The sequence below is a fragment of the Periplaneta americana genome, chromosome 3, assembly GCF_040183065.1.
Source record: "Periplaneta americana isolate PAMFEO1 chromosome 3, P.americana_PAMFEO1_priV1, whole genome shotgun sequence".
Taxonomy (NCBI): domain Eukaryota; kingdom Metazoa; phylum Arthropoda; class Insecta; order Blattodea; family Blattidae; genus Periplaneta; species Periplaneta americana.
This window is the reverse complement of record NC_091119.1, coordinates 10985729-11057817: the sequence shown is the minus strand read 5'-3', so window position 1 is coordinate 11057817 and position 72089 is coordinate 10985729. Positions and strand designations below refer to the sequence as shown.

General features: G+C 34.0%; 2 protein-coding genes across 3 annotated transcripts in view; both read left to right on the top strand.

Moving 5' to 3' along the window:
• The window catches only part of LOC138695801 (nucleolar protein 4-like), a 927536-nt gene extending 926343 nt beyond the window's left edge, over positions 1-1193 (top strand). For both annotated transcript variants that reach the window (XM_069820005.1, XM_069820004.1), the window contains exon 11: positions 1-1193. This exon is cut by the window's left edge and continues 1298 nt beyond it. The gene's annotated coding sequence lies outside the window, so the exon portion shown is untranslated.
• A 15740-nt stretch (positions 1194-16933) lies between these two features.
• On the top strand, positions 16934-51342 carry Sac1 (Sac1 phosphatase). The gene is made up of 14 exons (XM_069819999.1): positions 16934-17021; positions 17113-17207; positions 20000-20205; positions 28502-28633; positions 29339-29450; positions 30852-31039; positions 31235-31387; positions 33385-33464; positions 35865-36102; positions 37856-38092; positions 41437-41538; positions 43280-43340; positions 46116-46264; positions 49530-51342. The coding sequence occupies exons 1-13, from the start codon at positions 16984-16986 to the stop codon at positions 46259-46261; spliced, it is 1788 nt and encodes a 595-aa protein (XP_069676100.1). The 5' UTR covers positions 16934-16983; the 3' UTR covers positions 46262-46264; positions 49530-51342.
• The last annotated feature ends 20747 nt before the right edge of the window (positions 51343-72089 follow it).

Sequence of the window (72089 nt, the reverse complement as noted above, 5' to 3'; positions counted from 1 at the left end):
GTGAACAAAGATCTGAAAACCGTTGGATATACCTCGTGTATTCGGACTTGAAACTGGATTTCAAGTTTATCGTGATCATAATGAAATTAGAACAAAGGATAGCGGGGAATTGCATGTTTCTTTTTAATGATAATTTAAATTTTATTGGTGAAGCCAAGGTGGGGAAAAAAAAAAGGAAGACGTAAATTTAACTGACGAATTATATATCAGTAGAAGAATTTAACATTTATAAATATATGAATTTAAAGAAAATTTAAAAAATATAAATATATATATTTCAAATTGTATTTTTCCTCCTCATCTCACTCTCGTGTTGAAATGTGTAATTTTTGTAGTGGAAGTTGATCGTACCAAAGAGGATGTACATAATTATTAATTATTAGCAATGTTTTATAATTAATTGGACCACATCTGTCATTCTATCTGTATATCTCTGTCCATGTACCACAGTTCATGTTCTTTTTATAAGAAGATGATTACTCACAAATGTATGTATATTCTAGTTTTTAAGATCAAAATTTCAATACAGGACAAAAAAATTCTGGTTTACAAGGTATGAACACAAAGAGATAAATCTTAACTATGTGTCCAGTGCAGTTGTAAAGAAAGACATGTAGTGTACTTTCTGTACTTAGGTTATTTTAAAAACAACTGAGTTGAAACGGAGCTTAGAAAAGTGCAATTTTTTTACAGCCAAAGACAAACACTTAACAGTAATTTGGTTAAAGTACAGGATGTTGATTTAACAATATTGTTTGGACACAGGTGCAGGTGATTGCATGTAGTGTTCATACTATTTGTTTACTGAACAAAATTAGATTTAATAAACGAGTAAGATCTGCACTGGATTATTTTAAATGTTATTGCTATCATAATATTTATCCATTGTCCTTATCCTCACAATCCTATAGACAATTTTTACATGTTATTTTTAATGTAATTGTTAAACAGATTTTCCTACTATTGTAATGCTATCATCCTGTACTTTTCTAAGTGTGCTTAAAGTTACTTGGGTTTTTGCAATGCAAGTGGAATTTAAAATACAACTTCATGTGAAGAGATGGGTGAATAAAGATGCCACTATATTAACAAATATGCTGACATACACTGGTGCCTGAGTGGACATAAAACAGTTATTTTAAAAAACTATTTCATGTTAGTGTTAAAGTAACAGCAGGAAAAAAAAAAATATTTACTGCGTGTAATATTAGATAGTTTGGTGGCTGGTAATGTTGAATTATCGTCACGATGAAGTGCTCTTCTTATGCAAAACTTTTAGGCAGATCTTTCACAAATTTGTCCCCTAAAATATTACAGGTATACCCTAACTGTACTTCATTCTCTTAAACATAAATTGTATGTGTTCGTAAAAGAATAAGAGCTTCTTTTTTTTCACTATATGTCTACTGTCATCTGTTATTCATCTCAACACTATTTATGTATTTTTTAACGAACCAGTCAATTTCTGCAAATGTTTTCTCAGAAATCTTGGTATTATTATAATATACTAACAAGTCTGTAGGAAGTTTAATCACTGTCTTATCCATTTTGACACTGTATTATTTTAAAATACTAAAAGGAATCTTGTATGCACTTGTTTTGAATATAAATTAAGTATAAAACTTCTACATGTTTTTCTTAACTTAATATTCGTTTCTTATTTTGACCACATGCATGTTTTTCCCGCCTATACTCTCATTGCTACAGGAATAAGTAATTTACTGTACAATTAATTATACGTGAAAGAAAATATTTCTGAATATTGCGGGTATACCTGTATATTAATTTATAAATTTGGAGTACACAGTAGAAATGTATTGTGACTAGTATTTGACGACAAAACGGTAAATTTTACTATTTTTATTAACTAAATTTGGCTGTTGAGTAACGTTTTTATGGCTGTAGTGGAAAGAGATATGTGTTTCATAATGGTTCCTATTATTGATAATTTTGTGTACCTGTATATACTATATTCGTTAACAACAGATTATATGTTGCCAGGGCATATAGTCATGTAGCCACTTAAATAAACAAAACAACCAAAAAGAAAGAAATAAAGTTTTTTTAATGATCCATGTTTTTCAAAACTGGTATAAGTCCAATGGCCAGTTTGTCCAAGTAATGTTTAATTTTGCTTAACGAATGTTAAATTAACAGTCTATTTTTAACACTTTGTTAATGTATTTTCCATTTGTTCAACATAATTTTGTTTAAGATAACCAACACATAACTATAACGTCTGTTAGCACTATTTTAACTACTCAACAGCAGTTGGTAATGGTTCTACACATGTAAGACAGTTTTTTATGGCTAAAATTAATCTTTAAATTCTATATTATAGAGTGAGTCATGAAACTTGCATAAAATGACAACCTGTTATAGTAGGCCATGCTCCATAAAGAAACAGTTGACAAATGAAAGTTGTAGGTGACGTGCTGAATAATAATTACAAAGTAAGGTTATATTTCCTCATTGCTATTATGGATACGAAAGAAATAAAATAGCACTGATGTATTTAAACAGTCCATAGTATTTTTTAAATGTTATATTATCAGTCATATGCTAAACATTCCCTACAGAGAGAGACACAAAATATTAATTTCGCAACTTCTGTTCGAACAGCTGTGGAGACATCGGCCATATTTAACTTACTGTTAAACGAGTTAACTGCCCGAAATCCTACATTTAAAATTAACAAACTGTTAACAATCTGTTAAACCAAACTGATGTTGAAAACATACAATTTTATTAATTAACAAACTGTTTAGAGTTTAACAGTCGTTAAATTTTCTACCAATACTTGGAAAAACCGGCCACAAATGTTATAATTTTCATTATAGTGTCAAGAATTTTATAGTATGAAATTATGAGCTCCAAAAATATTTTTGTCTCCAGAACAGATCACGCAGTTTTTTTTTCTTCCCCCCCCCCTCTTAGATAAAAATCATTCCGTATGGCATAGATTCTGTTTGAGCCCTGGCATTGATAGAGATACTGTAAATTTAATGTCACATAGCGAAATATTTCCACATATTGTTTTCAAATGTATATAGAGCTATAAGTTTCTATGGCTACAAGCACCTTTCTAATGTACATACACGAGCAAAAATGGGCATTTTTAATAGCTATAATAGCATAATATTTCATATTTTTAATGCAGAATTCTTTATGTTGATAGTTTTTTATTTTAGTGCAATGTTTTAGATATGTTTTATTTTATTCGTACTGCCTCTATTTCACACTTTTTTGTTGGTGTGATATGCTTTCGTTGACCTTTGTCAGTGTAGAACAGTATAGAAGTTTGTTAATTAATAGTATGTTTAATAAATCATATTCTAATGTTTATCAATACGCAGCTGAAAGACAAATAGACGAGGTGTTAGGTAATTTATTCTGCTTTTCATTTCAGTGATAGCATACTAAAAATCCATGTTTTTAAAACTTTAAATTCATAGATGAAGTCATAGTATTCTTATAATATTTAATTTGGAATACACAAATAAAATTTGCATGGTCAAACGTATCAGTTCATATATCTTGATTACACAACTTTTAACACTATATCACTTCGGAATATGTATGATAAGTACTTTCTTGTGTTAAATTTTAACGTATCTATCATCACGTATCATCACAAAACAAAACTACTTCATATACAATAACAAATATTACACACAAACCGAAGGCCTACCCATGGGATGACCCATTTCCAGCATACTAGCAGAAATATTCTTACACCACATAGAACAGACATACATACTAAACAAAGACAACAACAAACACGCAGACAACATCATATATTGGCACAGATATGTAGATGACATACTAATACTATACAAAGGAAACAAAAGACAGATCCAAAACCTACATCAGCACATAATCAAAATATACCCAAAGCTACACTACATATTAGAAATTGAAAACAACAAATCCATAAATTTTCTAGACATCACAATAACAAAAGTAGACAACAAACACACATTCAAAGTATACAGAAAACCCACAAAAACAACAACACACATACACAACACATCCAACCACCCCACACAACACAAACAAGCTGCATTCCGAACAATGGTACACAGACTACTCAACATACCAATGAACCAACAGGATTACAACGAAGAGCTAAACACAATCAAATACATAGCACAAGAAAACGGATACAACCCCAACATAATACGTAAGACAAAACAAAACCACAAAAAACAGAAGAATACAACACAAACACAAGAACACAAAAAATACATCACACTAACATACGAAAACAAAAACACACATAAAATTGCAACCTCATTCAAGAAATTAAACTACAACATCGCATACAGAACAAATAACACTCTACAAAAACATCTCAACACACAAACAACACAAACAAACAAATACAACCACACAGGCGTATACAAACTCAAATGTAACACCTGTAACAACTTCTACATAGGAAAGACAGGCAGATCATTTCAAACACGTTACAAAGAACACATCACAGCCATAACAAAATTACAAAACATCTCCACATATGCAGAACACATCACAAATGCCAACCACACCTACAGAGACATCAACACAGACATGGAAATACTGCACATCCAACCAAAAAGCCAGAAACTCAACACACTAGAACAATATGAAATATACAGACACACGAAAACACACCCCGACGATATTCTCAACACACAACTCAATTTCAGAACACATACACTCTTTGACTCTACACTACGAACGCACCCACACAGGAAACAAGAGGCGCCAAGAGCAACAATGACCAGTTCCGAAGATGACCGAAAATAGGTCGAAACATGTTAACAAGGTACGTTAAAATTTAACACACGAAAGTAATTAATTGATGAACTAGTGGACTTACTCGTGTTAAATATGAAATATTTGTCCGGCTTACAGCTGTTTCAGTGCTTCACGCACCATCATCAGAGCCTACTAGATCGCGGCGTCATCTCGGACTTCTCTGCCTGTTAGGAGGGTGTGTTTTAGTGTGTTTGTATATTTCATATTGTTCTAGTGTGTTGAGTTTTTGGTTCTTGGGTTGTGTGTGTAGGATTTCCATAGGTCAGACAGGCAGATCATTCCAAACATGCTACAAAGAACACATTAAAGCTATAACCAGAGGACACAATACATCTACATACGCCGATCACATAACCAATGCTAACCATACATACAATAACATAAATGCAGACATGGAAATCCTACACGTACAACCCAAGAACCAAAAACTCAACACACTAGAACAATATGAAATATACAAACACACTAAAACACACCCTCCTAACAGGCAGAGAAGTCCGAGATGACGCCGCGATCTAGTAGGCTCTGATGATGGTGCGTGAAGCACTGAAACAGCTGTAAGAGGACAAATATTTCATATTTAACACGAGTAAGTCCACTAGTTCATCAATTAATTATATTCAAGTGTTAAAAGTGGTGTACGCAAGATTCAAAATGGATTAACAAGAAAGTACTTATCATACATATTCCGAAGTATCAGTTCAGTTTCGTGCCAGTTTAAAGTCACATTATTGGAAGAATTATGTGATTATTTAGTCGATTTTTGTAGGTTTTTTTTTATCATTTGAATCGAATCTTTTTATGGACGCTATTGAGCAGGTAAACTGATGATAACTGTAAGCCTCACATACACTGGATGTTTACAAGAAGTCACTTGTGTGTACTAGTCATTGTGGAGAGAACACTGTGTGTACCTCTGTATTAAAACACTGCGTGTATCTCGTAGTTTTAAGTGCACTTCAACTTGCATGCATTGCAAGTTTACATGTACTGTTCCTGGAGGCTCACAGTTTGAAACCTGATTAAAGAATTGTATAACATGTTGTATATTTCTCAAAACTTCAATTCCACGTCATTATGTCCATAAAGCAAAAACACCTTTTTTTTTACATCACTTCTTGTGCTTGTGAAGATTTAAGAACGAAGTATAACTTCTGACAATTGGAAATATATATCTCTTTCCATGCGAAGCGCAAAGAAAAATCTAATTAACATTTTTATCGAAATTATGAAGTTACTTAAGCAATTGCTAGACAACACTTCAACTTGAGCCAATATTTACTTTATTTTCTCTTTCTTATTCATTATTTGAATTTAAAAACAAACCAATCATTAATGACGTTTGAATATGTTGATATTAATAAAGATAAATTAAAATTGTAATTAAACTTTTTTAAAAGCACAAAGGTACAATTAAACACTAGTGGTCTACAAGTAACTTTTTTTGATTTGGTAATTTAGAAATTAAAGTCACATGTAAAATGATATGATATGCATTCATGTATGTGTAATATACAAAAAACTCTGCTCAATTTGAAGTTGCCTAACAAGTTGTTTTACAAACTGAATAACTTTGTTCAAAGTGCAAAGCTGCAAGTTTCATTGCTTCAGGAAATGTTGAACATTCTATTTGTTATTTTTATGAGTGTTTTCATATAGCTCAACTAACGTGTTGTTTGACAGAATTTACTGTGCAGTATCTGGCATCTATATAGAGGATAAGTCGCGCAACAGATTTTCTGAGGTAATGAAATTGTAAATACTAGCAAATTCCTTTTGTAGGTGACCTGAATGTGAGTTTTAGAATACTTCTCACTTCCTTTTCATGTGATCATTAGCATTACGAATATTTCTATCACATGTCTACGTGAATTTGATCCTCTGTAGTCTCGCCTCGTCTCTCTTTCTCTCTCTCTTTCTCTTTCAATCTCATCCTATAGATACATAGGTCGTGTTAACCGTTTTCAACATAGCTTTCTTCAAAGGTGTTATACATTATTACAAAATCTTAATCCGAGACTATATTATCTTACTTTCGAAGCATTTCAACATGATCCATACAATGCTATTTATAATAACTGATTTTTTCTGTATTTGAGCATTTTAAAAAGACCGGAGAACGCAAGAAAGGGTCAGTGAAATTGCAGGTTATTACACAGTCCAGTATAAAATATTAATTGTTATTTATTCTTTTAAAATTTCGTTTCATCAAAATAGTAAACCTTGGTCTACTATCATTATTTGTGAAAATTATTTATTTTGAAAAAATATTCACAACATTGCAATCCATATTTTAGTAATTGTTTGTCAAGCATTTTTAAGGTAAGCATTCACTACATCGTATTGCACGCATCAGACGAATCGGAAAAAGACTATCTTTGCTGTAATTGTTATGTAACCGCGTTCACTACATCGTATCGGACGCATCGCCTTTCGGCAAATCCATCCACATTTCTCGGATGGGCAACTTTTCCGATGTGTGCGATCATGACCTTCTTTAATAAATCAATTTTAATTGCTCAACTGTTACTATTATGTTGTGCCATGTTCAGTGTCGCGCCAAAATGGCAGACAGAAAACTTATTTCGCGTGTAGAAAATTGCAAAGAATTATATAATTTGAGGCATTCCCATTACAGTAATCAAGTCGTTTCTTGCAAATATATTATGTAACCAATATTTCTTTCGTTTCTTCCTCTTCAATTAAGACGCACGAAGCAATTACAAATTCTTATTCGCTAACAGACGTAATTAATAGACCTAACCTCAACTCCTTTGCTTTCAGTAATGTCAATATCGTACGACGTCATGTTTTAAACAGCTGATAGGGGAATCCGATGAGGTGAAGCCATTACAGTGAACGCACTGCACTTAAAATATCCGTTGTGTGCAATTCGTACGAGGAGTGCGATACGATGTAGTGAACGCTTACCTTTATTGTTACTGCTGATATTATTTAGTGGAACACATTCTATCTTTTATAATTGATCTTTCTAGTTTAAATTAAACTTTGATTTGATTCGAAAGTTGTAAACTTCCTTTTTTTGATAGAAATGTGGGCATATTTAGAGGCAGAACTAAGCTATACAAGTTTACTTTGTACAAAGATTTTGTTATGTAACATCAATTGCAATTATTGATTCCACTTTAAACCGATTTTGGTACAGTTTTCAGATATTTTCTCTTTCCTTATTGATAACCATAAATTCTATTATTATATATTTCTTTACATTTGCATATTGTTCCAATTATCGTCAGAAAATTTGAGTTTAAATTTGGTCATGTGCCTTTACTTTAATAATTATATCTGCTACGAATCAAAATGTTATAAACTGGAATTTGTTAAAAGTCATCCTGTTGAGGATCAAAATTTTAATTGAAAATTTTTGTCTTTATTTCATAGCATTTCTTCACAGAGACTTATCTCCGACATCCAATATTGATTCTGTATAATGCAATTAATAGGTTTATTTTAAGATGTATTGAAAAATCGATAGCTTTTGGATGCAATCCAAATATTACACTTAAAAAGCAACTCAGCATTGCAGTTTTAATGCAGTGCATTGAAATATGAATCAGTTTTGTGACATTTAATTCTAATGTAAGGATTATAAAATTCATTGTAATTTTTCTTGCTAATCAAACCATCCTATAGATTTTGCCAGGAAAGAGAGTATGAAGATAGGCTTCAAATATATGAAAAATGATTACGAATCATGTCTAAACTCATATTTACAAAATACCTACTCGACAGAACTATTACGTCACTAAATTAGTGTATAAACTCTGAAATATTAATTTTGTTAATTCCTTTACGGCTATTAAAGAACGCTTTGTAATTAATTTAAACTTTTTATCTATTATTTTGTTCTGTGTTAAATGACCACAGTACTTTTTCAAGACAGAATATCGCAAAATCTGTAACAGCTATTGTGACAAAATATCACAGCCAATAACAACCCTGCATTAAGCTCAGATATAGACAAAATGGGAAAAGCATGTTTTGGATTTTCATATACATATATGTTATTGAAATGTTCAGTGCTAATTTTAAAATACCAGTGTTCTTATCTTCATATTTGCTCAAAGTGATGCTAAATGGAAAGAATGGGATGGTAGACAGTTGTGTGACAGATTATTTGTTTATATCACTCCCTCACACCTCCTTGTAGTCAGTGCTGTGTACAAGGTATAAGTTGTTACTCAACCAATTTGTTCTAACTTTTACATATATTGTATTTTCTTTAATTTGCACAACAACTGTAACACTGCCAGTAGAAACAATGCAGAAATAAATGTTATAATGAAATCCTGTGTAGTTTTGGGTCATCATTATTATCTTACCTTCGGGATTGGGCCCTTTGATACCTCATTCCATCCTCTTTTTGTAAAAATTTGAGTGGTGATTCTTCTCAAGAATATCAGATTAATGTTAATCCTTGTACTGTTGAACTAATATAAGTGTTTTTGTCAATATTTTTTTAATACATGTACAGGGTGGAAGTGAAATGAATGTATGAATGTATATATTTGTCTTCAAGCAATATACCTTTCGGTAAGGCGGCATTTCACATTATTAGTATAAAGTGTCATCTCACCATTTTACACGCCTCTCGTACAAGTCAATTGGGGTATTACTTATTTTCAATTTATTATTGCAATTCTTCCACTAGTCTTTTCTTGTCTTCCATCAATCCTTCCTCTACTTTACTCTTAACCCATCATTATACCAAAAATACTGTACACCCCTCACTCTACATCTCTAATTATTTACACTTTTCACTACTCCCTTTTCCACATTGCTACTTTTTAGGTCCTGGTTTTCTTCTCTCACGATTTATTTCCCCTCCACACCATTTCCTTAAGTCATACTGTTTTTTCACCTTGTTTTCCCCTCTTCCTTCATCACTGTTCCCTGAACTATCTCCTGCTTGCGTTACTCTACTTCTAGTCAGCCTCGATTTAGATCTTAGTTCCTTCACCCACTTCGGAATTGCTCCCATCTGATGTCCAAGGTTGGAAGTGAAAAAAAAAAAATGGTTTATTTAATGACACTTGCAACTGCAGAGGTTATATCAGCGTCGCCAGTGTGCCAGAATTTTGTTGCGCAGGCGTTCTTTTACATGCCACTAGCCTGTCGCATTCAAACACACTTAAATACCATCGACCTGGGCTGGGATCGAACCCACAATCTCGAGCACAGAAGGCCAGGAGAAGTAAAATAGCCTTGCAGATTTTCAGAGCGAATAGCTCATGTTGTATGTAACAAAAAACTATATCATCATATTGGTGAAAAGTTAATAATTTTTTCAGAAAGAATGTTCTTTTCCCAAATGTTTAACAACTATTGCGAGTAGAAGCGTGATTTTTATTCATATCGATAGGAAATCTGGGCGGCAGGGTAGCTCAGTTGGTAGAGCAGCTGGCTACAGACTGGAAGGTCCGGGGTTCGATCCCAAGTGGTGACGGGATTTGTCTCGTTGCCAAACTTCCAGAATGGCCTCGAGGTTCACTCAGCCTCCTATAAAATTGAGTACTGAGTCTTTCCCGGGGGTAAAAGACGGTCGGAACGTGGTACCGACCACACCACCTCATTCTAGTGCCGAGGTTATGAAAAGCATGGGGCTCTACCTCCATGACCCCCAAGTGCCTTCATGGCATGTTACGGGGATACCTTTACCTTTTTTTTATCGATAGGAAATCTAATAAAGAATCATTTATCCCTCTGGCGTATTTCAATAGTGTGGATGGTTTTCGTGTAAATTTAATTTTAAAACCTCTAATTTCAAACATGATGTAAACGTAATATAGGTTTTATATTCATTTAAGTGTACCCTATTGTCCCTTTCAATCAGAAATGTTATTTCACTACCACCCTGTATACTGTGTTTTAAATATAATTTAATATGTAATATTATTATATGTGGTCGCCATGGTAACAAGATATTTGTTTTAGTGCGGGTTCTCTCTCTCTCTCTCTCTCTTTTTAAGTATAAAGGCTGGTATTGGTAGCATTTGATCTTAACACCTAATGTTGTATATGATTTAGCGGTATGCATGGAACAGATTTGAAACTTTGATTGCTCTAGTTCTATAAAGCACATGCCGTCCTTTTCCTGAAATAATCGCATATTCTGCATTGAAATTTTTTCTTCAGAGCTAAGACAACTTGGAAATGATTCATTGATAGATATATTTGCTATTTTAATGTATTGATTTAATGACAAATGGACAGACGAACTTGTTTTTAAAGTTATTTTATGTCATTGGTAAAGTGAAAAAAAAGTAAAATAATTAGACCTTTTTATTTTTATTAAGTAAGATCTTTTTAAGATGTTTTATTTTTATATTTTTAAACATTATTCAGATAAAGATGTATTGCAGTACATAATTAAGTAATAAATTACCACCATAATAGATGTATACATGATGGAAGTGAAATAACCTTCCTGATTGAAAGGAATGATAGAGTACACTTAAATTAATAGAAAACCTTAAATTATGTTTTGTGATTAAATGCACTGTTAATTAGAAAATTAAATTTGAAGTTTCAACAGTCCAGCAACATTGTCGTTAATGCACTCTTCTTGTGATACAGATGTAAGAGGTCAGTGAACTCAATATGTCTGTGTAGGTGAGCTGTTTTCGGGTGCGACATTGTAACTTGCTTGCAGAGGGATAAATTATGCTTTATTAGATTTTTTATCGATGTGGCCAAAAATCACGATCCTACTCACAATAGCTATTGAATAAGAGGTTGTTAAACATTTGAGAAACAAATTTTTTTCTGAAAAAATTAACTTCTCACCAATATGATCATATAGTTTTTTGTTACATAAAACATGAGCTATTCACTGTGCAAATCTGCAAAGCTATTTGATTTCCATTCTGTATATGTTCTAGTTGATTTATATTGACTTAGAATATGTTGTGACCAAAACATCTAGATTATCACTTTTTGACGTTTTGGCTTTCGACTATCAATTTGATGTACAGGGACATCACTTTATTTTTACCAACATTTTTAACATTAACCTGGCTATACTCGGAAACACTGTTACCCCCCTTCCATTACAGGAGTTTGGTGTTACTAGTGCAATATGTAAACAAATCATTTTACTAGCTATAGGAGGAGAGAAAAGTAGTGTATCCATTTGTGTTATAGGGAAATACAGTATTACGATTTTCAGTTTGGTCATTGCTTTACAGTATTTTATCAAAAAACAGTAGAATAGTAACAATTTTTTTTCACAAACTCAAGTCTTCAGGCGGTTATATTCATTATGTAATGTCTACTTTATTCAGCATATTACTAACCTAATTTATTCCTGAGAATTTTGTGAGCACTTCCGTAAGAAACCCCAATTTCTACAGCTAACTTCTTGACCGACTTATTAGGACCTCGCTGCATCCTTTCTCTGGCATCTTCTACAGCATCTTCTGTCACTTTTGTTGGCCATCTCACACTTTTCTTCCTTTCTGTACACTCTGTTGTTCTAAATTTATCTACCAGATTAATGACATTTCTACGAAAATATTCCGTAATGATATAATCAGGAAATTGTGAAAAAAAAAAAAAAACTGTTGTTCACATTCGGTTATATTGTAATTCCAGTTTCCATCATCGTCCTTCATACCTACAAACCAAACAGTAAAACAAAACTCTTGTTTAAATAATGCTGTTAAGTACAGTACCATATTATAGGGTACCGTACTTTCGGTAACTCTAACCTTCACTTGTGCTCAGTCCACACAGATAAATTCAGTTATGCTACACACCATACCTGTGTGAAAATAAACTTCAATAATATAAGCTCTTTCTTCTATAGAAAATGCAACATATTTCTGAAACACACTGTACTCTCTACTGTTTACTTCACTGCTAGCAACAGCGGACGTAAGTTTGTGTGACTGACATTAGCAAGGACATTAGTGAAAGGGGTGGGAGTCAAGTACATTTAGAAACGCAGGTACAAAAAAAATTGAAGTAAAAATAAAATGATGTCCCTGTATTAAATAATCATATTCCAGTGTTTTCAACAATTCTGACTTAATGTTAATAGCTAGTGTCTGTCCTAATTCACTTTTGAACGTAAATAGTTCCCAGCTTTCCATAAAAAAGCTATGTTCACCAGACAAATTATTCCTAAATTCAAGTGAAGGAGTGCCAAGAAATAACGAGGGCTATATTTTGGATCCTCCAGACTCTTCCATCAGTGCCCTTTGTGCGAACCTATTACAATATAAGTAAAGATGTTCTTTAAAAATTTGCTGCCCCTAAAATGTTCTGCTCTAGGCTGTAGTTTACGTACCCTGTAATGGGTAATTCCACCTCTAAATGTGCAGAATAGAAAGAGATAGAGTCTATCTTTGTTTCTTTTTCGCTGTATCACACACCATGATCATCCAGTAAACTTATTTAATTAATATCTTGACGCTGTTCATTTTTGTTCTAAAACTTCGTCCTTTCTGTTACTTGTTTCATTTTACATCTTGATTACACAACTTTTAACACTGTATCACTTCGGAATATGTATGATAAGACTTTCTTCTGTTAAATTCTAACGTACCTTGTTTACATGTTTCGACCTTTTATGGGTCATCCTCAGAACTCACAAACAAACAAACTCAAATGTAACATCTTCAACAACTTCTACATTGGACAGTCAGGCAGATCATTTCAAACACGTTACAAAGAACACATCACAGCCATAACAAAATTACAAAACACCTCCACATATGCAGAACACATCACAAATGCTAACCACACCCACAGAGACATCAACACAGACATGGAAATACTACACATCCAACCAAAAAGCCAGAAACTAAACACACTGGAACAATATGGAATATACAGACACACGAAAACATACCCCAACGAAATTCTCAACACACAATTCAATTTCAGAACACACACACCCTTTGACTCTACATTACACCACACGAACACACCCTCACAGGAAACAAAACAAGAGGCACCAAGACCAACAACGACCAGTTCTGAGGATGACCCATGAAAGGTCGAAACATGTAAACGAGGTATGTTAGAATTTATCACAAGAAAGTCTTATCATACATATTCCGTTGTTTCATTTATTTATTGATAAGTATTATTTAGGCATACTGGATTATGAATCGACATAAAAAGCAGATTTGGAAAACTGTGAGCTAGGCATATCAGTTTCAGAATTCAGAACATTTGTTACAGAAGATAGCTGAAGACCATTTTCAGATGACACTGTCATTACCATTGGTGGTGGTGGTGGTGGTGATAGCAATGTTACGGTAAGGTTACCAGACATCCCTGTCTCTCAGGGACAGTCCTCGAATAAAATTCGTCTCCAGAATGTCCCCAAATTTAACAATTTGTCCCCAGATTTTCAGTGTTAATGATAATTTTATGAAAATGCTGTTGAATATCTCAGTGCCTGTGTATACATTCACAACATAAGATATCTTGGAACATATATTGCTAAGATCCTCCAGAAAGAGAAAAATTTGAAGAGAAAGTTCATTATTTTTCGTAAAATGTAGATGTACTTGACCTGGATGAAATAATTTATTTCATGAAATTTCTTGCTTGAAGAAATAGTATGTGACTTCAGAGAAAAAAGCAATGAAGAAAATGCTGATCCTTGCCCAAATTGAAGTGAAATGTTTCAATTTTCCTCTGAGAAAATGATTCGCTGTGCAAAATTCCATAAGTTGATTGAACAACCTCTGTGTCTCCTGGAAATAATGCTTTAGTGGAAAGTTTTTTTTCTTCAATGACCATGATGAGAAGATCCCAAAAATCCAGAATGAATTTAGAAACTGTTCGAACCATGCTTGCTATCTTAGCCAACTTCAAGATGATCTGTAAGGAATTTGCTACAAAATTGGAAATCTAGAGAAGACTTGCTTAAAATAGTGAATTGTTCTGAAAATACAGGTAATTTAAGTAGAATGAATATTTTAGTGTGTAAATAGAATGAGTATTTTAATTCTATACGGTGAGTGAATGACAAACCAACAGAAATGTTAAACGTAGTTTTTTTTATATATCGATATCTATCCCCAGAAATTGTGAAAAAAATCTGGTAACCTTATATTATGGTGATGATTGTGAACCTGTTCTCACAAGTATAGAGGTAGTTGTAGCTTTGGGAACATTATAGAAATACTATCTTTCTGCTGCATATGGTGTTGACACTATGATCAAGAAACTATGTGAACAAGAAAAGCAAATAAACGAAATGAAACTGAAGTATCAGCCCTCTTTACAAAAATGAACTAGTAAAAAATGTAATTTTATTCTGTAGGTGAGTTTTTTAGACTATAAGTTGCTGCAATTCATTTTGTACTACTATTAAACCATTTCCATCAATTTTCATTTCCCCAACTTACACCATTTTTCTTCTGGTTCCTTGAAAAGTGTTAGAGAGAAGGTCTAATTGTACTTACAGCATCTTCTAGAGACAAAGGTACATTTTACATTTTAATTGATTGAAACATAAGGATGAAAAATAGTGTTTTTAGAAAACTTAATCATTCCAAGGCTGCAATACAATCTCTACTGTAATGAACTATGGATCTGACAGGACCAAAATAATGAGTGCAGTCATATAATTAAAAAATACTATTTCAGTAGATTCCAGCACATTGTGTTGTTGGTAACAAAATCGCTGATTGGCTAACTAAAAAGGGAAATATTGTACGTAATACAAAAATCTAACGTACCTGTTCTATTAATTTTGTATCTGTTAAATTTATTATAAAAGAATACTGTAAAGCAAATAAACATTCATGGACAAAGAACATCTACCGGTACTGACAAGCTCTGCAATATATTCTTGAATAATCAGACTGATTTGGAATAAACTTATTGAATTCCTGAAGAAAATTGGTGTGTGGCTGTTCAGGAAGCTTTATATGAAACGAGTCAAAGTCAGGATAGGAGACGAAATGTCAGTAGGAAGTGAAATAGGGAGAGGAGTACGGCAAGGATGCACTTATCAACTACCATGTTCAACGTCTACTTGAAGAATTGAGTGAAGAACTGTTTTCAGAACATGGGGGGGAGGGGAGACACAGGTGTAGCTCAGTTGGCTAAAAGGCGTTTGCCTACTGATCTGGAGTTGCATTAAACAGATCTTCATGCTTGCAAAGTAAGGTAATAATAATAATAATAATAATAATAATAATAATAATAATAATAATAAATATTTAGGCCTGATTGTATCAAGGATGTTGCTCCTTTGTTGAAGTCTAAGTGATGGTACGTCAGTATTTAACAATAGGCTAATTAGAAGTATTCGTATCTTTTTACAAACCAGTAAATATATTATAGTAAATATTCCTGAAATAAATATATTACTTCTGTTTTTCAGAAATCATTTTTATGTATTAAATAATTTTAACACGGCAATTTTACTATTATTAAAATACTACGTAAAGTAAAAAAAAAAATATATATATAATATAATATAAATTTGCCTCTAATGTCTGTCAAAATGATTCAAAAGTGGCGCTAATAAGATTGAGATTTTTTGCTCTAGATTTAGCAACTTTCCCCCCTCACATTTAATTGGCATCAATGAAACAATACAAACAATTACCGGCATAATAAAATATGCATCAAAATATGGCTACGGATTCAAAACTAGAGTACTGGTACGCATGAAACAATTTAGCTGCATGTACACAGTTCAATTTTCCATGCGCATACGCATGCAATCTGAGAAGAATATTGAAAGAATTAAGTTTAATTGAATTAGGATGCATGAAGATTTTGTGTCTACATGGTGCGCCGTTTTGAACGTCATCTTCAGTATGTAATAGCCTATGTAATATATATCTTGCAAGCATTGCTTGAATGCGTAAAGTTGAAAGAAACGTTGTACGGTAATTTATGTAATTACAGAAAGAGCGAGCGATACATCAGTTATCTTAATAATTATTTTGTGATTGATATTAATTGGAAAACTCATGTCAGAGCAATAATGAAAGATAGAAATTTGAAAGAGGAAGATTGGAATCTGGAATGATAAAAATGCGATAGGCCTACATATATGAAGACTGAAGACGGCAAGGGGTGAAAAGCTGATGAAGAGAGAAGAGAGTTATTAATATCCCTTCATACTAAGTAATTTTCCTTTCACTATGTGGTACGCCTGGTAGGTGGTCGTGGTTTATAATCATGGCTGCTATAGCGGAGTTGCATAGTGATTTTATATTGTGAGTAATGATTATTTTCTTGCTATAATGTTATTATCTATGCAAGACATCAAGCACAATTTATGTCTTATCGTTTTTCCTTGCATTTCAGATATATTACACCTGAGAAATTTTATATTGAAGCTATTGGAGATGGAAACGAGTTGCTCGTCATAGATCGAGTGAGTCAGGAAATATCGTTACAAGGTCCGTATGTCCAGCAATAATCTGAATGATAATTATTGATAAAATTGGCGGAAGTCGCTCAACGCTCGTTTAACCTTGATTTTTGTTGATAAACGTAAATTCAGTACAATAAGTTATAACTGTAAGTAAAGGAATGCGGCAATTTTATTCCAGCTGACAGAAAAACTGTACTTTTATGTAGAGTAATTTCTCGAATATGTTCTTAAACGCGGATAAGTTACCTTCCTTTCTCGCGTCTTGCTCCAAAATTCCAACCTTGTGCACACAAAATAAATTATTGACACTGGAAAGTGCCTTTTCGTAAGCATGATGATGCGAATTCGACAAACACAGACAAAGCTGCTCTTTTTTAACATTTTAAGACAATTGTCAGTGAGGTTTCCATATACTGAAATTTCCAAAAAACACTTCTGTTCGTATTTGTTAACTTCAGAGGCACCAACTTACGTTATCCCCTCATCTAACCCACTCCAATCTTGTCACAGTTTTCGGCCCCATGTCAATTATCCCCTCATCTAACCCACTCTAATCTTGTCACAGTTCTCGGGCTCATGTCACTTAGTTATCCTCTTATCTAACCTACTCTAACTTTATCACATTTCTTGACCTTATGTCACTTATCTATCCCTCATCTAATCCACTTAACTTTATCACAGTGCTCGATCTCCTGTCATATAGCTATTCCCTCATCTACCCCATTCTAACCTTGTCACATGACAACCTTCCTCGTCCTTATGTCACTTAGCTACTAGTACTTATCCCCTCATCCGATCTAAACTTCAGCTCGCAATATTTACGGAAATAAACACTTGTGGAAGGTGAACATAGTGTAATACAATCCCCATGATCAGACACTACACGCTACCACTAATATGGGCCAAATACACTAAGTCCACGCTGCCATTAAAGTTAATAATTATGAAAAGTTTGATTTAAGTAAATGTTGGGATAATTTGAAGTGTCGGCTGGAACAATGTTATACGTTACATTTGGTAAAATTTACAGGAGCTGAAAAAATGTGTACACGTACAACGTTGTTCCAGGGTAGTAAACTTTTGGGTGGACAATTTCACGTATTGCATTGATGGACAGTTGCAAGCCAAGGAGTATAGCAATGTAACATGACACACACACGGAAACATGCCAAATGAAAATTTTGTTGTTGTTTTCTAATGCCAGGCATTTGACAATAAAGTCATTTGACCTCTTGCACTCCAATATTTTTCAAAGATATTATCATGGTCAGTCACTGAAGCACAGATTATTCCGAATCCATTTCTTGGTTTGAATTGCACAATGGGCAGTTAGGGGACTGATATATTCCAATTCTATGCAGGTGTTTGGCCAAACAATCATGGCCTGTTGCCAATCTAAATGCAGCTACAGACGATTTTCATGGTAAATCAGGAATTAACTGTGGATTGTGATGCAGAGAGTTCCATTTTTTCCCTTGGGATTGTGTTATCAAATTTTGTTTGTTGAAGTCTAAGTATGTAGATTTAATAAATCTTTTCACAGAGTAATACGCAGATTTAGTAACAGGTCTGTAAGTAACAGTGCTGCCCTTCTTTGCTAGTGCATCCGCATTCTCGTTTCCCAGGATTCCACATATGAAAATTTTGTAACTTACAACGTTGTTCTAGCCGACGCTTCAATTATTGAACAGTCATTTTAAGGAAATTTTTTGTAGGTTCGCGTACTTTAACATAGGTAACCTCTAGGCCTAATTATTACTGTATTATAAAAATTTGACGTGCATATAATTTAAAACAACTTTGCTCTCTAACACAGTCCCTAATTAATATAATATAAAAGCAGACCTCATCTACTGCAAGAGAAAAGGAATTATATAAAATAATAGGAATTACATTATCATTTAATACAACTCTGCTCGTGAAACAATAGCAACACTCTGGCTTGAAGTGTGCTTAAAATATTTTCGTGTATTTTGTTGGATTGCATTTTTCTCTTTTGAAGGCTGTCACTCATTGTGCTCTTCTTTATTTGGTGCTAATCTAAAAAAATAAATAAACGTTTATAATTAAATGTTGTTGTTGTTTTCTAATGCCAGGCGTTTGACAATAAAGTCATTTGACCTCTTGCACTCCAATATTTTTCAAAGATATTATCATGACCAGCCAATGAAGCACAGATTTTGAGGTGTTCCGAATCCATTTCTTGGTTTGAGTTGCACAATGGACAGTTAGGGGACTGATATATTCCAATTCTATGCAGGTGTTTGGCCAAACAATCATGGCCTGTTGCCAATCTAAATGCAGCTACAGAAGATTTTCGTGGTAAATCGGGAATTAACTATGGATTTTGATGCAGAGAGTTCCATTTTTTCCCTTGGGATTGTGTTATCAAATTTTGTTTGTTGAAGTCTAAGTATGTAGATTTAATAAATCTTTTCACAGAGTAATACGTAGATTTAGTAACAGGTCTGTAAGTAGCAGTGCTGCCCTTCTTTGCTAAAGCATCCGCATTCTCGTTTCCCAGGATTCCACAATGGGATGGTATCCATTGGAATACAATTCTTTTATTGAGTGATATAAATTGAAAGAGCATTTTAGTTATTTCTGCTGTTTGAGATGAAGGTGTGTGTTTAGAGACTATTGATAGAATAGCTGCTTTGGAGTCTGACAATATAACTGCAGTTTTAAATTTACTGATGTGGCATAGAAGATTCCTGAGATTTTCACTTATTGCAATGAATTCTCCATCAAAACTTGTTGTTCCATACCCAAGAGATCTATGTACAATATGCAAAAATTGGTTGTATTCTTTTGTAGTGAATCACGGTCAGATTCCTCAAGCATCAAGCAGTAAACCAATATGTGGAATAGTGGGTACTGTTCAGTTGTTGGCTGGTCCATATCTTGTGATAATAACAAAGAAGCAGAAAGTTGGTACCATAAATGGACAAACAATATGGCAGGTTGCAGAAACGGAAGTGATATCATATACAAGAACCTTATTGCATCTAACAGAAAAACAGGTAAGAAGTGTGAAAGAAGAATTAATTGCAATGATTTCAGATCTCTCTCTAACAAAAAAACTAAGTAAATTTGGAAGTAGCGATATTCTTATGTTATGACATCACATGGAATGAATATAATGGTGCCAGAATCACTCATCTACATAGAGAAACAAACGTAACCTTCTTGCCAAGAGTTAACAAATTGAGCAGCAAGAATCGATTTAACAGATGCATGGGTACAAGTACATGTCACGTAGTCCATGTGACGCCATGTGGAGAGTACATAAAAAGGTTGTATTGTATTGTATTTATTAACATTCCATGGTATTCATACATGCTTAGGCCTACAGCTAGAATATGGAACAAGTCAAAAAACTTAATACTATTATAAAATCTTAATTTATAGTCGCAGTCTAGATCAAATATATAAAGACGAGATTTACAATATAGTCTACTAGTACAACACTAAGTTTTAGTATAAATTTCATGAAGCGTTATTGAGTGTCATGAATTCACCTACAGAATAGAAGGCATGAGGAATTAAGTACTTCTTTAATTTGGCCCTAAATAATCTTATGTTTTGAGTTTCATTTTTTATATCGATAGGGAGGCTATTAAAAATTTTTACTGCCTTTTTGATAGCACGATAGACTTGCCGATGGAGTATGAAAGTCATTTTTTTGACGTGTATTTATGCTATGAACTGTTGAATTAGTTACAAAGTTTTCACGATTACATACGAGGAAGGTTATTAATGAAAAGATATAATGACAAGCCATGGGCATTATTTGTAGTTTTTTTTTTAAAATAGTCCTACACGATTCCCTAGATTTGGCACCTACTATTATTCTAATTACTCTTTTTTGTAATAGAAATATATTGTTACTATCTGTGGAATTTCCCCAGAATATTATTCCAAAACTCATTACTGAGTGGAAGTACGCAAAGTATATTGTTTTTAAGGTATTGATATTTACTATCTTTTGCATAGATCTAATAGCAAAACAAGCTGAATTTAGTTTGGGGGTAATTTCTTTAATATGATTTTTTTCAATTTAACACATTATCGATTTTTAAACCAAGAATGCATACAGTTAGAATGCATACAGTGTATTTTTTAATAGATTGCAATGTTTGAAAAATGAATTATATGGAATTTAGACAGTGTCATTTTTAAGCCATACAACAACGTTTAGGCAGGCAGTATGCTGGGAAGAACTATTTTTTTTTTTGAAACATGTTGCAAGGTTTCTAGTTGAAACAAGCAATATTGGATTTGTATTAATACCATGACAGCAGTATTTGCATATTCCTTAATAGTTGTTGGAAATGTTCTCTACAGATCTCTTGGCATAACTTGCACCACATGAAGTACTTTGAGCATATAAGAATAAGTTTTTGTAGAGAGAAATATTTCTCATCTAATATTGTTTAGTTCTTGTAAAGTGTGAGAATTTTACTGAAGGCACTTCGCTCAATTTAGATTTCCCCACATGTACATAGAAAATGGTGTGAAATCAAGTGATGCATTTCCAATTTCATTTTACTTATCTTTTGTTAATATCTGACGTCACTCTTACCGTTTTCTTGTTTGAGCTGGAGATAAGGTTCATATAGGGTAGACGAGGGTAATTGTAAACAGGGGATAATTGTAAAGAAATGCTGTGAGAAATACAAAACTGTCAATATAAACATTTTAATTCAGGGGAATATTTACATTAACATGTTGGCTAACCTATAAAGCAGTTTGGCGCCAAATAGGAGTAACTGCTTAGTTGTGAACGAATGTTTTGTAAGAGTCTACAAAAAAAGGTTGAGAAAAAATTTGCTTCACCTTCATTTTTGGCATTGTAAGTAAACGTACAGTGCTATTTTTTAAGAATATGTTGTCTTTATGAGTAATGTGTAGTAGTTAACATTTATTACAATGGTTTTGAGATCTCCCATAGCCTCAGTTCATTAAATTATGATGTGTTTACATTTGCCCCATAGTTTTAATTGCTTGGGGGTAATTGTGAACATGCTTTACTATGGTTACATTCGTACTTTTCAGTAATCAAAGAGACCCCCACCCAACTACACTGTAGAGGATTTAGAGAGGGTTGTCACAGATGTGAAAAATAGTAACTGTAGTTATCGTGAAGCTCAGGAGAGGTACTGAGTTCCTATATCCGTCATATATCATAGGTTAAAGGGACGAAATGTACCAGTGACCAAAATTGGAGTGGGGAGGAACTACAAATCTTCCTTCTGAAACAGAACAAAAAATGTTGTGTCTGATAGCCCGTGCGAAAATTGGTGTTTACAATTACCCCCTCTCAAAGGGGTAAATGTAAACGGGTGGAGTAAATGTAAAACTAGCAATTAAAAGATGAAAAAAAGTCAACCTTATTATTTTAAACCCATTTTCAGGGAAAAGAAAGATCTAAAAATAACACAATGTTTCTTGTCATGCGTACCATTACTGAGGGTTGTGCAATGTTGAAATACTTTTGAAATCAGTGAAAAGTGTTTACAGTTACCTGGTCTACCCTAAGGAGGAGAGGGAGGGAGGAGGGATATCTGAAATCTAAAATTACTTTTAACTGAAACAGAGGCAGCTAGAGGTTTAAATTTATTTGCTCCATTGTTATATTTCTGAAGATATTGATATGTTAGTACAGTAATGGTTTCTTATAATTCTACAACACACTATCCATACAAACAGTAAGTCCAAAGGCTACACTACCTACGAAGAAGTTCATGGAATATCTAATACTGGAAGTCTTTGGGATATCCACATTGTAGCATTTAAACTAGTGCTGCTTATGATTAGGTTTTTCTCCGGAGCAGTTGTTTGCGCACTTTCAATTGGAGTTCTCCGGTTACCTCCAATTGATGCAGGGCAGTTGTATATATTCTGTGTTGCAGACATACACTTTCCGCTGGGCATTCCTTTAATCGGATCAGGTAGTGATTTGAGTCCGCGTATCTTTTAAAATAAGTTGTAATTTGTTTTGTTTATTCTCACTTTTATGTTGATCTCTCTCTCTTTCTTCGGCTCTTTTTTTTCTTGTTTTGCTTGAAGTGCTACGTTAGCTGACAGATTTTTTTTTCTAGTTTTGAAATTCATAGTATATGTGGAAAGGCGTATTAGTTTTATGTCATCGATCAAATTAATAACATTAAATCTAACTGCAAAACAAACGCAGATGTAAAGCTTTTCAGTAGCTAATGTAAACATTTATACTGTAGTTCTCCTGGAAACACTAGTTTATTTGCAAACAGTTTTTATTCTAATCGGTTTAGTTTAACGTAAAATATATTAAGGGAGTTTCAGAATGGAAGAAAAGAAACGTGTGCTATCAATGGGTTAAAATTTACTGTCAGATTCTTCACTGGGCAGGATTGTGATCACCAGGGAAAGGATTTATATGTAAATACATATTTACTTATAAAGCTAATATAATTTATATTTTGCATTATCTTTATGTTTCACAATGTGTAGGGTTGAAAAATCCTACTTTTATTTTCCATATTTTTCCATATTTTAGAGTTTAGTACATATTTTCGTTAATTTCCATATATTTTCCATATTTCATATAAAACAGTCCATATTATATTAGGTTTAACAATAAAACAAAACAAAATTCCATTAACTTTTAAAAATACATTTCAACAATAGAGATTTAAACACATGTTCAGTAATCCCTTTAACATCAGAGTTATTTGAAAATTAGCAGTCCTATCAACAATGGGAAAGTAAGTTACAAAACTGTATTAATTTAATTTAAAATTTTTAACAGACTTCAGTTGTGCAGCTCAACAGTTAAATGCCAGTCAGAGTACACATAGGTTCAGTTTTGTAAATCATACTATAAAGACGGTAAATATGCCAAAAGTACGTCATTCAGTCAATTTAAAATCAAAACTAACAAGTTACATTTCAGAATTTAAAGAAGATGGTTTATCAACTGACAATAAAATATTATTTTGTAATTTGTGTCAGTGTGCAGTATCATCTACACAAAAGTTCCTGGTGCAACAACACATTACAACTAGTAAACATCAGGCCAACAAACAACTAAATTCCAAGCAGAGACAATTGTTTTTAACACAACCAACAACATCGAATGTAAGATCTGAGTTTAACATCGACCTGTGCCGTTCTCTCATCTCTGCTGATATTCCTCTCTACAAACTAAAGAATAAGGTCTTCAGGGAATTCCTTGAAAAATATACTCAACATACAATCCCGGATGAGTCAACACTTAGGAAGACGTATGCTCCATCCATCTACGATGAGACAATACAGAAGATAAGAGATGAAATTAAAGATAGTTCAATTTGGGTTTCCATTGATGAGACTCCCGACAAAGAAGGTAGACTTGTTGGTAATGTAGTTATCGGTTTGTTAAGTGAACAATATTCTGAACGAATTCTTTTACATTGTGATGTTCTAGAAAAGTGCAATAACAAAACTATAGTTAAACTGTTCAACGAAGCTATGGGTATCCTGTGGCCAAAGGGTATTATGTACGATAATGTGTTATTCTTTATTAGCGATGCTGCCCCTTATATGGTCAAAGCTGGACAAGCATTATCTGTTGTATATCCTAAATTGACTCATTTTACTTGTGTGGCGCATGCATTTCATCGTGTGGCAGAAGTGGTCAGAGACAATTTCCCTAAAGTAGATTTGTTGATTTCATCAGTGAAAAAAGTATTTCTCAAAGCTCCCAGTAGAGTTAACGTGTTGAAAGAAATGTACCCTGAAATTCCATTGCCACCAAAGCCAATTTTAACTAGATGGGGTACATGGCTAGAAGCAGTTGAATATTATGCCGAACATATAGACTCTATTAACAATGTTCTCCTTGCATTGGACTCTGAAGATGCAGTCTCAATTGATACTGCGAAAACAGTTACCTGTGACATAAGTGTGAAGAATGACTTAGCTCACATTCAGCATACATTTTCATGCATCATAAAAACGCTCAAAAGTCTCCAAAATAGGCACCTTTCACTATCTGAAAGTTTTGAAATTATAAATAGTACTGTGGAACAACTGAATCGTGGTAGAGGTAAAGTTGCAGATGCAGTAAGAGCTAAGGTGGACACTGTACTTTCAAAAAACCCTGGATATGAAGAACTACAAAAGGTTGTTGCTGTGATGAGTGGTGAATCAACAGTGAAGATTAACTTGGACTTATCCCCAGCAGACATTGTGAAATTGAATTATGTACCAGTTACTTCTTGTGACGTCGAACGCTCTTTTAGTCAGTATAAATCTATCCTCAGAGACAATAGAAGAAGATTCACTTTTCAGCACTTGAAAGAAATGTTTGTAACCTATTGTTATGGTAACAGACAATAAAAATTGTGTTTTGTTGAAACTACATTGGAAGATAAGGTACGTCCATTATATTTTTTGTTTAGTTTGATTAAAATGTACCAATATTTAACGTACATAGTCATTTTTTTATAATTTTAAGTCCATATTTAATTCCATATTTTGGTAAAAATCCATATTTAATTCCATATTTTGGTAAAAATAACTACATATATATTTACATATTTCATATATTTTTAGTCCATATAAATCCGTTCCCTGGTGATCACTGTCTTAAAGGGTGTCAGTATTTGAACTGCCTCTTCTAAAACGCACCACTCTTTCCCTGTAATAAAAATATAAGCGGATATAAACTTAAGGATAATTGTAAGTATATTATTACCACATGTTTCTTTACTTTCATTCAGAAACTCAATATTTTAATCTAAACAATAAAATAAAACTCAAGTTGTCTGAACAGTAAAATATAACTCAAGTTATTATTTTAATGTACCGAAGTACATATGATATTTCCATGCAGATATTCTGCGTCATCATACGATGAAAAAGTAATGGAACGGAAAAAAAATTCTCTCCGGCACCGGGATTTGAACCCGGGTTTTCAGCTCTACGTGCTGATGCTTTATCCACTAAGCCACACCAGATACCACCCCGGCATCAGACAGAATCATCTCAGATTAAGTTCCAACTCTTGGGTTCCCTCTAGTGGCTGCCCTCTGCCCTACATCATAGATGTCTATGAACGTAGGACCGAAGTCCACACATGTGCTGAGGTGCACTCGTTATGAGTGACTAGTTGACCGGGATCTGACGGAATAAGCGCCGTCTTAAATCACGAAGTGATTTACACATATCATGTATATTATTTTAATGTACCGAAGTACATATGCAGATATTCTGCGTCATCATACTGTGAAAGAGTAATGGGATCCGGTGTGGCTTAGTGGATAAAGCATCAGCACGTAGAGCTGAAAACCCGGGTTCAAATCCCGGTGCCGGAGAGAAGTTTTCTCCGTTCCATTACTCTTTCATCGTATTACTCAAGTTGTCTTTTAAGTATTTCATGTGTTTTTTATTTTATTTAGAGAAATTTCAAGACTTTTTCCTATAATGTGGGCCTTTGGGAACAATAGCACTAAAATAACTTAAAAAGAAATCTATCAAATATTTTGTGTAATTGTTTTTGTCGGCGCTTTCATCAAGTTAGCGATTGTGCGATCGAAGTTCCACTACCCTTAGAGTAAATTTGCCCATAAAGTTTACAGCGTACTACTTTATTATTAACTTCAACTAAATTAAAGAATTTCCATGTGACAGATAATTGATTTGGTGCCATTTTATTCCACTCATAACTACCGTCAGTCCGTACGCGTTGTTCGTCCTTGAGCTAACTGTCGCTTCGCTCCGAACCCCCACATCCCTCCGTATGTCCCCTGTTCCACCTATGGTAGTACCAGAGATCACCGGTGGAGAGCTTTATTCGCAATCTCCGATTCCTCCGCGGTAGTAGTCACTCCACTGAACAGCACTGATTTAAACCTGGAGAGACAAAGGGTTATATCCTGGATCCAACCCTCAGATTCAAGATGCATCAGAATCAATCTGAGAAAAGAGCAATTTATGAACCAACTATCCAATATTACAAAATATCATATACACTCAGGGATATAGAAGTCATCGGATTAATGGTGGGCGCTAGAGGAACCATAACAAAACAATTTGTCTCATTTTGTCATAAATTTGGAGTCCCAACAACAACAATTAAGGAAATTGCTATGATAGCTTTGAAGGGTTCTCTACAGATTTCATGGCGACACTTGGGCTTCAGTTTAAATTACAATTGAATTTTCTGATTCTATTTTTAACTAGTGGCTTGTGCAGCAAATGCTGCAAACTAAGTTCATTAGAAGTTCAAATTAAAATTTTTCAAAATTATTTCCATTGAAGAATACCAGACATTTTGGAAGTTATTTGCTTCCATAATAATAAAACATATCCCTCTGAATGGTTTTCTTTGTGCTAAATATTTTTTATTGAACCTATACATCTTCAGTTCTTGAGTTTCATTAAATATATGGAAAAGACCTATAGGTACCACTTGATTAATAACTATAAAAATATTTCATTTTTAATAACAATATTATCTTACTTAAGTTTTGTATAGACTACTATATAGCCGTCACTCAGTAAATATTATAGAAATGAAGATCTGACTTCAGATATTCTCTACGCTTACTTATATAACCCCGAAAGCTTTCACTTTCATATCATCAATAAAGCATCAATCTGTATAATAAGTTACAAATACTCACATCATGGTATTCACTATAATAATATTTCATTTTTAATGGTAATAATGTCATCAAACATTCTTAAGTTTTGTAGTTTTTAATATCCAAAATACAGACAGCTGTACTCAGAAAATTACACACCAGAGAATCTGACCTGTAAATTTTTTTTAGTAAATCTTGAAGTTTTTAATAACCAATATTACAGAAACATTCTGAAAAAGTTACACAAATGAAGATTGACATATTGGTATTATGAGGTCAGAGAATCTGAGCCATCTTCGTGTGATATTGTTTATTGTAGTGTGTTTGTGTTTTGTTTTATTCTCTAAAAGCCATTATTTCTGAAAATTGACGAGAGATGGATTTTGGAAAATAGGAAAATGATGTAGGAAAACTGAAATTTCACTGAAAATTACTGTTTTTCTAAAATTTTTGGGTTCCAAACTTCAAAATGACGGGTCATTTATTAAAATCCGTTCAGCCGTTTACCCGTAATTTCCATTACCAGTTCAAATTATATATATATATATATATATATATATATATATATATATATATATTTTTTTTTATTGGTATTTTTTACTCTACTGCAAATTTTCATTATCTTAAATAATTGTAAATCATAATGTACTGTAAATATCGTAATTTATAAATCGTTATTTGCATTTCACATGTTCATTTTGTATTACAGATCTCGGAAAACAAATTATACATTTCAATGGTGGAGTGTGCTCTCAATACACCTTACCTGTACTTCTCATATTCGTATGATATCACCCACACATTGCAAAGGCTACACAACACTTCACCTGAGTTTCTGCAGGTATGTAAGCTTATAGATTTGCAACTTCATTTAAGCTATAACAACCATAAATATTTCGCTTAAACAGAGAAATCCTGAGTAAGAGATTCGAACTGATGTTGCGGGACTAATTTTAAAGAACTCTGCATTACCTCCAGATAAATTTTGTATTTGATGTCCAAGGTTTGTTTTGTCTCTTGCATATTTAATGTTTTATTTCTTATTATATACGAGGCCAATCCAGAAAGTAAGTTTCCCTGGGGCTGTTTAGAGAAAGAAAACACAGTTTCATGGAGAGAGATGTTGGAACAGATATAGCAATTGTTGAGCTATTTTTCAACATATTCCCCACTGGAATTGAGATATTTGTCAAACCTTAGGATCTTCTTTTGTATCCCTGTGTCATAGAAGTCTGCCGCCTGGGGATCAGAACCAGTGTCTGACAATCATCTGCACGTCTCTGTCACTGTGAAAATACTGATAGACAGGAATTTCTTGAGGTGTAAGAAAAGATGGGAGCGAGATTTGGGCTGTAGGGTAGATGTTGAAACACCTTCCAGACAAAATTAACAAGCAAATGAATAAATTAATTAATTCATCATAGAGAACATAGATAAGTAGTAGTCATATTTGTAGTGTCAGTTAAGAAATGTATTTAGCTTCACAACAAATTATTTCCATTTTAATTGTATTTTAATAGTTGATATTTATTTCTTATGCTCACAGATGCCTTACCATGAGAGAGCAGATCTCAGGTTTGTGTGGAATGGACATCTACTTCGAGAATTAGCAAATCAACCAGAACTGTGTAGATTCTGCTTACCACTGTTGCATGGCTGTATCCTTCCAACTACAAATAGAAAAGAATCTTATACTAAAGACAATTTAACAAAATATCTTTGGTCATCAAAGAAACAATATGAAGAGTCGTTTGTGTGTGTGTGTATGTGCGTGCGCGTGCGTTTTTACTACTACTACTACTATTATTATTATTATTATTATTATTATTATTATTATTATTATTATTATTACTACTACTACTACTACTAATACTACTACCATTACTATTTCTACTACTACTACTACTACTACTACTACTATTTCTACTACTACTACTATTTCTACTACTACTATTATTATTACTACTACTATTACTACTACTACTACTACTACTACTACTACTATTACTGCTACTAATATTGTCCACACCTGTGGAGTAACGGTTAGCGAGTCTGGCCGTGAAACCAGGTGGCCCGGGTTCGATTCCCGGTCGGGACAAGTTACCTGGTTGAGGTTTTTTCCGGGGTTTTCCCTCATCCCAATACGAGCAAATGCTGGGTAACTTTCGGTGCTGGACCCCGGACCCATTTCACTGGCATTATCACCTTTATCTCATTCAGACGCTAAATAACCTGAGATGTTGATAAAGCGTCGTAAAATAACTTACTAAGAAGAAGAAGCTACTAATATACTACTACAACTATTATTACTGCTACTACTACTATTATTATTATTATTATTATTACTACTGTTACTACTACTACTACTATTATTACTACTACTGCTATTATTATTATTACTACTGTTACTACTACTACTACTACTACTATTATTACTACTACTGCTATTATTATTATTACTACTGTTACTACTACTAGTACTGTTACTACTACTACTACTACTACTACTACTACTACTACTACTACTGCTATTATTATCATTGCTACTGTTACTACTACTGCTACTACTATTATTACTACTACTACTACTACTATTATTATTATTATTATTACTACTGTTACTACTAATAGTACTGTTACTACTACTACTACTACTACTACTATTATTACTACTACTGCTATTATTATTATTACTACTGTTACTACTACTAGTACTGTTACTACTACTACTATTATTACTACTACTGCTATTAGTATTATTATTATTATTATTACTACTACTATTATTACTATTACTACTATTATTACTACTACTGTTACTACTACTGTTACTACTACTACTATTATTATTATTATTATTATTATTATTATTATTATTATTATTATTGTCGGTTATTATTATTATTTGGGAGAAAAATGTTCAACTGCAAGGTGTGATCTTTTCAGAATTAACGAAGAGAATAATTTTCTTTTATTTAATAATTTGGAATAAGATCAATATCTGTATGTAATCAGTCACTTCTTCAGTTCTGTGTGTTTTCTTAACTAAGTTAATCCAGTTATCTCCATTAACCAGTGTTCACTGAATGGCAAACCATTTCTGTGGACAATTGTATCACGTCGCTGTTGTTTTCGGGCTGGTACTAGGCTTTTTACACGTGGCATCGATGTTCAGGGTAATGTTGCCAACTTTGTTGAGACAGAGCAAATAGTGGAGTATGCAGGAGATAAAAGTTCTTTCGTTCAGGTAGGTATTGCATAAACATATTTTGTGCCTAATCTTACGAGTTTAAACTTCGTATCTTCTGTCATAAAATTACATTAAGTTACCTTCTTGAATGTGCTGTCTGATAAAAATAATTTTCGCACTAATTAAAATTTGGTATCTTACAAGTTGTAGTGTGTAATTTCTCTAATTTCTTGTATGTAATCTGGTTAATAGACTCGTGGATCTGTACCTTTGTTCTGGAATCAACTGCCCAATCTCAAGTATAAACCTAAACCAAGGCTTCAGAATGAGAACCATGCAGAAGCTTTTTCACGACATTTTGATACCCAAATCTTCAATTATGGCAGGCAGGTTCTTATCAACCTGGTGAGTATTGTCTCAGCTTGAAATTACAAATCAAATTTACATTGCAGTATACAAAAATTACAAGACTAGAACTTTAAACACAATTGTACTGTAAAACTTGTTCAAAACAGAATCGCAAAGGACTGAATTATGTATTTTCCAAATTTGACAAATTTCCACATTATACAACATCACTTAAGTCTAAGAAATTTTTCATTGTCATATTTTCAGATAAGTTGTATATGTATAATAAACTTTATTGGATAGTTTTCAGTCTACATACTTATCAAATAAGGTAAAAGTTAAAAAAATTAATGCTGATCGATCAAAATATTTAATTGATTAATCGAGTTTTGATCGATTTGAAAAAAAATGTTTTAATATACTGTAATACACAATTATTGTTAAATTTAACTTGTGTTCGGTGATAAGCATAAGTATTAAATGTTGTATATCTGTATATGTTGTATCATTATATTACAAACCTTTTTTAATTAATTACTAACATATTTATTATGAGGCTTATAATTGATTGTGTCAATTTCTCCGGGAATTTTTGAGACAAACATAAATAACAAAAAGTATGAAGACTCACCTAGTTAATACTGCTTCATCCATGATTTTAAACATGTGAGTGCATTCACATGCTCCGAATTAAGCGCTGCTCTACATTTAGTAACAATGTTTCCTGCATCACTAAACATGAAGAAACTTTCTGTCAAGCACTTCTCCATGATCGTTCAATTTAAACCCAAACGTTTCACTGAGTTTACCTCTCAAATTCTCATATGATATAAAGGAGTTTACACTTTTCACAGACCACAGAAAACTGATTTGTTTTCCTTATCAAACTAAACACACAACCTTCATATACAAACAGTACAGAAACTGCAACTGCAAAAGTACAGCGGTCGAAACAGAAGACTGGCCCCTATTGTAATCGAATTACCAGATTTTAGAAAGAGAAGACGGCAATTATGCTCTCACTTGCACACGGTGTAGACATGGCTATTTTATAAGGGATGAAGGGGACGAATCCCAGAAAAGTATGTATTCCATATGCTAGGAAGATGAGCTGACAACAAGGTGGAAGTTTTCTTGGAAAATCATAAAACTTAATAAGGGTTTCGCATTGTGTTCCAACTTTCAATAGAGGTAGACTAGGTCACTGTTCTCATATCTCCATCTCTTTCTGAAGTATTTGTGCAAAGATTTCAGGTTTTTGGATGTTTCGAGTTTTTTTATGGTGTCACACAAAAATGCTTAGATTTGCTAATAGGAAAGCCAAATCGTTTTTTAAACAACCATCTTTCAGTATATCTTTAAGGATATCGATTGACAAAGCCTGATAGCAGGGAATCACAACAAGACGTATTGCCTTACTTGATAGACATGAGCGAGAGGGGAGAGATTTGTTTAAATTAAATAATGTTCATACTCGAACTCTTATCTGTTGTGTTTCACAAACAATGCATGGAATGAAATCATCTTCAGCAACAATAAACATTCCTAATTATGTGTTGCAAGATCTCTCCTCCTTGTCCATGTTAATTTATTCTCTAATAATAACACTGATATGCTGGCTAGCAGTTCTCAGAACTTGAGGCGATACTATTACAAAAATGATCATGGATACACCACACAGCGCTTAGAAACACGAAGCAACCAAGAATTCTTAATATGATAACGTACTTCTGAGTGACATAATTGATTTAGTTTGTTTAAAAGTTCTTGTAAAAAATTATTTAAGTAAAAATCTCCAGATTTATGTGTTTATAATAGATTTCCAGAAAATATGTATTTACATAATTTTTTTGTGAAAATATGTGTTTTTATGTGAAATAAAATTCGAGTTTTAAACTTGAAACTTCATGTTCGGAATTTTTAACTTTGTTAATTCTGTTTTATCACACACAAAAATAATATTTAATTACATAGAAATCTGCTACTTAATGATAACACACGGTTTTTAAAATTAATTGAGTGATTGATAAAATGCACATGGTTTATTATTTTAGGTTGATCACAGTGGAGCGGAAGGTATTTTGGAGAGATCGTATGGTGAAATGGTGAACCGGATGGGCAACCCCAACATTAGGTAAAATGCATCTCATTTTAAAGCTGGATGCTCTAAATTGGGTGCCAGATCTATACCACCACTTCAACACAGGTTACTATCATCTCGATAACCATCTGTAGGTTACAGAGGAGCTCTTTTAGTATATGTGGCTCTGTTGAAGACACTACTCGACTTGATTACAGCATCTTAACAAAATTTTTGAAAGATGTACAGTTACACTTTTCTTTGTGTTAATTATTTAATATAAATAATACTTTTTTTTTTTTTAGAATTTTTTTTTTTTGCTGTATATCTACAGAGATATTAAACTGCACATTGCTCTAATCATTCTTACATTTTATGGAAAACATTGTGATAATGTACTGTTATAGTGAAAACATTCTTAAGACAGTATTCATAACAGCATTAATAATGGTAGTATTAATGATAATAGTAATATTCATAACAAAATATCTTATGTTCTGACTTTTATTGATAATTGTAATACACAAATATCCCATCCTTGAAAGATTAGGAATAGGATTTTTGCTGGTATGTAATTACACCATTTAATTAAAGAATAACATATAAAGTAAATAATGTACTGTATATGTAGTATTTCTGCTGTGTTAAATTTCAATTCATTATATTGCACCAAGAATGTGAATTCATGATTGTAGAAAATGTAATCTCGAACTGACTGTTTGTTTGCGAAATTAGAGATATTTTTATATATTTTCGTACAGGTAGCCTTTCCAGGAGGTTATTAGCACATTCTAGTATATACAGTCACGAAGCTTAATACTTACTAAATATGCAAACATAGACAGTTGAAATACGCATCCATAGATAGTTGCTCACCACCAGGATCGCTACTATCGCCTCGTCACAGACTCTTTCCCTAGCAGACCATAAAATATATTGTACTTTCGATATCGTGTTCTTTTGAAAAAAAATAACACCTTCCTTCCACTATTGAAATATGAAATATATAAGGTTTATATATTATTTTCATAAAATATATATTATATTCTATATTCTCCTGGATCTTTCGGAAGAAGGATAACTCTAACCTATTTTTCTTACAATTTATAGTACTACAAACGTCTCCTTGTCCCATATTATTATTCAAATTATTGTATTTTATCCATTTACAGTTATTACAACCGATAACAAACATTTCACAGTTTACATATCTTTTCACAAAAATGCGAAATATGGCACAGTCAATGCTTTTTCGATCTAGACCAGGGCGTAATGTTTGTTCGGGTTTTCTATTTCAGTGTATGGAGCTCAGTGAAATATTATATTATAACTTTATTGCGTATCATTGCTAAACTTTATTTAGTGTAATGTGTCCATAAGTTCCGTTTACTTCTTGTTGCATAATATGTTGCAGAAATAATTACAAAACTGTGTTATTTTAATGTGAAAAGAATTTTACATGTTTACATAATCTGTTCGTGTCAGCATTTCAAGTTTAGAATGGAAGCTATTTTGAGGTTTAATAAAAACGAATTTATATTGTGATTTCAATTTAGCACATCTACCTTCCTTAATTTATTACACTACATTTTAGAGAAACATATGTTACTGTTTATGCATTCCAACTAATTTATATGGTTGAAACGCCGCCCTTCATGATCGGATTAAGCGAGTTACATGGTTTGCCTTATGACCTGTATTAGATCACGATGGCTGTGGCACAGTCTATTGTTCCTAGTACTCACAGCGCTCCAAGCGGCTAGCAACTATCGCGAGATTTGCAAAAAATCATCCCAAGCTTCGTGACTGTATATAGTAGACTGTGTTATTAGGCTATAATTTTAAATACATTATGAGTCTCTCCATTTTTCATTCTCCACTTTCTCAGTGTGATCGATCATATTTTGCAGGCTGTAGATAACTGAAGCTGTTGATAGAATTATTAAGCCAAGAAACGTTTAAAATCATCGAAGGTAGGAAGCAGTTCAACAGTAGTGTCCAAATATATGACGCTGTATCCCATCCCTGCTTTTAATTTTTAATTTAATAAATCAAATGGGATTTCTTTTCATATTTTGGAAAGAAAAGTTGAGGTTAATTTCCGAAAAAATATGGAGTCAACTGCAGGAAATAAGGGTGAGAATATGTGGTGGCAAGAATTGTGGTCACATGAATTATGGCCACCTAGCTTCGTTCAATAGAAGCTCTTGTTCATGTTTCAATCTTTCAATGTATCACCCCAAACAGAGATGTTTACTAATGTTAGGTTTCTATTAATCGTTTGATATAAAGACCTGGAAAGTATTTATACAAATACACATTCTATCTTGTGCAAGGTCAATAGTAAAGTGTTATTATTCTGACTTACTTTATATTTTAATTAAGGTGTGTGTTCAATTTTTTTAGAGTTTGATAAATATTTAAGTTTTAATGTGGCCAAAATTTGTCTTACAGGTACGAGTCATTCGACTTCCATGCAGAATGTAGACATCTACGATGGGATCGTCTTAGTATATTGATTGATAGATTAGCTCATGAGCAGGATGAATTCGGTTGCTTCCTGCTCACAAGGGATGGAACATTAGTATCGCTTCAGGATGGGGTGTTCCGGACCAATTGTGTGGACTGCTTGGATCGAACTAACGTCGTACAAAGCATGTTGGCAAGGCGAAGCCTGACACAGATTATGCAGGTTTGTACCTGATAACACTGCCTAAAGAATGCATGCTTATCCAACACAGACTGATGTGACATTGGCACAGATAGATGGGTTGAGCAAGCTTGTCCAGCACTTATTATCATCACTGCCACCACTACCAACACCATGAAATTAACTTCTTTAAAAATGTTCAGTACGTTTGTGTGTGGTTTTCTTGTAATGGCTTTTATCTTAACACTTAATAACATCTTACAGTCATTGTCTAAATTAATCACAATATTGAAAAACCCTACATGTCCATTTTTTTTTTTTACGAAATTGAGTTATATTATGTAGGGTTCCCAGATATATTGGAAAAAAAGTGCAGGACACTTATCAGTTATTATTGATTTATTTATTTATTTACATTTAAATATATAGAATAAAGAATATAATAACAAACAAACAAGAGAAATAGAAATAAAATAATACAATCAATATAAAAAAGGAGATACAGTAGTATTAACAAAATTTGAGACTGAATGAGCAGCGCTCGTGTTTGGTCACAGTTCAGATATAATATTAATAGGCCTATAAGAGAATATAAAATAAAATAAAATAGGAAATAAAATTAAATTTACAGTTACAGAAATAAAGTTTAGTAAGTTTAGTATGCGTATCCATCAAATATGCCAATCTTTCAAAGTGTGTGTGTAGCAAAGTTTATGACACAAACACTTTACTAACTAAGGGTAAGTAAACAAATAGTAAACAAAATTCTTAGGGAGCATATTTGCATTAAGTTTAAGCTTGTATGTAAATTGTCTTTGAATTGCTTTTAGTAAGTTATTACAGAAATACTTACTCACGTGACAATATTCTTATAAATCAATCCGCCTTGGCCTTGCGATATTTCTCTGAAGAATGAATTTCACTTAACAATTGTAAATTTGGAAGAATCATGTCATGGAAAGCAACACAATCCTCACTGAAGAATCATTTTACAACGACCATTGATTTTACTGTTTTTACAGACAATTTATTTTTATCATCAGTCCATAGAGCATTCATGTGAGAAAATAATCTTTTGACACACGCATTTGTTCCAGGGATACACATAATGAACTCCATTACCCTCTTCAAATTTGAGAGTTCTCCTTCAGTACTTTTAAAAAGATCCACCCGGACTTCATCTAAACGTTTGGTGTTACCATCACTCGCCTTGAGAAATTAATAACTCACAATAATTGTTTCATAATGGTTCATCTAGAATGCAATGATGAAGTGCGATGTTTGTAATTTGTAATATAGAATAGACATTGTAACTTTTCCGTTTTTTTCTCAATTTAGAACTCTAAAATACTGGACGGAAAGCTGTCCCGAAGACTTTTCTTGGGACAACGGGACATATTAGCGAAAAACAGGATGATCCTGTATTTTATGGGACATCTGGGAACCCTAGTTATATATGATTTCGTATTCTAAATATGTAGACTCAAGATATTATGAAGAGAAACCCCACTTATTCCCATCAACATTCATTCTAGCTAAAGTGTTAAGAAAAAAGTTATTTGAGCACAAATCTAGGACGTGAGATGCTTTTGTATCTCCTGAAAATGTTCAAATTTGAAAATATTTTCGACTACCTGCATCCAGGTAATAAGATATATTTCCGTCTGCAGTAGGGTTAAATTTGTTGAATATTTAGTAAAACTAAATCCAGAATGTTGAACAAGACAGACTGGTAGATTTTTTGTGATTGTAAGTACAGTAGTGTATAAGCATATGATGTGTTTTGTTGTTACAGAAACTGGGAATCCTTAGAACTGGACAGAAGGTTGAAGATCAGTTATACTTTGAATCCCTTTTCAAAAGTGTATGGGCAGATAATGCAGATATTATAAGCATCCAATACTCTGGAACAGGGGCCCTGAAAACAGACTTCACTCGTACTGGCAAACGTACGAGATGGGGACTTGTTCGAGACGGAATCAATTCACTCACTAGATACTATAAGAATAATTTTGCAGATGGTTTCCGCCAGGTGAGTATTTTTTTAATACAGTTTTTTCCTTGCATATATTTGATTTAACAAAAATTCACTCACTTAGTCTCAAGCAGCAAACTCTGTGGTGTTTATTGCCTGCTGTTATATATTTGAAGAAGACATAATATTACTAACTAACGATGAAAGAGTAATGGAACGGAGAAAAATTCTCTCCGGCGCCGGGATTTGAACCCGGGTTTTCAGCTCTACGTGCTGATGCTTTATCCACTAAGCCACACCGGATACAACCCCGACGTCGGACAGAATTGTCTCTGATTGAGTTCCAACTCTTGGGTTCCCTCTAGTGGCCGCCCTCTGCACTACGTCATAGATGTCTATGAACATAGGACCGAAGTCCACACATGTGCTGAGGTGCACTCATTATGAGTGACTAGTTGGCCGGGATCCGACGGAATAAGCGCCGTCTTAAATCACTTCGTGATTTACGCATATCATATATTATTTCAATGTACCGAAGTACATATGATATTTCCATGCAGATATTCTGCATCATCATACGATGAAAGAGAATGGAATGGAGAAAAATTCTCCAGGATTTGAACCCGGGTTTTCAGCTCTACGTGCTGATGCTTTATCCACTAAGCCACACCGGATACCCATCCCGGCGTTGGACAGAATTGTCTCTGATTGAGTTCCAACTCTTGGGTTCCCTCTAGTGGCCGCCCTCTGCACTATGTCATAGGTGTCTATGGACATCGGACCGAAGTCCACACATGTGCTGAGGTGCACTCGTTATGAGTGACTAGTTGGCCGGGACCCGACGGAATAAGCGCCGTCTTAAATCAAATCACGACGTGATTTACGCATATCATATATTATTTCAATGTACCAAAGTACATATGATATTTCCATGCAGATATTCTGCGTCATCATACGATGAAAGAGTAATGGAACGGAGAAAAATTCTTCGTTCTCCGTTCCATTACTCTTTCATCGTATGATGACGCAGAATATCTGCATGGAAATATCATATGTACTTCGGTACATTGAAATAATATATTACTAACTAAGTTGAGAAATGCTATACATTTTCCTGTAGATTTTATTTAGTGTGTGACCTTACAAGGCAGATTTTCATTAATGCAAAAACTGCATAGAATGTTTGTGAAAGTTACATTACTTGAAAGAGTCTGTTGATTATAGAATAGTTTATTATTACATAGATTGTCTTTATTCTTTATAGTAATGAGGAAAATATTATGCAGAAAGGAAAGGCGAAACCTTTGATTTAAATATAAACATTTCCAGTGTTTCTTGTTACCTGTGACTTTGAAACACTTATACTATGCTTAATTTACACATAGAAGAGTTTTTTTATATATCTAATGCTGCTTAAAACTTGACCAGTGACCATTCTCTTAAAACATACAATACATATAGTGTGTACACGAACAAAAGTTTGAAGTTATAACAGTGTTAAGTAATAAAAATAGTATAGGGTGCGTCAGAAAAAACAGATGGATTTCACAGGGCAAGAAAATTGTAAGGATTCGTCAAATCAAAAATTTATTGTTATCAACAGATTCACCAATACATGCAGTTTATTTATGGTATACAACATCGTCCTTGGCTTTCGATACAGGCATCGAGGCGTTTTCTGAAGTTCGTCGTCACTTTCATAGTCATGGTGGGATTGCCGTGATTTCTTCACGAATTGCCGTCTTCAGTTCGTCCAGTGTATGTGGTTGCTTACGCCTTCAAATGGTCCCAAAGAAAGAACTCGTAGGGCGCGAGATCTTACCGTAACCTCGGACAATCTCAGTGCTATAGCATGTTTGCGGGCTGATCGTTGAGGTGGCCGGACAACCTACTGTCTGTCTCCACATTTGCAGGTGTACATGCGCTCTGTGTTCGTCCAGGTGATTTCTTCTTTAATGTTGAACCTGTGGTACGAAATGAAGCCACCCACCGCAAAATTGTATTCCGAGTTGGAATCCTAGCGTGACGTCCAATGTCAAAATGAGTCCTGAGTGGCGATCACAGACTCTTCATTTTTCAAAAAATGTCTCTACGATGAAAGCACATTGTAACCAGACCATTCTCTGGCTGACCCAACAGTCGTGGTCCCCCTCACTCTATCCCTCCCCACGCTACGTATCGATACTTTGAAATCCATCTGTTTTTTCTGACGCATCCTGTATAAGAAAAATATAAAAGAGAAAGAATATAAAAACGTAAAAAATTTATACATCTTGATTACACAACTTTTAACACCATATCACTTCGGAATATGTATTATATGTCTTTCTTCAGAACTGGTTGTTCCTGGTCTTGGCACCTTTTGTTATGTTTCCTGTGATGGTGTGTTTGTGTAGTGTAATGTGGAGTCAAAGAGTGTGTGTGTTCTGAAATTGAGTTGTGAGTTGAGAATTTCATTTGGATGTGTTCGAAATATAATAAAAACACAAAAACACATCCAAATGAAATGCTCAACACACATCTCAATTTCAGAACACGCACACTCTTTGACTCCACATTACACTACACAAACACACCCTCACAGGAAACAAAACAAAAGGCGCCAAGACCAGCAACAACCAGTTCTGAAGAAGGCCAGTAACAGGCCAAAACATGTTAACCAGGTACGGCAAAATTTAACATAAGAAAGACATATAATACATATTCCGAAGTAAAAAATTTAAATAACAAAATTTCACCCATTTTTCTTTATTATCAGTTATCTCGAAATCTGTTTCTCGGGAACTGGTACCTTTTCTTATGAACACACACACATGTTAAAAAGAGTTACTGTTGAGGTTGCAGACCCTGATAAAAGAAAGTTGTTGTTTTTTAATGCCAGGCGTTTGACAATAAAGTCATTTGACCTCTTGCACTCCAATATTTTTCAAAGATATTATCATGGTCAGCCACTGAAGCACAGATTTTGAGGGTTCCGAATCCATTTCTTGGTTTGAGTTGCACAATGGGCAGTTAGGGGACTGATATATTCCAATTCTATGCAGGTGTTTGGCCAAACAATCATGGCCTGTTGCCAATCTAAATGCAGCTACAGACGATTTTCGTGGTAAATCGGGAATTAACTGTGGATTATGATGCAGAGAGTTCCATTTTTTCCCTTGAGATTGTGTTATCAAATTTTGTTTGTTGAAGTCTAAGTATGTAGATTTAATAAATCTTTTCACAGAGTAATACGTAGATAAAAGAAAGTAAGCAAGTGAATTTTGTGATTTTATTATATTCAGGAAGGAGGCCGTGAGTTGCAGTTTCAAGTTGCTGATCATTTCGCATATTAGGCCTATCCTTGAAATTGTCAGAATTGCAAATAGTTTGAGTTAAAATTCTTTGAATTTGGATTTCAGGATTCAATTGATCTCTTTCTTGGTCGCTATATGGTAGAGGATGGTGAAGGAGTCACACGACCATGTCCTCTGGATGTGGAGAAAGGCTGGAAGTATATCACTGTAAGTAATCTGATACATTATGTATTCAATTTAAATTCTCGTATATAAACGACAATTACACAGTGCTGATTCAACATAGAGATGCTAAATTGCAGCTAAGCTATGGCTGCAAAAATAGCACCTCATATGTGAACAAGCTCACAACTTAAGGTACGGTCACACGTCGCTACTTTTGCAGCGCTGCAGTACAAAAAACTGCGCAACTCTCGTACTGCGACATGTGAACAACGGTGCAACCCGAAAAGTAGCGGCTGCCGAACCTGCTGCTCGCTACTTTTTCATGCTGCACGCAGCTTAGAAGTAGCGACGTGTGAACAGGGTTCTCAGGGTTGCAGCTGCAGCATTTTCGATATCAGTTTTGTTGAAACTTTTGCTGCGGTTGCGACCAGTGTTGCCACCCAAATGTGCCAATGATACTTTTATTGTTTGGATATATTTTAATGTTAGATGTGATGAAAATAAATTATTTTTAACAGTTATTAAATGCACAACACAGTCTGAGCATATTTGCTGACGATATAATTATTTTTTTTTATTTTCTGTAGCGTAGTTTGAAACAGGAGGGTTGCCAACATTGATTACGTGAATATGCTGTTGGTTATCATTTAAGTATATAGGCGTTTTTAAAAGCTTTATAGTAATACTAGTTAGGACAGAGTCCCGTGCCGTGGCGTCGCGGTCTAAGGCATCCCGCCTAGGACTTGCATTATGGAATGCGTGTTGGTTCGAGTCCTCATGGGGGAAGAAATTTTCTCATGAAATTTCGGCCAGTGTATGGGACTGGTGCCCACCCAGCATCGTGATGCACTTGGGGAGCTACAATAGGTAGTGAAATCCGGTTGCAAATACCAGCTATAATGGCTGGGGGGATCATCGTGCTAACCTCATGATACCTCCATTCTGGTTGGATGATCGTCCACCTCTGCTTCGGCATGTGGGCGTGAGACCAGCAGCTGGCTGGTCGGTCTAGGCCGTTCACGGGCTGTAGCGCCACGGATTATTATTATTATTATTATTATTATTATTATTATTATTATTATTATTATTATTATTATTATTATTATTATAGTTAGGATAGAAAAGCAAATAATAGATAAGTAAGGTTTCGCATGAGTTTCTTAATAATGCGAACATAACCACAAAATATATATTGAAAAGTCAACACGCAGATGGAAACCTGCAGCATGACTGCGGCTGCAAAAGTAGCGCCTTGTGTGTGAACAGACTCGCAACCTCCAGTTGCAACTTTTGCAGTGGTTGCACAGCACAAAAAGTAGCATGCAGGTACGTGTGAATACGACACGCAACTTTTGCAGCTGCAGTACATAAGTTGCGCAGCAAAAGCAGCGACGTGTGACCGTACCTTCACGCAGCTCTCAGGTTGCAAATCTTGCAGCTGCGGTTGATAAATTGTACAGCAAAATTAGCGACATGTGACCATACCTTAACATGAACAATATCAATTTGTGCACAGCAGTAAGATAATCTGTAAAGTAATTACTAAAGAAAAATTAGGAAGCAAAATACAAAGAATTAATGAGTAAATTTGATAGAAGTAGTTCAGAAACAAGTCTTAGTTGCACTTTGAATATTCGAATGTAGTGGAGATGTTGGAGAAGGGCGATAACAGACTAACTTTCTATGTACACTAGCCCCTCATGTGATATGTAATGCATTTATCGATAAGAGATTTTGTATACTAGTACTGTGTGCCTCTGAAATGCTATTATTTTCGTTTCAGTTCCCACTTGTCCTGTTGATTGCCATCGCAATGTTCTTCGCTAATGTTGTCACTCCGTCCGGTAAGTTAGATCTCTGTAATCTGTGCTCATACGTAGGAAATGGTAGCAAACTATATAGCTGCAGTATAGATTATATTGAACTCCTTTATCAGATTACACGAATATACATTGGGACATATTTTTATTTACGAGGCGCATCCAGAAAGTAAGTTTCCCGATTTTTTCTCCTTGAAAGTAAACGTAATTAGCCATGTAAATTGCGCATGCGTAACAGATCTATGACGTATCAATCATATGCCAGCCAGACAGGTCCCGCCTGGTGCCAGTAGCGTGGCAGCAGTGGTCCGAAATGGAAGCTCTTATTCCTTCTCCGCCGCCTGCGAGTTTCGGTCGGTGATAAAGTTCTTTAATGCACAAAGCATTGTGCCAATTGAAATTCATCGGCAGCTCTGTCAGGTCTATGGGCCGAACATCATGAGTAAGCAGATGGTGCGTCGCTGGTGTAGGCAGTTTTCCGAACGTCGTCAAAGTGTCCATGATGAAGAGCGCAGTGGGCGACCGTCCCTCATCAATGATGATCATGTTGAGCTGGTGCGGCAGTGCATCATGGAGAACCGTCGCTTCACGATTACGGAGTAAAGCAGCCATTTTTCGCAGATATTGCGATCCTTGTTGCATGAGATTTTCGCTAAGCACCTGCTGTTCAAAAAAGTGTGTGCCAGGAGGGTGCTGAAAAACCTGACACCCGAACACAAAATGCAACGTTTAGGAGCAGCACTGCCATTTCTGCAACGGTATCACGATGACGGCGACGAGTTCCTCGACAGGATCGTCACGGGCGATGAGACTTGGATTTCGCACTTCACCCCGGAAACCAAGCAGCAGTCAATGCATTGGCGGCATAGTGGATCTCCGGTCAGGACGAAATTCAAACAGACACTGTCGGTACGGAAAGTGATGTGCTCGGTGTTGTGGGACAGGAAGGGCATTCTGTTCATTGACTTCCTTCCAAGAGGTGAAACAGTGAACGCTGACCGTTACTGTGAAACACTGCGAAAATTGCGATGTGCCATTCAAAACAAGAGGCGTGGAATGCTTACTGCAGGTGTTTTGCTCCTCCATGACAATGCTCGTCCACATACGGCTCAGAGCACAGCAGCTGTTTTGACGGAATTTGGCTGGGAGTTGTTTGATCACCCACCCTACAGTCCTGATCTTGCTCCCAGCGATTTTCACGTTTTCTTGCACCTCAAGAAATTCCTGTCCTCCGGTGAGCGTTTTGGTAACAACGAAGAGCTGAAGACGTCTGTCACACGCTGGTTCCATTCACAGGCGGCAGAGTTCTACGACAGAGGGATACAAAAGTTGATCTCACGATACGACAAGTGTCTCAATTCTGATGGTGGCTATTTGAAAAATAGCTGAAACGTTGCTGTACCTGTTGCCAATAAACGTTTTCCTGAAAGTGTGTGTTCTTTTTTTTAAAAAAATAGGGAAACTTACTTTCTGGATGTGCCTCGTATAATAATTTTACCTAGAATGGGAGTGTGCAAGCTTTGGTATAACACCGAATCTCTTGCCCTTGTTCTTCATCTGAGACCTTCAGGTTGACAAGGAGAGAGTACAAGGTGGTGAATAGTCTAGAAGCAAACAGTAGTGTTTTACGATCTACCAATACCACTGCAATCTGAATTATTTCAATGTCAAAGCTGATTCAGAAATGTGCTCGCTTAAATTCACAGAGCCTATGTTTTACTGCAGTCTTAGCTTTCAATGTTTCTGTCCAAATGATTTCACTTTTGTGGTGAAAAATAGAATCAGATGATGCCCTTTGGCTAGGGCAGTCTTTATCACTCCCTCTCTGCTACTATCAGGTTAAAAGTAAAGGCTGGTTCACAATAAACCGGAAATGAGAATCAAAACGAAAACGGTAAAATTGTTAAAATGTGTACATTTAAATGTGAGCATTCACAATTAATGGAAAGCTTGCCGGAGCCCGGGATTGGGAACGGAGAGTTGGCCAAGTTTCAACTTTGGCTTTCACGTTTCCGATCACAGCCCACTAGATTCATTCTATTGCCATCTAAAAGCTATTTTGTCGTCATGTATTTTGTAGCAAGAAGACCGTGACATAACCTATGCATTATTTTGTTCTGTGCTGTGCATCATGGAGCAAGTTTTATTTGATGAGATTCTAATATTGAAATCCTCACATTTACGATAAGTGGCGCGCCTCGTATAAAGATGAGAAAATGAAGGAGAATACGTGGCTTTCAATAGCTGCATCTTTGAGCACCGATCTGAAGCGAATCATATTTTATTACTGTATTGGTTGTATTACACACTACATATTCATGTTTCAATTCAATAACTACTGTTGTGTTCATTTTTGTTCTGTTACAAATGTTTCTTCTCTAATTATTTTACGTTATGGTAGACTTAAAATAGGTTGTGATAATAAAGATGCATGGGCATATTTATAGTACCGTACCTAATGAAATGTTTCAGTTGAAATTTCGAAGTTGGTTAACCTGTGTTTATGTTGGCTGCCTTGTACTCATGAGAGAACGTCATTGGTCAATTATATACAAATAACATCAGAATGCGTAATATCGACTTTACATATCGTTATTGACATACATATCGATATGCATAGTCGTCTATGTTCTCAGTTTATTGTGAACCAGCCTTAACATTCTGGCTGCATATGTACTGTATATCTACCTTATTGTAGTTATAGTAGATACTAAAAGTTTAGAGTACATCGCGACCAATACTTTTTATGTAAGAAAATTAAACATATTGAACTAATGAAGTACTTGTTTCGTGTTGCAGAGTATACAACTGAAAGTCTACTGTACCTTTTATTCTGGGGTTCAATGGTAGCAGTTACATTTGCCACCATTATGATCTACGGTACTGAGTTCGTAGATTACCCTAAACTGTGTGAAATTCGAAAGATTACTGCAACGATTGAATAGTAGGTAAGTAAAGTCTCTATATCAGGATTAACACAACTCAAATTTTTATTTGATGCAGTATTGTTGCCGTAAATCAATGTAGTGGAAGAAGAGAGAAGGCTAACCAATAAAGAAACTCTTAGATGAATTCTAAGGCTGAAACAGGTCAACAATGGCCTGTATTTTTGAAAGCTTAGTGATAATGGTGATGAACAATGCAGCTATTTTTGAGAGACTGTTTTTTTATATACAGGGCAACTCATATTTATGTCAACTTTTTATTCGTTTATCACAAGTATAGTTTGACAACTTCAAGTGAAACCCCGTAAAACACGCCAACTTCTGGAATCTCTCTCTTTCTTTCTTCTCTCTCCCTCGCTCCTCGTCAGTCAGTCACCAATCACCACGTAAATATCTGAGAGGGTGTGTGTGGGCATCGCGACCAATAGAAGAACCACTCTCCAGTATTACCACAATAACGGATTCTTCATTTTTGCCTCGACTGTCGGCTAGGAAGGTTCCATTATGCTAGCATTGCAGGCAACTAGTCAACCTTTTAATGCTTTTGTTAGCAGGTTTGACAAACTGTGAGTGGACCTGCAAGTACATAGTGCATAGTGCTCTCTCCCTTCCCCCGTGCTTTCTCACTTGCTCCTCCCCAAGACAGCCAGCGCTTACGTAGTAACTCGGTCAGGGTTTCAGTTCGATTTGTCAATCTATAAATGAATTAACATAACAGGATCAAAATAGCATGAACTAATAGTCCAGTCATTAGGATTGCTTAAAATTCCACCAATATTAAAATTCGATGTAAGCACCAGCATTTGCTGCACGTTTTTCCAGACGTGGCTGAACGTTCTGTACTGCACTCAGAAGCATTTCATTTGGCACCCGGCCACACTCCTCTCGTCTGACCATAGAATGTGTCGCAGAAGGTTAGGTTCCTCTTGAATCCATGCTAGTAGCAACTCCGCAAACTCCATTCTGATATCACAGTCCTCACATGATAGAGTTTGAACAAAATGTGGCTTCCATGGCCACCAATTCATTTCCTTTAGCAACCACTGCAGTGCGAATCAAGTTGACATGAAGTCTCTTGATGGTCTTATAGTCCAGCATCGCATTTCTTCCTTTCACCATCTCTGCACCATAATTGGGGACTGCCACACCTCCATTCAAGCAGCAATTCGTGTTCGATCATACACAGACAGTCTTGTGACCATTGTTAATGTTTTAAGATACACACTACATTTTTCTGATGCCGTTGCAGGTGTTACATGCTGTCTCTTGGATATGGATCAACAAGTTTTGATGGAGAAATCTTTGCAATAAGTGAAAGTCTCAGGAATCTTCTATTTCACATCAATAAATTTAAGAATGCAGTTATATTGTCAGACTCCAAAGCAGCTATTCTATCAATAGTCTCTAAACAGACACCTTCATCTCAAACAGCAGAAATAACTAAAATGCTCTTTCAATTAATATCACTCAATAAAAGAATTGTATTCCAATGGATACCATCCCATTGTGGAATCCTGGGAAACGAGAATGCGGATGCTTTAGCAAAGAAGGGCAGCACTGTTACTTACAGACCTGTTACTAAATCTACGTATTACTCTGTGAAGAGATTTATTAAATCTACATACTTAGACTTCAACAAACAAAATTTGATAACACAATCTCAAGGGAAAAAATGGAACTTTCTGCATCATAATCCACAGTTAATTCCCGATTTACCACTCAAATCGTCTATAGCTGCATTTAGATTGGCAACAGGCCATGATTGTTTGGCCAAACACCTGCATAGAATTGGAATATATCAGTCCCCTAACTGCCCATTGTGCAACTCAAACCAAGAAATGGATTCGGAACACCTCAAAATCTGTGCTTCAGTGGCTGGTCATGATAATATCTTTGAAAAATATTGGAGTGCAAGAGGTCAAATGACTTTATTGTCAAACGCCTGGCATTAGAAAACAACAAACAACAACAACATTTTTCTGATTACATTAAATGTTTCAGACCGTACTGAGAACACAATAAAGTAAAATAAAATGACAACTTTTTTGTGCTTTTAATGGTATGGAACACGGTACATTTTAGCAGTGGAATGGGTCACTTTACGTGATCGGTTTCACTGCTACAGTATAATAAAACGTTGGACATAAATATGGGTCACCCTGTATATGTCGTAGATTGATATTACATTCAATTTCTCTCTCTCTCCCCTCTCCCTTTCCCTCTCTCCTTTCCTCCCTCTCTCACTTCCTCAGTATTTTTCTCACTTTTCATACAAGATTTTGATTTTGAATTTTTTTCCATGCTTTCCTTAGACATTGAGCTATGAATTTAAAAAAAAATTACAGCATGATTGATTATAAATCTTTATGCTCGACCATGCCGAAATGTAGTAATTATACACCTGGTAGAAGCCCTTTCATGCACCTCATTAAAGTACACCTATTCATTAAAGTTCAGGTGTTCCACCAATCAGAAAACACCATTGTAGCAATATGAAAGCGCAAGTATCGATTATTCTCGGATATGCAATCGAAAGACAACTAGCGAAACGTCACGGAGGCTGAAAATCCAATACTGTCGCAGAAGGTTATGTTCTGTTACTATAATAATTAGCGTTAATTGTAAATAATATTCAAATAAATTCAATTTGTCATCTCGTTTTTCAATGACTAATTCAATTTCAAGGTTATATCAAGATTAATGTTTATTTTACTCTCTAGATTATATCAAGGTCAATGACATTTGTTTCTCGGAAAAAATCAATACTTTCGCGTCTGCGCACATCTCACAATTTACGAGATATTGCACAAGATATTGCATGAATACTTATGAATAATTTCAAGTTAGAAATATGGTCGAGCATAAAAAGTCGTATGAAACTTGACTATAATGGTAATTAAGACGCTTGTATGAAAATTATGAAACTTGCTTGCGCTCTTTTCATAAACATACTCGCGTCTTAATTACTACCATTATAGGCTCGTTGCATAATGTACTATTTAAATAGCGGGAAATATCGTATAGTAGAGGCTTATGTTAAAGGAATACATTTACTGGTCCCTTACTATTCTTTCCGAAGTTTTACAAACATGAACATTTGTCACCAAATACGTCAACATAGTGTTAGCCATATAGTTGGTGATGAGGGTGTGAAAACTCTCTATTAATTGTGTGAATTGTACTATCTCATACCACTGACAACACTGTTGAATAAATTCTGTTTATTTCTTTTACTTGTATTCCAATATGACATTTTTGTCTTTGACAGATGCTTTCTGAAAGGTGTAAATTCATCTTTTGAAACCAAGTGAGGTTCGAGATCCACAAAGTAAACTGGACATTGTGTAACTCATTGGATCCATATACATGTGGGTCCTGCGAGTTGATGTCGACTCTCTTCGATATTGCCTCACTTCCGCTGCAAGACGATTGGGTGTGAGGAGCAAGCTGTACATTCGGCCTTCGTGGCAACTTATCCATCTTGAGCTGTATGTAAATAATGTATAAGGTACAAAACATGACTGTCCAAAGTTGTATATTATCGGAATCAACCATCAGCAAACTTTTACCATAGTCTCTGCTGTGGCTACTTTAAAGTTGTAATGTTAGAAGAACCTTTCTTCTACTGCCCCTTCTTATTCCCTATTACAGTATTATTCTAATGCTTCACCCAAATAACTTGATAGAATTACGTAATCATCAAATTCCAGTTGTTGATAGTTCTTGCATGTGATATAGATTACAGTTTTCCAGATTTTAGTCCATTATCTGAATAATATTATGACTTTTTTCTTTATGAAAGAAGATACATAACAGCTGCTAACCAGCATACCTGTTGAGACGTAGTGTTGCCACTTTTCAGTGATTTGCCTAGGAATTAATTCTGCTTCTTTCTTCCAGATCTACCAACTCACCACAATGTGCAAATATTCGTAAGAATATATGAGTAATTTAAAATTGAATAGACGTCACAATATTTAATCTGTATGATCTGATTAAAGCAAATGATCGTTTATATTTACCAATAACGATCAGTATTGTTTTCTGTATTTTAATTATGTTCAGTGTTGCCAAACCTGACAACAGTGATAGTCTTATAAATCCCAGATATATTATGCCTATCTGCTGATATATTTCAAAATGTAGCTCTAAAAGAAATCAGGTATTACTGGAATTTTATTCATTATTGCTGTTTGAAATATTGTGTTCCCTAATTTTTTTTTTTTTCAGATACAAAACTGTGTGAATTTTGCACAATAGTTCGTCTTTATTTTACTAGCCTTCTTATTTTGCACGTGCGTCACAAGATGGTGGCATGATTTCCCTGTCTTTTTTTTTCTCAGTTTCCAAGGAGAAATTCCCTTCAACCATTTCAGTCACCTACACTATATCACAGTCTACTATATACAGTCGCGAAGCTCAATATGTAGTAAAAATGCAAACATGTATAGTTGCCCACCACTAGGATTGCTACTATCGCCTCATCATCGCAGATCTCTCTCCTAGCAGCCGACAAAATATGTTACACTTTCGTTGTCGTGTTCTTTTGGAAAAATTAACACCTTCCTTCCATTATTGAAATATTAAATGCATAAAGTTAATTTATTATTTTAATGAAGTATATTAAATTCCACCATAAACTCGAAGATACCTGCAAGAAATAGGTTAATATTATTTTTGTTTGTGCAAAACGAACTGAAATTTACTATAATCGTTTCACTCATTCAAGATTATAGCGATAATTAACTATGAAACCAATAAATATTAATTTTTATTTCCCTTTACAACAATAATAATGGAAATATGAATTAATGGAGTAACTTACGTGTACCGGTACTTGTAGTGTAGGCTTACGTAGTTAAAGTGGGATGAGGTTAAGCAATAATAATCACACCAGAATTGGAAATAAAACGTGATCAATAAATTTTATTGTAACAGACTTTTTCTACATCTCTAGTAAAGTAACAGATAAAAATAACAACAAAATTAACAGCTATAATTAAAAACATATCCTTTGAAAAAAAAGTAGGCCTAAACAATAATAATCCCACCAGAATTGAAAATAAAACGTGATCAATAAATTTCATTAAAACAAACTTAATTTTTCTACATCTCTAGTAAAATATTATTATTCCAATTATTGTATTTTAGCCATTAACATTTTCATTACAACCAATAACGAACATTTCACAAGCATCAATGTGAAATACGCAACGAGCTAGCACTCGATGGAAATACGACACAGTCCAAAGTCGACCGTGGACAGTCTATTGTTTCTAGTTGCTAACCGCTTGGAGCGCTTTATCACGAGATTTGCAAAAAATCACCTCAAGCTTCGCGACTGTATATAGTAGACTGTGACTATATCTTCACATGCAGGATTTTTCCTATATATTGTTGACATTATAGTAAGTTAATAAATTAGTGCCTACTCATCATGGGCAAAGAAATTATTGATGCAGTTCCGGTATCAGACCAAAAAAAAAAAAAGAAACTGAGGTTATCTACATTCATATGCTTCAAGCACAAAGCTACAGAAGTGAATGGGAGAAACAATCATAATTTGACACTAGTCCATCCACTCTTAAGTGATCCTAACATAAACAAACCCCAATTGTATTCTTCCGCCATTTGCGCTGCAATTACTGTCACATTGACAGGGAGCATGTGTGAAGCACATAATTATAGCATGTGTTATAAGTACAGTATATTAGGGTAATAAACGAAGTAAAATACAAATACATACTCTACATAGAATTAGTTACTATTAATAGTATTAATAATAAGTTAGTAAGTTTTAGCAGAACAATTAATAGTTTAAGTATCAATTATACAGTATATTATATACACGGTGAGAGGGCATAACATTGAAAAAAGTGCTGTGATCGCATTGTGGCACCATTATTAAAAAACTGTCCTTTTTTCCGTTGGCAGACCGTTGATTAAATTTGAAGTGATTGTTGCCAATGTTATTCATATGCTTTTCATTGTGCGTTTAAATTCATGTACTCATTTAAAGAGTTATGAATAAAATTTACCGGGAGTTACAACCTTACCAGTTTTTGTTGTTTCTTTCCGAGCACTATTAATGCTTGTACACGACACACCGGTAAACTCAGACATTAAATTCACTATCTCTTTTATCGGAAGTTCTGGATATTTTTCACTGAACTTGTGAAATACATTTAAAATAACTGTTTTTTAACACTAGTCAAAGGTTTGCTGACTTGTGTTTTACAAATTTAGTTGGCGACACAGCAACAGAAGATTCAGCATCTTCAGCCATTTTGTTATGCGTCATTCATATGCAATAAACTATTTTAAATTGTAATTATTGATCTCAGAGTGATTAGGTACATTTTATAATCATTTCTATGTTTTGGATATTATTATTTCAATTACGGAAGAATAACAATTATATTCAGGGGACATATTTTTAATTCAATGAAGAGATCTACTTTTTTCACGCACTTATTGCTTATACATTGTGCTTCGGTGTCATAACCAATGAAACGCGAGCTGGTCACATGGGTTTGTTTTGGCGCGGATCACTTTAATGAGTGGATACGGTATAATAAATAGAATGATTACATGATTCATGTCAGTGACATTCATTATTCTAATTCAGTTGAGAAAGTCTTTGAAACTGTGTCACGTAACAAAGAAACAATGCACTTAAATTTATGTAGGCCAATGTGCTAACCTTGAACCTGTAACAGGAGGAAATGGAATCTGCACTTGTGTATCTTAAGTAGCTCTCTGACACTGTTATTGTGTAAAATTATGAATTATGCGATGCTTTTATGTCAAAATCATTTTTCTGTTGTATAATTACTATAAACAGATTGGCAACAGTGATTAAGTTAAATGTGGCAATGTCTATGTTAGTTTCAATAACATCCACTCTTTCTTTGCATCTTTTCTCTACTAACTTGACACTTGTTATGTTTCTTCTTTCATAATGCGAAACACAATCAATAAAATCAGCGTACTCATTTTTATTTTCTTTTACAAATCAAGATGAATTTCTGACATAAGAATGAAGATACCCTATCGATACTAGAAGTGATTGCACTAATTTTTCAGAAAGATGAGATTTCTCAAAAAATGGAACACGATTCTACATGAGGTTATCATATTTAAATAGAAAGGTTGCTTCAAAAGTAATGCCTCCTTCACCCACCCCATTCTGGAATATTGCTGAACGTAGAAAAATTAAATTTATATAGTTATGTCACTGTTCTGACCTGCATTCATTTCCCCTGCAACATTATCCCTTTATTATTTTGTATACTTTCTGTAAAGGTAAGCGTTCACTACATCGTATCGCACTCCTCGTACAAATCGCACGCAACGGATATTTTAAGTGCAGTGCGTTCACTGTAACGGCTCCACCTCATCGCCTCATCGGATTCCTCTTTCAGCTGTTTAAAACATGACGTCGTACGATATTGACATTGCTGAAAATAGAGTTGAGGTTAGGTCTACAGATGTGGACAAATTATTAGACTAAATGAATTATATGTGCAACGAAGCTGTATTTATCGGTAGAAATAATTAACAAAAATGTATTTTGCACAGATATGATGAACAGAAAATTGAGTCTGGAGATTACTAATATTTTGTGAACATTCCCTTATTCTTTATTAACACGTTGATTTTGTCAGGGATGCTGGAAACCAAAGTTTGACACTTTCTTTGAATATCAGCATCATTTAGCCAGATATCAGACAGTGCTTAAATGAGTCCATGTTTTGTTGTGAGCCTCTTTTTATTCACTTTCTTCTTCAGTATAGATCACAGATTTTCAATTTCATTCACGTCCGGTCTTCTTGCAGGCCATGGGAGAATATCTTCTGCAGTATATAATTAAAACACCAGTAGTACCAACATAACCAGAAAAAATATACTTAAACATTGGAAAAACATACCAGAAGATGTAAACAATCATATTTACAACAGTAGAGACCCTGTGAATTATACTGATAGTTGATATGACGAATTATATTATGTTTCCAAGAAAACGTTTTAATCTAATAATTTGTCCACGTCTGTATTAATTATGAGTGTTAGCGAATAAGAACATGTAATTGCTTCATGCGTCTTAATTGAAGAGGAAGAAACGAAAGAAATATTGGTTACATAATATATATGTAAGAAATTACTTGATTACTGTAATGGGAACGCCTCAAATTATATAATTCTTCGCAATTTTCTACAAGCGAAATAAGTTTTCCGTCTGCCATTTTGGCGCGACACTGAACATGGCACAACATAATAGTAACAGTTGAGCAATTCAATCAATCAATATTCCCATCATTCCTAGGTGGAACATAGGCTCTCAGAAAGCTACTCCATCTGACTCTATTCCTGGCCAACTCCTTGATCTCACTCCATGTCTTCCCCATCGTTTTTGCTTCTGTGAGAACAGTTCGTTTCCATGTTATCTTGGGTCTGCCAATTCCTCTGCTGCCCTGCGGGTTCCAATCCAGTGCCTTCCTGGCGGGGTCATCTGGAGGTCAGCGAAATGTATGTCCCAGCCATCCCACTTCCTATGCAGAATTTCAAGTTAAACTGGTTTTTGTTTAGTTGTTAACCATAGGTTTCGTTGGATATCTGGACCGGCCAGAATATTTTTAATATGTTTTTCAAACATCTATTAATAAAAACTTGTAGTTGATTGATAATAGTTTGTTGTTTTCCAGGTTTCACAGCCATATAAAAGCACGGATTTGACATTTGTGTTAAAAATTCTCAGTTTAGTATTTATTGTATAGGCAGCACTCTTCCATATAGGCTTTAGCAGCCCAAAGGCATATCTTGCCTTCTTTATTCTTACTCTCACATCGCTATCTGTACCACCATTCTGGGAGACTATACTGCCTAGATATGAGAATTCCTTCACATTTTCAATTACGCCGCTGCTTAGAGTTAGAAGAGTAGGTTGATTGGTACCTATGCGCAATTCTTTGGTTTTATTAATATTGATTTGAAGACCCACCTTCTGTGCTTCCTTTTCCAATTGTTGCAATTTGGCTTTCTTATCTTTAAAGGAATGAGCTAAGAGACAGATATCGTCCACATAGTCTAGATATTGAGCAATTAAAATTGATTTATTAAAGAAGGCCATGATCGCACGCATCGGAAAAGTTGCTCATTTGAGAAACGTGAACGGATTTGCCGAGAGGCGATGCGTGCGATACGATGTAGTGAACGCGGTTACATAACAATTACAGCAAAGATAGTCTTTTTCCGATTCGCGCGATTCGTCCGATGAGTGCGATACGATGTAGTGAACGCGGTTACATAACAATTACAGCAAAGATAGCCTTTTTCCGATCCGCGCGATTCGTCCGATGAGTGCGATACGATGTAGTGAATGCGGTTACATAACAATTACAGCAAAGATAGCCTTTTTCCGATCCGCGCGATTCGTCCGATGAGTGCGATACGATGTAGTGAACGCGGTTGCATAACAATTACAGCAAAGATAGTCATTTTCCGATCCGCGCGATTCGTCTGATGAGTGCGATACGATGTAGTGAACGCGGTTACATAACAATTACAGCAAAGATAGTCTTTTTCCGATCCGCGCGATTCGTCTGATGAGTGCGATACGATGTAGTGAACGCGGTTACATAACAATTACAGCAAAGATAGTCTTTTTCCGATCCGCGCGATTCGTCTGATGAGTGTGATACGATGTAGTGAACGTGGTTACATAACAATTACAGCAAAGATAGTCTTTTTCTGATCCGTGCGATTCGTCCGATGAGTGTGATACGATGTAGTGAACGCGGTTACATAATTACAGCAAAGATAGTCTTTTTCCGATTCGCGCGATTCGTCCGATGAGTGCGATACGATGTAGTAAACACTTACCTTTATGCTCTGTTTTAGTGCTGTGAAGGTTGAAATTTGAGTCAGTTCATAACAGCACCAGTATCAGAGAAGTACTGTCCTTTAAGTTTGTATTGTTCTGAACCAGACAGATAGAAGATTCAAGACCTTTTTTATGATCAGTCTTCAATAAAATATATGAATATATGAGATTACTATATTTAAAAAATAATGGGCTGTAGTTACCTCATCTTTTATCTCTTCAATGCTAGCCATATTGTTGCAACTAGCCCATGATATAAAAATGTGACACAGTGTAACACTGCATATCATAGAATAGTTAATATAGATATATCATTAATCTATAAAATATTTTCTTCAGAGTATATTTTATCGTCTATCACTGCCATAAAATTTATAGTTGTATTATGCAGTCACATAAAATGGTATATCGATATGAAGGGCGAGTTTTTAAAATGTACGCTCATTTATTACGTTTGGAAATTTTGTGCACTGTTGGTGAACGTTATCCCTTACAAAACCTATTTGTTGTTACCAGTGCTTTTTTTCTGGAGAAAAGTTTACCGGAACTCTATCACTCGATCACATTATACAACAAAATCGTAAGCTTAAAAATATTAGGCCTACATACCTTATATTACAATGAGTTCCAAACGGAGCTCATCGATTTTAAGCATAATGGAAATTTTGCGAGTTCGAGCTATAGTTTCAGGATCAATAACGGAAGATGGCACCACTCGATTGCATGAGATACTTTTGCAGCAACGATAATAATGAGAAAATGTAAACTCTTGGACTCGGCAGAGGCGGCAATTTTAATTTTCAATTTCGCTTATAAAATATATCTCGTTGGAATTTGTAATGGCAAGAAGTTTACTGGAACGTGTTCCCAACCGTTCCGGCTGAAAAAAAGCGCTGGTTGTTACACATTCATACATTCTTTAACATTCCTTCACATGAAGCCACTATCTGCATGCGATGTGCACATGTTCAGGAAGCATACAGTACCTCTCCAAGCAGATTTATGTGAGATTAGCAGGAAAGTTGTATGAAAGCATTCGAAGTTTGTATCTATTAATAGTAGTTTTGAAATGAAATATTCTTACAAATATCAGGATTTTATCATGTATGATGAATCGCAGCTAACATGTTGCTTTACTATTGTTACTGGAAGCAAGGGACATGTGTAACAGTCCCTTAGCCCTAATTTCGCAGAAGAATTTTAACATGAGAGGAAACTTCCAATTCAAAAAGAGGTTTTTAACAGTAAAAAAGAAATAAAGAATAACAGTTAACACAGCTGGCTGAAAGACTTCTTTTACAAAGGCATTTGTCTTAATGGTATGTGTACGTGAATGACCACAAATATTATCAGAAAATGCAGGCTCTAAATTTCTAAAATTTTATAAGGAAATGAACTCACAATTGGACAAAAATTACAAGGTACCACAACAAGACTTATTAGAACTTAAATATCTGATAAAAGTAAAAAAGGTTCCTAGTAATATTTTTCAAATCAGTTTCAGCAAAGTATGAAAAAAAAACAAAATAATCCTTCAGTTACATCATTTGGTAACCATAATATTGTTATGGTCTCTGACATCTTTGATATTTTTCCTGAACGTAATAAACACTTATTTCTGAAAAGTAGACTACTCTCAGACATGTAGAGTTGTTTATCTTAATACAATTATTTTTTTATCTGTTCTATATAAAATATATTAAAATTTACATAATGTTTTATGACCTAAATTTTCTATTTTCAAAGAAATAGGCATTATTGTGGTCTACGTTTTGCATAAATGCATGTTAAATCAATGTAAAAAATTTCAGAATTCTACCTCTAATGGTTGTGGAGTTATGAAATAATATGTGTGAAAATTGTCAAATTTTGGAAAATTTAATTTAAAGTAAAAACTGAATTCTAAAAAATATTATTAGTAACCTTTTTTATACTTTTATCAGATATTTAAGTTCTAATAAGTCTTGTTGTGGTACCTTGTAATTTTTGTCCAATTGTGAGTTCATTTCCTTATACAATATTAAAAATTTAGAGCCTGCATTTTCTGATAATATTTGTGGTAGTTCACATACATATAACCTTAAAGCATTTGAATTTAATTTACTTTGTATGACATTCCACAAAGCTGTCTTAATACATTTTACAGTTTACAAAAAGCATGGCCATTTAATTTGTGCATTTTCTAAAGAAGGAAAAAACATGTCTTTCCATTGTGCCCCCCCCCCCCACCCTTCTTTATATGCCTACGTCTTTTTTTTTCTGTCAATGCTAATTTCGTAAGTTTATACTCTTTTTCATGAAATAATAAAAGCAGCGAAATCTGCAATATTTCTCTCTTATGTTTGTGTATTTATATATACATGAAAATGGAAGAAAGTATTTATTTTTTTGATTTCATATTTTTTGTAAATATACTGGGTGTTCATTTCAAAGTGTGTCATGACGTCACTGTTGTGAGTCAGCGATTTGAAGCGAGTTTCAGCTTTTATGTCAGAGAAGTTGCCTATTAATCAAGGCGTTCAATCTGAACTTGAGAACATGTACGGTATAACTTGAACATCGTAGCAACAGATGGCGGTCTGTAAAGTCTGTGTGCTACCATAACCTCTTTCGAACTGTGTTTTGCGCGGGCAAGTCGTACGCAGGGTATTTGCTATCATCAGTTGCGTACGGCAACATTCCACAACACAAATCAAATGCTCCGTGTCCATGTTGACCGTCGAAGTTAATGTCAACAAATACGTAAGTAATCGTCGTAACCCTCTCCCCATATCCCGACAGTAAGAAAAAACCCACCTCAGTACGTGTTTCCAAACAGTTCACATTCCTGCCACTACCAGTAAGTACTCTTCAGAATGAACGCCGTACTTGCCAGGCAACTTCTCTGGCACATAGGTAATACACCTCTGCGGAAGTGTAGGAAGATTGAATTCTCTAGGCTCATCGGCTAGTTACATGACGGCATACAGCGAGCCATGACACACTTTGAACTGAACACCCAGTATTTCATGTAAGAACAAATAATTTTATTGAAAACTGTCGGATATAAACACTAACTCTATCTACACAGCATAAACATTCTTTAGTTGTAGAAATGATGTAATGAAAAGTGTTGGGATAATACATGCGAATATTTTTTGGATGATAAAGGACAATAAAAGAACTTAAAAATCTCTTATGTATATTGGCACATTTTGTAGTGTTTTTATGCATTGCAAAATTGATACGTTACTAGGTTTAATAGCATCATGTTTATTAAGGAAACAACAAAAATATATGAACAATTAATTACCTCTCATTGTCGTACATACGAAGCACACACTTGTAAAAAAAAATATTGTATTTGTGTGATCTTTCAAGAGATGATAGTGAAGAGATTGGTAGAAGACTGATAGTCATCTCATTCTATGAGAATAACGTGCTTTTAGGATAGAGTGAGTGTGAGAATTCAGTAAATCTCTTCGTGCTTCATTTAAATACTTATATAAATGATTGCACATTTCTTACTAAAGCAAAATTTGTTCAACAACTTTTTGCATTAAGTATCTTACTTATAATTTAATTTAAAAAATGAAATTGAAAAATTTCAGATGTAAACAAATAAACATTTTAGTGATAAAATTGAAGTTGGGCTTCCATGTACGTGCAGTGAAAATGATTCATTGAAGTCTTCAGATGGCAAAGGGGCAAGGTTCATACCTTACTTTCAATTACCAACAATGGTTTTGTTAAAGTTTCGTAGATTATGAGTTAGGTCTCTCTTTGTACTAAAAATAATAATTTAATAATCTGAGTAACTAAAAGAATTCACATGTTCAATAATTTATTTATTAATGCATATTTTATTTCTGACGTCATTTCATTGAAGAAAATCTGTAAGTTTCGTTATTCTAGTAGATATCTCCATTTGAATCGTCTTTACTACCTACTTGAAATTAAATATAGCATGTTGGACTTCATAAGTAGTGACGAATAGAATTTAATCATTGGAAAAAGCATTGTATCTAAATTTAGATGGTCTTGATCATTATCACATCATAGAATTCTAGTCTCCATTTTACACTCAACTTATTCATTCAAATTATTTATTAAATTACATGAATGTAACGTGTTAGTAACTTTTCACTACAATTTATCTTGTTGTTTGTGTGAAAATAAGCATGGCTTTGATAATACAGTAATAGGAGAGAATTTAGAATAAGCCACAGTAAATTTTGTGATGATTTTTTTTTTCCAAAATACTTGTTGCTTTGTGTAGACACAAAAATAATAATAATAATAGTAATGAATCTTTATTGGATAGTGAACTATTGACTGAACTAGGTTGTAATATTGAGGTAACTAAAGCAATCTTTTATGTGATAAGTACCGATTTTTACTGTTTAGATACATCATTATCTATATAGTCCATGACAGGCTTTAACATTCTTTTTCCTTCAAATTGAGGGGTGTTTTCACAAAACTCGTTATCTACAAAATCTTCTTTTTTTTTCAAGACAACTCTTTTCTAAAATACACAACTGTAGATACCGAGTTTTGAAAAATCTCTTTTATTTAAAGATCAATTTACTGATATACTTACCAACTTTAGCTCAATTCTTATAGCACCATTGGATTCTCCTGACCCAAAAACATAAGGATACGCTAAAACCTCAAAATCGAAAAAAATGTAGATAACGAGTTTTGTGAAAACGCCCCTCAATTGTAAAGAACTATTTTCGCTTTCTCAGTTGAAATAAATTTTTTGCGAAACTGTGTGCGAAAATGATCAGGGAATGATAAAAAGAAGTGTGCTCACTGTTCTTGTGTTTGGATAATGGATAATGTTTTTTTTTTTTTTTAAGTTGGAAATGCGTAAAGATTTTTTGACAAAATATTAGATTAGATGTTACTGTTTCCAGGCTAAGAGAACTTGGAGGCATTTAAGTAAAATCTTGGCACACGGAATGGATGCTTCATCTAGGCCAGGCATGTCAGAAATCAGACACTGAAAGTGCGGTGTATGTGCGCGGAACGCCGGTCTGTGCAAATAGCATCATTCACGTGTTGCTCTTACCAGTTCTTAGCGGGAGGGATGTACAAGAATCAATTCTGCGCTTCTAGTGTTCAATTAAATTGACATTTGGACATTATAAACATACTTAGCAGAAGGAAAAAACACAATTATTGTCAGTGTCTATATTTGACAATAATTGTAACACAAGAAACAATAGACTTACTCAGTTACAATTCACAAAGCAGCCGTTTGTAAAGTATCATTTATGTACACGATTTGTAAACAGTATTTGAAGAAAATATAAATATTGCAGTAATTTCGAAACAACAAAAAACGAATACAGTATTTCATTTTACATAGTAGGTACTGATTATTTCAAAGTAATACTCTTTCATTGTTCCTCAAGCATTATTGGGACCATTGGTGCACAAATGTTAAAGAAAATATTTTACTCCCAATTACATGCAATAGGACATTGTGAAGCTTTTACACTGGAATCATTTTTCCTTGCTGTATATTAAAATAAATTCACATTATTATTAATAAATTAGATAAATTAAGCTTGAATTTAAATTTATATATAGTTTATTTGGAAAACGTTGAGAGCAAGTATCAGCAAGTTGGGAGCGTTACTGAATTGAGTTAAAAGAGTACTTCACAAGCTATGAAGCGAGGACATTTTCTTTATGTCAGGTTTAAAGATTTATTAACGTAAGTATATTAAGATAATATAGTAACGTGAGATGGAAAATTCACCATTATATATTATTTTTCGAGAAAATTATTTCGTTTTACAAATAGTTGCTTTCTTCCCTCCCTTACAACCTCAAGACCCTAATATGTATTCTTCATTCAATATTCTCATCACTTATCAGCTTATCAAATAAAAGTTGTAAGTCGTCTAACCATTGATGGCTGTGTTAGTACAGACTCCAAAACAACATCATTGTCATGTTTGTCTTGCCGTGAGAGTACTGATTAAGAAATAAGAGCTGGCGAATATCATATTTTGAGAACTTTACTAATCTGATTTAAATTCTCACATCACTATTAGGTCCACATGATATGATGAAAGCCTTTCATTTTAAAATAATTACTATTGGCTGAGGAAAACATCATAACAGTTACGTTATATGATTCGTGATTTCTCTTCTTCGTTATATCTGTGGACCCCTCACTTTATTTTTCATAACGCATTCACAATCACAGCTCAATGAGCACCCGTACTGATCTGTGTCACTGAAACCAAAGCTGTTCTGCACTGCAGGTAATGTACAGCCCTGTCGCATTCCCCTCCAAGCCAATTCGCTCCCTCCAGGTAGGGGAATAGGAACTGCACATCGCACAGAGACCAGTGCACAATGTGCAGGGTTTTGACATGCCTGATCTAGGAGATTGGACTGGAATGTTATAGCCTGTCGCACATATTATAACAGTGGATAAGAGTAGCAAATCATGCTGCTCGCAGGAGAGGTGGTCACAGTAGAATAATAATTGTTAGAGAGGAATAAATTTAGGACAGTTATTTTAATACAAACATCACTGTCTCAGAATATATATAAATACGCTATTCCAAAATCAAAAGTGTACATATTTCTATAGACTAATTTTAATTGTCTGAAACATTATAGGAACAAGTTTATTAAAATATCACATGTCTAATTTTTTTAGGTACTGGTAAATGTCAGAGAAATGATTATTTACATTGTATGACTTTATTTGATACTTCTATATTACATTTGATAGTAATCAGTTATATAAGCTTTATTTAGCATAATTGTATGTCAGTTTTTTTGCAAATGTTTGTAACTCTACTGCAAAATCTAAGATTTACATAGAATAAAATGTACATAACAGCATTAATATTCAGTGAAGTTTGTTCCAAATATTGGTTGAAAATTATTTTCATAAACACTTGTCTCATTTGTGATTATATATGTTTTTTTTTTTTAATTATATATTAATAGTGCTAAAATATATGTGATTTTTCAGGGTCAAAAGACGATACTTTCGTAAATATTGTAGAATATCATTCCAGGTCTCATGTAAAAAATGCAGACGTTACTCAAGTTTGTCACATATCTATAATATATCTCCGCAGTGGCTGTTTTGAAATGGCATCTGTTCAACTCTGAGCTATTCTCAGCAGCCAGAACTTCACAGACTATATTTCTTTATTTAATTTGTGTTGCAAATACTGAAATAAAGTTAATTTTTCAGTGTCAGAATCAGCTATTCTACAGTATTCTTCTTGATGCAGTCAGCAAAGTTTTATCATACGATGAAAGAGTGATGGAACGGAGAAAAATTCTCTCCGGCGCCAGGATTTGAACCCGGGTTTTCAGCTCTACGTGCTGATGCTTTATCCACTAAGCCACACCGGATACAACTCCGACGCCGGTTAGAATCGTCTCAGATTAAGCTCCAACTCTTGGGTTCCCTCTAGTGGCCGCCCTCTGCACTACGTCATAGAGGTCTATGAACGCAGGACCGAAGTCCACACACGTAGAGCTGAAAACTCGGGTTCAAATCCCGGCGCCGGAGAGAATTTTTCTCCGTTCCATCACTCTTTCATTGTATGATGACGCAGAATATCTGCATGGAAATATCATATGTACTTCGGTACATTAAAATAATATAAAAGTTTTATCAGCAAATTTATTTAACTTGTGGAACTTTCACATGCTTGATATTTTCTCTTTTCCTTCCCTTCCACTCCACTTTTCTTCTTCTTTCAGATACAGATTTCAAAATGCTGTAGTGATAGGACCTCTTTCTATCATAACATACAGAAAAAAATTCCCAGAAAATTAAGATTTATCTTAGTAGTATTCAGAATACTATGAGGACCGGGACTCTTAAACTATCTAGTACGACCAGCACTGGTCGTTTTGACCCACACGTTTTATCGTCAATTTTTCTCTTATTAGAAACTTTTATTTGAGATAATATCTTACTACAGACTTAGGGCCATATTCATAGACATTCTTAGCGCAGGCTTCCGGTGGATGATCAACAAACTATCATTTTTCGTATTCATAAACCAGTGTTAGCGATATGATATGATATGAATCCTGTACAAGTAATCAGTCGATAGCCGGGGCTAGTTTAGCACGCTCGTACCGTGGGCTAGCGAAATGTCTATGAATAGCACCCTTAGTGACTGTAATTAAAGAGTTGAGAGTTAATTTCAGAACATAATTTGAGACCAGTATTATACACTCTAATTCGAAAAAAAAAATTATATTATGTTTAGATGAAAAAATTTGTTTTATTAACTGTATATTACTACTAGCATATTAATTCTACCATTTCTCAGATGCAATTCTGTTCTTATCGCCATTTGCAATGAATTATTCATGTTCACTCTATTTTACATTAAATATTTTAGAAATAAACATTTTGTATTTTTTGAATGTGTCGTTTATTGGTTATTATTAGAGCCCAGATGTTTAGGCATTTATTTTGGTTAAAATAGGCAAGCATATAGGCACTAAAAATAGTAAAAATAGGCTATGAAATAGGCATTTATTATTCATGGAAAAAGACAAAAAATAGACAAATACTTAATAAACTATCCCATACGGTACTCACCTTCCTTGGTTACATGTCACAACAAGATGCTTTTTTAAGTTGTCAACTGTCATAGTCAGAGAGAACGTTCTTCATGGTGGAAAAAGATCTTTCTACTTCTACTGAAGTAATTGGAGCAAACTTAAAACAACTTATTTCAGAAGGACTGTCTCTACTTTCTTTCAGAGATCGGGAAAAACTGACTGTGTATTGTCTCAAAAAAGGGTTATGAGAAGGGATTAGAGACTTCAAAGTACGTGTAACTTGTGCGTGCAAGCGACAACAGTAACGGGACCTGGAGACTTGCTTTTAATACTTCCCTCATCCCCTTTCTTTCGCTGGCAAACCCCGAAGTGACCTGAGGGTTATACTGTTCAAACATCTTTGTTAAGTGACATAAAAGATGGAAATGGTAGTGGAGAAAAGTTTACGATTTCTTGGAAACACAATATGTATTGCTGGAGAATAAGACTCTCAGCAAATATTTGTGTGAGGTGAATATATATTTTTAATTTGCTATTACGTAATTAATGATAGGAAACAATGTTACAAGTGACATTGAAACAAGAACATATTTCCTAAGCAGATTACGTTAATTTATGTTTTTATCTGGAAAGATTAACATTTTCGGATAAGATATTGATACTGTATTGTATACTAAATTCTGAAGTAAGTTTTATATCAGTTTATGATTATCAGTCTTGATTTTTTTTAAGTATGTTTTCAGACTTTGTAAACAAAATATTTATTATTATTATTATTATTATTATTATTATTATTATTATTATTATTATTATTATTATTATTATTATTTAACGTAAGTTTAATGAAAAGGAGGCAGTTAAAATATCCTACATGCAGATATAAGTGATTATATTGACCCATTTAACTCGCGAGATTACCAGAAATAAGACAGTAAAATTTAAGAGTCCGTATGTACCATCCTTTCCCATTTTGTTTTGCTGTAGAAAATTATGAAAGGTTGACAAAAATAATACTAAACGTTTTTAGCTTTATTTATGACCTTATTTCTTGTTCATTGAGACAATGACAAATAACATTACCTTGTACTTGTAGGTACGTCTTTAAAAGACATTCTGTGTATGTCTTATTCCAATAAAATTGGAATGTTTATTGTCACTGCATGCAGGCAGCTACTATTTGTTACTTATATTGATAATAGTGAGAGCACTATTTGTATTCTGATTTGTTCCAAATAATACAGTTATAAAATATTTTTGTTACATCTGAGCTTGTAAGCAAACTATTTTGTAAAAAAATCCCTTCTCAAAAATTGTATTGGAAAGATTTTTGTAGAAAAAGAAGTAAGAATGTGATTCTTATTCATTTGTTTATATTAGAGAAGATTTGGCATGTGAAAATAACTTCTAATCAGAAACTTCCCTGAAATTACGAATATAGTATGAAATGACTTTGTTATCATACATTGGTGGTCATGAAATTTGATGTATATATGTAATTTAAAATAATTGCGACAAGATAGCAATAAGTTCAAATAAAGTAAAAGATAAGACATGAAGTTATTTGTGTATTTCGGAATAAGAAAGAAATCTTCTTTCTCTGTTCTCCAGTCTAGCTTGTCTCCTCTAGATACCAAAAGAATTATGGTATTAGTTACCTTCCTGTAAAATTAAATATCCTTGCGAGTATATTGAAAGTCACAAAGTTCTATGCTCTCTTTTTTTTTGGGGGGGGGGGGTACTGTAATATCACAGTTTAGTATATACAGTTACGAAGCTCGGGATGATTTTTTGCATTTCTCGCGATAGTTGCTAGCCGCTTGGAGTGCTCTGAGTACTAGGAACAATAGACTGATTGTGATCTAATATAGGCCGTAAGGCAGACCATGTGACTCGCTTAACCCGATTGCGAAGGGCGGCGTTTCAACCATATAAATTAATTGGAATGCATAAAGAGTAACATATATTTCTCTAAAATGTAGTGTAATTGCATTAGTAAAATTTAAAGCAATGATTATGAGACACTTCAGGCATAATTCACTTGCGAGTTAAGGTGTAACATTATTTTCGGTGTGAAAATTACGTTGTTCGTATGTGTGATAGGCCTACCTGCCTTTATTTCGGTAAAATATTGCGAAATTCTTGTACATTCATTTATGCACGATTCAGTAATTTTCAGTTGCACGGCATGGATATTTAGATATGTTGAAATTATAGGTTACAATATATTTACTGTACCAGTACTTTAATATTCGCATTTATACATTATAATTAAACATAAACTTACTATGATAACTTGTAAATGCAATTTGTTTCTATTTCAGTTGTATTTATTAGTTTCTTACGGTACTCCAATCTGAAGTCTGATTAATGTAATATGTTAGTAGGCTAAACTAGCACTGAGGTAGTTCCTTTGTACTCATACTCCTTCCATAATAATACAGATCTGTGACAGGTTAGGTTTCGTTAGTTTAGGCTTTTATTATGTCTTGCTTAACTGCACCTCCACAAAAATCTCTTGTAAATTCAACGATTTTTACTTCCGAAATCACAGGAACTACCTCAGCGCTAGTTCCACTGCTTTTTGAGTGCTGCCTTATTGGCCTTCGGACACTTGACTAAAGAACAGCTGTACTGCACTATATTGAAATATGGTAACCTCACAGCGCTATTACTAGAGTAACTAGATTCACAAAGTTTCCAATGCCGTGCCATTATAATGTATGTTATGTCATATGGAAATTATAGGTTATGTTTATTATATTTAACTTATATTCCTGTATCCGCAATTATACATTATAATTAAGCATAATGTCATGTATGATACTCCGCACATATAATTTGTCTGTATTTTAATACTACAGTTGAGTACTGAATTATTGTATTTATCTACTACCTAAGAGACGAAGTAACAATCATACGTACACTAATTTCATAGGAGTGGTATGGTAAATTTTCTATCTACAATTAAGAAAGGTAGATGTGCTAAATTAAAATCACAATATAAATTCTTTTTTATTAAACCTCAAAATAGCTTCCATTCTAAACTTAAAATGTTGATGTGAACAGATTGTTAACATGTAAAATTTTCTTCACATTAAAATAACACAGTTTTGTAATGTTTCTGCAACATATTATGCAACAAGAAGTAAACGGAACTTCTGGACACATTACACAAAATAAAACTTAGCAATGATACGCAATAAAGTTATAATATAATATTTCACTGAGATCCATACACTGAAATAGAAAACCCGAACATACATTATCATCTGCTAGGGAAAGGGGTCTATGATGAGGCGATAGTAGCGGTCCTGGTGGTCAGCAACTATTGATGGATGCATATTTATTAAGTATTGAGCTTCGTGACTGTATATACTAAACTGTGGTAGTATTCAAATATAGGTAAATACAGAGTGTGTAAAAAGTTTCTCCTGATTTTGAATGCAAGAAATACTGTATTATTTCTTTATTTGTTCAACACCATGGTTGTCTGAAATGAACCATAACCATGACACAGTAATTCTAGTCACACTCAACATCTTCACAAAATAATAACAATAATACTACTGTAATTCTGGTACACGGAGTATGCTTGCATGAATAGAAATTGGGTGTAACTTTGTACATACTCGGTGGTATACAAAATCAGTGCAATGAAAAATAATTTGACATTTAACTATAACACATGATTCAGTCCTCTGTAGCAGCAAAATATTGAATACTGAAGTATTTTAAGAAAACTGTTCAGAGTTATCCTCAACACTTTAGTCTTAAGATATGTATTGCAAATTTCTTAGGCATGCAATCCAATTATTTCCATTCCTTTATAACAGAGATCTCTCTCTCTCTCTCTTCTTGAGGCATTTATGGCATTAGTTATCAAGATGAATAATGTATTTCAAAGGAGTTACTAATTATAAAGTGATTTCAGTAATGAAACTTGTTTATTTTTAATGCAATGTTCTTCCTAATTATTTCCAAAATGACATGAAAACATGCAGAGAATTACAACAATGTATTCACGTCAAGTATCTTTAAATTTTAAATTAATATGGATTAAAATTCTTTTTTAAACAAGTTTTAATATTACTATACAAAACATCAGTTATAAAACTAATGGATCTTCTTCATTTGACCAATGGTAACATACACCCTTTGACACAGAAATTGTCGCCCTCGGTAGCACAGTTGGTATAGCGCTGGCCTTCTATGCTCGAGGTTGTGGGTTCGATCATGGCCGAGGTCGGTGGCATTTAAGTGTATTTAAATGTGACAGGCTCATGTCAGTAGATTTACTGGCATGTAAAAGAACGCCTGCGGGACAAAAATTCTGGCACACCGGCGACGCTGATATAACCTCTGCAGTTGCAAGCGTCGTTAAATAAACCATAATTTGAATTTGACACGGAAATTAGTCACTTTTCAGAAACTAAGTCCTACTTCGGAATAGCTTGGAAATCATCGTTCACATGTGTGCATTTTACTTAGAGAGATTCAAAGCCCGATCTTTGTAATGACAAGAAAAAGCTCTATCACATTTTGTGATATATGGATACATCGCTGCTATGACTTGATTTCATCCTTTGATCTCGATGTTTAATATTATGCTAACCTGAACAACACTTAGACAAATTCATGCTACAGGAGAGCGACCATTTTCCATGTCAAAGAGTGTACATTCTTAATATAAATCTAGTGAAATATATTTACTAGAAACATTCCTGAAATATTTTGTACCATGCACCGGTTATTATTGATAGCACAGTATTTTGAAATTGTGATAATTATAGGTGAAAGTCTGTTTTCGAGATACTGATTTTTGAAAATTTTAGATTATTGATTACCTTAAAATAAATGTATTTCATGTTAAAACCATGTCTCTAGAAATCAATGAAAATGTTAGAGCATGATATATTATGAAAAATATATTACATATTACAAAAATTATTATTTAGTACATTATATCATGAAACATCAATCTTCTTGAACTTAGGATTCTTTCATTCACAGTTTCCTGCCCAAGGGCACACCTTTCACTGCAAACCCAGCATTCTCCAATCTTTCCTATTTTCTGCCTTCCTATTAGATTCTGCATATGATCCAAATATCTTAATGTTGTCTTATCATCTGATATCTTCTTCTACTGTGAACTTTTGTACCGTTCACCATTCCTTCCAATGCATCCTCCAGTAGTCAGTTTCTTCTTAGTGATCCAGCCAATTCCTTTTTCTCTTCTGCCTCTCCACTTCACACGTTCCATTCTTCTCCATATCCACATTTCAAATGCTCTTAGTCACTTCACTTCGTTATAATGTCCATGTTTTTGTCCTATACAATGCCACACTCCATACGAAGCACTTCATTAGTCTCTTTCTTAGTTTTTTTTTTTTTAATCTGCGGAGCTTCCTTTGCCATTGCTATCCTCATCTTGATTTCCTAGCAGCAGCTTATAATACTGTTCATAGTACACCCCAAGTATTTGAAGCTGTCCACTTGCTCTACTTCCTCATTTCGAATTCGCACGTTTACCTTCTTTATTTTTCTTCCAATAACCATGGTCTTCGACTCCAATTCAACTTTTCATAATATGTTGTAACTGACACCATAACATTTCATTTTATTTTTAGGAAAATCTGTAAAATTACACCAATAAATCTTACTACTGCTACTACTAATTATTATTATTATTATTATTATTATTATTATTATTATTATTATTATTATTATTATTATTATTATTATTATTATCCGAAGTAATAAATTCAAATTTTATTATGGACTGAAAATATCGGCTATAATTAAACTTTCCTGAGGAAATGTTCAATGTGAACAGATGCTCTTTTAATATAGGCCTATAAAGAGCAAATAGAATTTGGCTGATGTTGGCTGAATGATGTTACTCTTTCAACACAAAGGCCATATAACCTCTGATTTTATTATCATTCTGGGAAATTGACTTCGAAAATAAATTAGGGTTTATGAATTGGCAGAAGAAGATTCGTTGCTATAGCATAGAACAGCCATTTTCAACTGGTATAGTAAAGGTTGTCGTATAAATTGGATAAATAAAAGTGAAAAGAGTAGTAAAAAAGTAAGTCCACAAAAGTCAACATTCAGTAAACACATTTCCTCTAAAACTGTCAAAATTCCCACCTGGTTTGGAACCACTAGTTTAGATTATATCAGTGTGCTGCAGGATTTAGCATATGGCATATCTGACTTCAAATCATGTGAAGAAATCTAATTTCTATTGCATGAAGAGTTACTTTCGTGACCATATTAACTTAAAACTCAATGTTTACTTTAACTCATATGCTATTGTTTTTTGTTTGTGTGGTATAGACATGTAAGATTAAAAAAAAAAGACATTAGAAAGTGTTTGTTTTTCAACTGTTTATTTTTGAAACTTATAGAAGTTGTTTTCAGCATTATTACGAGCATTATGTCCTCCCTCCCTCAAAAGAACATTCTTGTTACGTATTCCAGGACATTCGAAAGTATAGTATATATTAAACTGAACATATTGAGATCATTGTTTATTCTAACAGTTGGATAATATAATTGAAGTCCATTATGACTGATTTGTTGCTTATACTGGTTTTTCAGAGAAATTTTAGTATTTACTAATATGTAAATGGAACTGAATTAACTTACATTTGATTTGCAAAGCATGTTTTATACATTGTATAGTTGCCATTGCTATTTATGTTAACAGTTATAATACGTGCCGTGTGTAATTTTTATAACAACTTTTCATTGTGTTCGAAAATGTTTGAGCCAAAATGTACGACTTCAGATAATGTTGTCAAACCTGAAGTTTTGGAAGTATGTACCGGTATAGCTGAAATGTCCTTCAAGGACAATGTATGAGTAATACAGTATTGTGCAATAAAGCTAGACATTAGATGTTATCTAGTTTACGGGGACCATCTTTACACTGTGAAAGTTACACAGTAAGAAATGAATTTCAGATTATTTAATTTGAATGTAGAGTATAAATTATTTTTAGTGTGAGTGTTTATTTTAAATTCCAATGATAATGACTTGGCGTATTTTCTTTTGTTATTCTGGATTTCACTGCATTGTCTGTTATCTGATCTATCATGGTACTTAGAAAGATTTGCGTTACTGATAGAGTCAGAACACAAAGATTAATAAAAGATAAGATGAATTCTTTACTTCGAGAATATAAGTGCCCACATACTTTTATGAGTTTCAAGGTCATTTATTATGACATGTTTTCTGCAGCCTCTCCCATGTATGTCATAAATCATTCCTTAAATGTAATCGTGGTATGGTGAAAAATAATTCATTGTGAGGAAGCTTATCTCAGTTTTAATTGAATTTCTAATGATACAACATGCCTTGTATTAACCTACAAAAGTGTGGAAT

Coding starts and splice junctions, on each gene's coding strand:
- Sac1 (XM_069819999.1), top strand. CDS start 16,984: ATGGCTGCTATAGCGGAGTTGCATAGTGATTTTATATT. Junction 29,451..30,851: donor CTTACCACTGTTGCATGGCT/GTATCCTTCCAA, acceptor AAGTTAATCCAG/TTATCTCCATTAACCAGTGT. Junction 43,341..46,115: donor TAATGTTGTCACTCCGTCCG/GTAAGTTAGATC, acceptor TTCGTGTTGCAG/AGTATACAACTGAAAGTCTA.